We start from the raw sequence: 60,948 nt of genomic DNA on the forward strand, positions 1-60,948 counted from the left end.
AATAAAACAAAACCAGTAACAGAACATGAGATTTCATTCACAGAGATTTAATATATGCAAATTCAATATTATTGACAATTGTAACTAATCGGACGACACGTGTGTTTTCATAATACTTCACTATGCACCTTTCATGTTATTCCTTCTTTCCATAAGCACGAACACACTTTCGTAGCTCTTCTATGTTTCAGTCCTCCTCGGTTATTTTTAAAGGTATCATCGGAATAACTTTGTTACTTCCCATGTTGATCCTCACATACATGTCATTCCGAAAGATCTATTCTTAAACATGTCGCGTACACTACCTTAAATGAATAGCATTATTTAATTAATATGTGACAATATTTACGTCAAACAGGTTCTCCAATCTCCATTGAATGAGTCGCAAAGCATGACGGTCTACAACGTGTTTACTTTTCAACACATACACGTGTGTCACGACACCCTATGGCTTGATCAGTAAAACACAATATTTTTTTGAATTTTAAATTCTATAGAAAACAAAATATGTTACAGATGTATAAAATAAATTGAAATGAGAGAGAGAGAGAGAGAGTTGCCCAGGTCTCGGTTTCGGTATCTTCGGTGAAATCCGCCCTCAAACCACGGTAATTCCCGATATACTCAGTGCCTAATAAGTGCGTCCGCATACGTAATGTACACTATTGCCCCGACCATTGTACTGCCCGCAATGTCACAACGTCGATTGACATCCGATCCTCAAAGCACCATGCTTCAGACGTCACGTCGACACGCCCACACACTAGGCCTCGGGAAGTCCTCCCCGACCGTCGACAAAACTCTTATTGCCATATAGAGCTAAAAGTACTCGGAAACCCCGAGAAAAAACCTTCAACAAATTTTTGACAAAATATAATAAGCAAATTACAACCTGTACACATAGGTACAGCTTCAATAATAAATTCTCCCACGGCTAAAATAAATGAAACCATGTAAATGAAAATGTAACATGCCATTATTATTTATACATAAACTGAAGACAAGTACACGTGGCAAACTTTAAAGTATACAATTCGAACATGCTGACAAATAGAAATACTACAGTAGTTTAAAGTAAACGTTTTAGCAGAATATTATTTCCAGTATGATAAAATTGAATAAGATAAACTTACCCTGACTGGAGATTCAGTTACCACGAACTTAAAAGCTACTCCTGCATGGGTCTGTCAGACTGAGCCACACCTGGTTACTGGGCTGCGTTCAAGATCGTAGCTGCTACGTAGTTGAACGGTAAGCTAGCCTAGCCGCTACGTAGATATTCGTAGCCTAAATATTTTATTCTAAGCATCTAACTCAAGATGGCCACCCTAGTTACCATTTTGTAACAAACATGAAATCTATTTATTTAGAGATATTTTATTCATCCTTTAAGTTATAATGAATTTTAACATGTATATTTCCGCTTGAAATTAACAAATCATGTCTATGTCATAAGTCTCCAACTTCAAAACTGAGACCTAGATATCTACGACCTAGCGGCTAGTCTAGCTGTTACTATCTTAAATACAGCCCAGGAAAACTTCCGCTTCCCGAGACAAACTCTACACCACTTATTAAATGCCCGGAACAATTTGCAGGATGATACAAACAACTCTACCTGTATAACATTGAGGCTCAAAACGGGATAAAACAAACAAATCCAATATTGATTGTGACAACGTGGTTTGTGGCTGTTTTATACACATTATTAGCTCAACTGAGCTGAAAGCTCAAGTTAGCTATTCTGATCACATTTTGTCCGTATGTAAACTTTTTACATTTTGAACCTCTTCTTTAAAACTGCTTGGCCAATTTCAACCAAATTTGGCACAAAGCATCTTTATGGTAAGGCGAATATAAATTGCAGAAATGAAAGACCGATCTTGATTCAAAGCGGAGAAAACCTCGAAACTGTAGAAAAGGGGGGGGGGTGCATTTTTGAAAATTTTCTTCTTAAGAACTACTGAGTCAAATTCAACGCAATTTAAGATAAATAATCTTTATGGAAAGGAAAATGTAAAGTGCAAAAATTAAGGGCCAATCTTTTTCCGAATTTGAGTAATTACGAAAAAAATAATTGGAAGGGATGGGCTTCGATCAGTTTATAAAATCGGGTTCGCTATTCCATATCGCAAAAACCTCTTTGAAGCGATCATTTTATCGTATGAGAAATGGGTCAATCTGACGAAGATGAATTTGGTTGTTGTGGAACAGTTTGCGTACGAAAGGAATATTTGAGACATGCAAGATACATTAATGCCGATTTTGTGAAGTAAATTGAGATTAAATATTCCAATGCGTGGACATTTCCACCTTTGACGGTGGTTTTAGCTTGTTTTGATTTTCGTTTCATTTTCATAAATTACGGTTTGTAACTTAGTGGAACTATCGCCTGTATTTTGTAATTTTTACGTATCAATCAAATATAGACATAGGTAAATAAGACAGCTGACTGTTACTTGCGGAAAATATGATACATTAACAAGTACAACTAAAATACAAATTCTAATTGTAATACGGTATGGTCTATGCGTAATATTTGATTACTGCAATGCGTTTTAGGCTAGTTGTCGGTATTTTATCTAGTCTAAACAGTCTAAACGGAGATTAATTTTGCTGATGGAAATACTAAGTGTTTGTACATGTAGCAGAGACGTAAATAATTGATAGCTCACCTGAGGTGAAATATACAGAGAATTATATATTCTTCTCAAAAATCAATTGGCCAGAAAAGCTGTAACTTGTGTGGAAGCATCCTCAAGTAGTGTAGATTCAAGCTTGTCCAAACCATGATACCCAGGGGTACGATGGGGCCCCAATGGTGGATCAAATTTTTAGATACAAATGTACAGAGAAAGATCATTAAAAATCTTCTCAAAAACCAGTTAGCCAGAAAAGCTTAAACTTGTGTGGAAGCATCTTCAGGTAATGTAGATTCAATTTTTTTCAAATCATGATCCGGGGGGGGGGGGTGTAAGATGGGGGGCAACAATGGGGGGTCGAAATTTTTCATAGGAATACATAGAGAAAAATCTTCTCAACAAAAACCAGTAGGCCAGAAAAGCTGTAACTTGTTTGGAAGCATCCTCAGGTAGTGTAGATTCAAATTTGTTCAAACAATGATCCGGGGGGTAGGGTTCGGCCACGGTGGGTGGGTCTTTTAAAAAAATTCTTCTCAAACACCAATTGGCCAGAAAAGCTGTAACTTGTGTGGAAGCATCCTCAGGCAGTGTTGATTCATTCTAGTTTGTTCAAACCATGATTTCAGGGGGTAGGGTGGGGCCAACATGAAGGGTCAAATTATGTTGGTGCGTGTAATTCGATACGATCTCTACGTAATGGTTGATTAATGCAACATGTTCTATTAAGATGCTCAGCAATTTCAATCTAAACGGAGGTTATTCTCGCTGCTAAAAATATAAAAGTAAAGTCTATATATGATGAAAAATAAATTGAGTTTTTTCTTTGTTTTAGTGCAGTTTTCTCTTGTTTTAATTGTTTACAAATTCCTATAATTTTACTAACCTGAGAGTCAAGCTTCGAGTTATAAGCAAGATTCAGAGCTAAATGCGCACAAAGCTACTATATGTTTGTACACAAAGCTGAGGTCATGCTTTAGTTTGTTTATATTTTAAATGCAGATATGCTGAATAGGAAATACCAAGTTTAAAAATCTTAAGTTGAATGTAATAAACTTATGTGAACAAAAACATGACTCAAACTAAGCTATATATGTATCTTGCTTATAATTCTACGATTGACGCTGAAATTTTGTTTGATCAATAGAAATGTCTTGCTATAGGATGATATGCTGTAACTACTTTCTGGTGCCCCTTCTTCAACGATGAATTGCATAAAATCTACACAAATTTTTGATAGCTTTTCGAACACAAGTAAATGAAAACGACGCCTTTTAAACAGTTTCCATAGTCCTGACACATTATTATTATTATGAGGATAAAAGCATTATCGGTGTTCTTAAAAAATTATTGCAACGGAAAATCATCTTTGTTTGTACACATTTGGTCCAGTAGAGCGACATGCCTTAATTTGAATTATAGCTCTTTAACGTATGTGACAATTTTCAGTTAAGTTTATTCTTCAGTCAAGTGAGTAAGGATATGAAACGTCATACGAAATGAATTCATGCCTGGTAAATTACAATCGTCTATAATGGAGAAGGTCAATTAAATTTTTCAATGTTTTTAATTTGAGGAATTGAGTGCATTCATTCTGGTGCATTGAGGTACACTTTTCTTTCACATATAGGATTTTTAAAAATACAATAACTAGTAAGTAATGGAGGGAGAAAATGTACCTTTATGCTCTCATGTATTTTAATCGTTTTATAACGTGATTGGGGGGGGGGGGGTAAAATAAAGGGAACTGGAGGTTAACCGTGAACACCAATTGAAAATTTTAGTTATTTATATTACATATGATCTTATTTTCGGTAAAAATGGTATTCCATAAAGGTAAATATGTCAAAAATTAAGTATATGCAAAAAAAAGTGAAAATTGGGATATTCACTTTTGGTTAATCTACCGAGGGGCCATATGGCACAATATCCTTTGAACGCCCATATAAAGCCAGTGTTGCTCAGGTGAGCGATGTGGCCCATTGGGCCTCTTGTTTAATTACTTTCCGGAAAATTTGTACAACTTGATTTTTACTTTAGAAGACAAAAAAAGGAAAGATTACGTACCGTAGACTTTGTTTCATGCACACATTGATAAATACTGTTGTTTAAATTGATCAATTGTTGCTTCAAAAAATCGATCAGTATCAATAGACTGGCAAACGTACGCATACAAGTACAAGCAGATTTTGATAAGGAAAAACTGCTAGTTTATTCATTTGGTGAGTTAATTATTGTACACCATTTATAAATGCAGGTAATTGTACAATTTTAACATACATAAATAACCACAATAGTTGAAATGCACAAATATACATATACAATTTATGGATCATGTAGTATTTTGTACACTAAGCATTCTGATGAGTGTCCCTGAAGTAAATTTCAAAATTTTACTAATGTTGTCCCAACCTGGGGTATCACTTCTAATATAATAAGCTGTACCTCTCTTTTAAATTTTGACAATGCGGGATTTAAATAGGTTGATATAAGGCCTCATAGGCAATAGTTTTCAAATTTGAGCATAGAAATGAAAGACCAGACATGATTTTCTATATTTATTTCATTAATTTCGAAAAATAATTGAAAATGAGTTTCAAAAAAACAAATGAATTCAAAATGGTATATATTTTCAATACGCTTCGTATACAGTGAATCTTGTAATAGCCCACAATGTCTTGTAACTCATTCACCTGATTGGTTGTCAATAAAAATAAACAGATAGCTAATTTTGTATGCAAATTTATGCCGACGTCACAAAATCTAGTAGTCTCGACCTGTTAAATCACCCCTGTCATTTAAATTTATACCACGTGGTTTTATTTGACCCTTTCAGTTTCGCAGTAAAAAAAAATAGTGCCTCGTGTTTGTAGTTTATTTCCTAGAAGCAAAGTAATTGTAGTCTAATATCAGATCTAGACGTTAATTGGTTTAAACTTTATCTTCATTAACTGGTGGACAAGATGAGTTCTAGAAATTAATGTGACAACAGAAAATATATAATAAAAGGTTTTATTTTGTTGTTGCAACAATTAAGTATAGGTTCGCGTAAGAATCAGGCAATATATCGAAATTTTGTGATAAGTGACAAGACGCAAAATAAAATTTGGATGTTTAGAATGTATGTGCCAAATTATTCTGAAATATTCCGTTTCGTTTTTGAATACGGGCCTGATGTATTGACAAGGCGCTCCATTTTGACGCCGAGCAAGTCTTAATAAAATGGCATATATTTTTATCAAATTACTCAAAACAGCAAACCTTACGTGAAAATTTGATTATAACTAGTTACTAAACTCACTCAGCACAATGATTTGCAATTTTAAAAAGTTTTGAAAATTTCGAGTTTGGATTTTAAAACTGCCGATGAAATTAGCAAATTCGAGTGGAATGTGGTTGTCTTCCTTGATTGATTCACCACATCGCCGATAGGTGGCGCTTCGTTGCTACGTACGCCAGTGCGCGAAAATGGAAGTTCGTGAAGAAGAAAACACGATCTTTTGCGGTGTGGGACACTACGCCAAAAGTTCCCGCGGCCTGAATAAACCGTACCCAAAAGAAACGGTTAGGTTGACCCTCCGCGACTGTGATAGAGACGTATCAAGATATCTGCAGGGGTTAAAACTAAGTGGTGGCCGACAAACGATCTGTCACCCAGCAGCCAAAATGCTGATGTTTCAGAAATGTCTGATAATGAAAATGAGGCTGAAAGAGGAACTTCTGAAGAACCTGACATAGAGTTCTTTCATTGTCTTGAAGTTGGCTGTTTTAAGAAGTATTCAACATACAGAGGGCTAGAAATTCATTTGCTCTGTGGTAAACATCAAGTGAAACTGGACAAAAAGTCTACCTACATGTATGACAAGATAAAGCTTCAGTGGGAACAGCTATGTAGTGAAGTTGTCATCACATGCAAAAATGTTTTGTCTTCAGAAGAAAATGTTGAAAAAAAGGTGAAAGCTAAACCAATGGGTTGGGGTTTGAAGAAGCCAAGAAAGAGTTCAATTTTTCCAGAGAAACTGCAAGCTTTTTTAACCAAAAAGTATGAAGGTGGCGAAAAGGGGAGAAAAGCAAACCCTTCAGAAGTAGCAGAAGAAATGAGGTTTATTACTAGAGAGAATGGAAGCAAAGTTTTCAGTGTTGATGAAAGGTTAAGCACAGCCCAGATAACTTCTTTGTTCTCCAGAATGGCCAGTGGAGGATTTGGCAAAGCTTCCTTGAAAGAAAAATTTGATGACAGTGACTTACTTGCAGCTTTGGCAGCCATTGATGAAGATGCGTTAATTGAAAATATTAATTGCATGTCTTGTAAATGATTTTACAATCGTAATAGTGATGGAAAGGAGCACTGTGATACTAACACAATCCAGCCATTCAGATCAGTTACAATTTCTGTTCTTATTGGTATGATTTTCGTATTCATATAAAATGTGTGTAGGTAAACACTAGCTGTGTTACATATTTTACATGTATTTTCTTTGCATGACAGGTGACGACAATCCTTGAAGCATTTGGTCAAAATGACAGATTAATTGTAGCTAAGTCTAATGATGTGCCCCAAATGTACAAAAGCATTTGTTAAAGTTAATTTTTTTGCAGACAACAATTACATTGTATGTTCTGAGGCAGAAAATCTTTGTAAATAGCATTATACTGTTTATTTAAAAGGATGAAGTTGCTTTTGTTATAATAAGATTAACATAGACATTTCCTTGTTAAATGTATTCTTTACAGGTTTATTATTCACATTTGAATTCTTTTTATCATACTTTTATATTGTTTTAAGTTTTGGATAACAATAATATTGTGGAAAACTTAACTTTTGATAACTTTCTGAACACATGAACACACATATCACAGCTCTGAGGAAATTCGGTATTAAATCTGTTGCACAATATTTGGAACTTCGATGCCGATCAATAATAATGTGAGATTCACTACATATACATGATATTACAGGTAATGGTTGAAAACAACAACATTTAGACATAAATGATACCAAAATCTAGGTTTTTATTATTAAAATAAAATTTAAATCATAAAATACAATTATTATTACTCTTAGATGATTATGGAGATCTTAAAATTTTTTTGTAGGGATCCCACATGATTGCTTTGACTATGTAAACTGTGTGTTCATTTTTCAAAACTTTTTACAATAGAAAAACTAATTTCAGAATATCCTTTATTCATTGATATATAATAAACCAACATACAGGTTTGCTGTTTTTTAAAACATCTAGTATGTAAAAGTGATCGTTTTTCTTTTTGAAAACCTTTATGGTTAATGGTGGTCGTGGTTGCCATGGAAACCAAAAAGATACCTCATTTGTAACATCAGGAAACATCTGTAACAACATTTTTTAAAGATTGAATTGACGCTAAATTTTTTTGAAATTCTTTATTTTCTTGAAATTTTTCCTCTCGTCGACAGATAGACCCCTATTTGTCGCAAGATTTCCGTATAACAACACTCCAAATCCCCATTTTTGACGGCTAGAACACCCACAGGAGGCACGAAACACCATCTTGTCCCGTTATCGGCAATTTAATAGGTGATAATTAGTTTAATTGTCGTTTAAATCTAATCCAATTACATAGATGGATAACAGCACCTTCTCGCTCGAGGTCGCATATTACGTCACACATAATGGCGGGTAGATCGAGAGATAAAATATGCATATCGCGACATTTGAATTTCATCGCTTTCAAACTCACGAATAAGCCAGATTATTATATGGAAACTATAATAAACTTCATTTTTAATGAGTGTAGAATGATTTTATTTTAAAAATTCCGAAAATTGAAAAGCATGCCATATGTCCTTTAAAGACTTTGACAGAGTGGGTCTATTTTTAGTAACACATCTTTGCAATTATGCATGATTCGCCAAAAGTTTTATCATTTTTTGAGAAAAATTGTTTATACTGTTCTCAAAGTAAATTATCATTTCAATATGAATTACATGTATATGACATATCACTGTTTGCCTGATTCTTACGTGAACCTGTACTTAAAAATGTTTAACAGCGACCCCTCCGATTAATCTTCGATCGGCGCATGCCTAGTAATAGCATTAATTATAGTAAACAGACTGTACTATTTTATGCAGAACATTTTTTGAAAATTGCTCGATATACTAAGTTTGAATTCAAAACAGACACCAATTCATTTTTTAAAAGCATGGTACTGCACACCAAAAGCATCAAACACGGCTATGATTTTATTCAGCAACCCAATGCTTATATATTCAACCACGTGTAGAGTGGTTGTACACAAACGATAACTCTGTTCTGAATATCATCGTTTAGGTTTAAAACGGCTAGATGATGAAATAAGACATACATCTTAATAGATGATCATGTTTTAACATAAATCAAAGTAGGATAAGATATGAAAAACGACGAGTACTTACGTATTTTGAGAATATTATCCGAACACTTATACTTCCACTCAAAATTTCACAGGAACTGAACAAATCTCGGGGAAGCCTCGTGAACTTTCATTCGAGCACTTCTACATTAAATACATACATAACAACGATGAAGAAAACATTCCGAACACATTTGCAGGGGTGTAAATATCGGTGCTCTAGCTCCCAATGTAGCGAAAATCAAGCCCAAATGAGATTAAATGTTGTATTCAGAGGCTCCTAGGACACCGCTGAACCACAGCATGGTTTCTCCATCCTCTTTTATAGGACACGCCTGGGTTTTTTACTCCACGATTCCTTTGCCTTTTTTAACACATTATCTAACGTATTTTGAATCTGTAGAAACTCCTCATCATATAGAAACTTGTAATTATATCTCATGGTGGACATATATCGCTGTGAACAAACAAGCATTCTGAGAGTATTGCATAAGCAATACACGTCCCCTACAGGATTGTATTATTCTATGAAAGCTTCCAAGCACACAACTATTTCAGAGCTATTGTAAACGAGATGTCATGCTTTAATCAGAGATAAAAGAACAGAGGAAATTAAAACTATATAGTTGATATAGAAATTAAATAGGAAATAGGTAAAATAATACTCTTTATTTCATCTCCTGTAATTTCGCCAAGTCTATTCTGTATTCGCTGGTAAAAATTTGTGAAAACAATGCACTGTTATGCACAATATCATTTCTTACCGTCTTCTGTACCCCGAATCAAACCAAACAGTTAAACAGCCCAATCCGACAACGAACCCGATTTTATAATAATACAAAAAAACCCTGCCGATTAAATTTACAACACAATGCTTGACGTTAGAAATGATTAAAGGAATGGTACAGGAAAAGGAATGGTACAAGTAACGCACAGTATACTGACTACATACTGACCTCGTTTATTCAGTTACACACCGAACCCGATAACGAACCCGAACATTAAAAAATTGGAATATAAAAAATTAATTTTCTCGAAAATATGTCAATCAGACGCTACAAAAGTAAACTTGATCTGTAGTTTGACATTTTGAAGCTGTTCAGCAAGTTTCATATTATTCCTCAAATGCATAAAGAAAAAAAGTGTGGAAAACTGAAGTGGGACAGACAGACGGACTGACAGACGGACTGACGGACGCAGAGGAAAGCTATAGTCCCCTCCGGTGAAAACCGGTAGGGGACTAATAACGAAACTGTACATTGTGTCCGAGTGGTATTCTAATTTGTAGACCTTTTTGTATCATTTATAAAACGAGACAGTGTAGTTTAACTCATCTTTTGTCATGTGTTCAAGATCGACAAGAATGGGACATATCCGCACGGTTTTAAGAGATTTGGTTGCGGTTTTTCTGGCACTCTTTAAACGTGCAAACATCTATTTTTGACTTATATATTTATTTTATATTATAATATTATAATTATATTGCCACATACATTGTTTGATTAAATCATACCGGGTTTAAATAGTTTTATAGCTTACGATTACACTTAAAAGAAAAGCATGACAGTTTAAAACTTCATTGTTTTCTTGTAGTTCAGAGAAATCATTGTCTGTTATTGGTTCGAGGATACGATTTTCATTTTCAACCTCAAGTCATCGCTAATGTCAGAACACTAGGCGCATACATCTCTCTTTGAGACAATATTTTAACATTTTCGTTAGACTTAAGTTAACAGTTTTGTATTTGCTCTAAGTATCTGTTTTGTAATTACGCTGGATTAGGGATATCTCAACATCACTGCCTAACGAATTCATATTTAAATGGCATTTTCATGCCCAAACGGAATATTTATAGTAACAGTGACCTCTCCATCAATACTTTTACACCGCAGATGCCACGTGAACCCACTGCACTTTACAATTGATTATTGTGTTCATTCAATTACAATAATGGGTTTGGTAAAGGTTGATTTTTCAAGGAATAGAGCGCTACTCGTACATTAACCCACAGGCACTTGTTTCTGAGAAAAAAATTTACCCTATAGTATAATAATAACACAAGGTATCTAACTCCGAATGAGGTAAACCACTCCTCCCGTGTGTTGCAGTCGTTTTCGCTTTTATACGAAATGCAATGCAAAAGTGTAAAGTATCATTTTCTTCTACAATGAATTATCTAAACAACCATATAAAGCATGCTTACTTTTGTTGTATTCTAATGTGCATAATCTGCGTTAAAACATGATAGACTCCAATTGAACCGTAGGCACTGACATGATAGTATCGCAGAGAATGAAAAAAATAAAATAACGTGATTTAAAAAACATTTTCAGTGTCTAAAACTTGCAATAAACTAATGATGTTTAAATAAAATAAAATATTGCCAAATAAACTTTTCGTTAATTAAATATGAATTGATGATCAGCCACTGCTAGCTGCTAGTTTTAGCTACTTGTGAATTCCAAGGTTTTCGGTATACCTCGGGAATTTTCATTGCGTTTAAAGAAAGAAGAAGATAATCACATGATAGTGGATTTTGAAAACATTTCAGGCGGTAGAATTTGAAAACACAGTAAATTTTGCAATGGAGCATAAAGAAGGATTTTGTTCATGGTATGAATTAAATACAACATTTACCTATGAATAACTATATAATAGACAGCTTACACATATAAAAAAAAAATTCAAAAACATTTTTTTTCAATATAGTTAACGTTACATAGTTTACAATGGGCTGTGTGTATTTTTCAATTTAAACTAGAGGTACTGTGAAAGTTCACAATTGATAACCCCCGCTAAGATAAAAATCATAATGCGTGTATTTTTCCAATTATAGAAAATATTGGATGAATCTATTTCACCATGCATTTTCTATAAATAACAATAGAAGCAAAAATTTGTGTGAGGTAAGAACATTCAATGCTTCTCCATAAGAAAGACAATGACCGGACATAAATTTTGTACTTTTTCTGCCAGTAACCTTGACCATGCCCAAATGACCTTGGGTCAAGGTCATGACGCACCCTTTGGTCCTAAACAATATTTGTGTGAAGTTAGAACATTCAATGCTTCTCCATAAGAAAGATATTGACCGGACACGAATTTTGTATTTTTTCTGCCAGTGACCTTGACCTTATGACCTTAGGTCAAGGTCATGACACACCCTTAGAACATTAGCAATCTTTATGTGAAGTAAGAACTTCCATTGTTTCTCCATAAGAAAGATATGGACCGGACACGATTGCACGGACAGATGGACGGACAGACGGACAAGGTGATTCCTATATACCCCCCCAAACTTCGTTTGATTGGGGTTTAAAAATCACAGTCACTTGGTTCTGATTTTACTAGAAAAAAAACCCTACAGCATACAATGCTTATAATTCTGTATAATACCAAGGAGGGTTTTTTTTTTTTTTTAATCTGAGTGCCTGTTGTTCTCACTGACAACTGACTATGTGAAAAAAAGTTTGCCACATATAGTTTAATGGTATTCATAAATAATTTAAATAAACTTTGGGGAAACTTTTTTTTACAGAAATGTGTCTGGGGGATAACAGCAAGATATAGAGCGCCCCCCCCCCCCCCCTTATTTGTTTTTCCTTCGAGGTTATAAATAACTCGTTCAGTTTTCCTGTGTAATTTTAGAAACATACTCCTAGCCAATCAGAATCCTAATTACTAATCTCTGCGATACTATCATGTCAGTGTCAACGGTTCAATTGGAGTTTATCGTGTTTTGACGCAAATTATGCACATTAGAATACAACAAAAGTAAGCATGCTATATATGGTTGTTAAGATAATTTATTGTAGAAGAAAATGATACTTTACACTTTTGCATTGCATTTCGTATAAAAGCGAAAACGACTGCAACACACGGGAGGGGGTGGTTTACCTCATTCGGAGTTAGATACCTTGTGTTATTATTATACTATAGGGTAAAATTTTTTCTCAGAAACAAGTGCCTGTGCATTTACCTTACATTTGGAGATATATACGCAAATTATGAAATCGACATACCATAGCTGTTTTTTAGCGGGGATATAATTTTGGCCTATTTTAGCGATTTTTGAAATTCACCAAAATTATAAATCACCATATCACTTTTCCATGTTCAGGTGTGTCAGATTAGCCCCAGTGACAGCTTGTGTTGTTATAGGAGACGTGTGAACCATTATCGACTCAGGTGAAGATAATTGTCTGGTTAACGGTTTCTTCACAAGCAATTGATTGTTAATAAAGCATACTTTTAGCACACATTAAAGACACAGTGCAGCTGAAAAACATGTGGATTGACTTCAGATTTACCCTTTTTATTGTTAGGATATAAGAAAAAACGTCGATGTATATATTTACGGACCATAAATAATTAAATATTTTAATGAAATAATTAAATTGATTTGTTTTAAATACAAAAAGTATCAATAAAATGAATTACAATTGACATAACATAAGATATTTTAAAACTATATTATAAAATTGCATTTAGGAAAACAAAGAAAAACCGAACCAAAGTTCTCAGATTTTGATTTTTAGTGAAATATTTTGACAGTATTACAATAATAAAAGTTAAGATTTTATTTGTTATTACGAAGTTTTGCATATATTTGGTGGTTTTATCTCCCTTTTCTTTAAGATAAACGTATGGAACACACTACAAAAATATTAAAAAATACTAAAAAAATTCATTATTGACCACATATAAATTTTATGCCAGCAGAACAAGGTCAATATAATTCATTTAATACCATAAGTGTTTCGCTGTTCCAAAAAAAATCGTGCGTAAACTGAAGCGTCCGGTTATCTGGAGTCCGGATATCTAACTCTGTACTCACATTCGGTCTATAAAACCATTTACTGACATCATCAAAAGGCTATAATTGAGTAATAAATTCATAACACCATCATAATGTTTGAAGTGCGTTATCGGAATATGCAATATAACCAATCCTATGGTTAGGGCCAATTTTCGTGTATTGTGGGGTTTTTGCTTGATTGTTGGGATGTACAGTCATGTATTTCAGTAAGATAACTAACTCTTTCAAAAATTTGTTTTCGTTGCGGTTGTAAATTCGTGGGGTAGATCAACCGACGAATACCACAAACATTAAGCTACAAGAATTCTAATAATTCCACATTATATGAAAATGAGCTACATGGAATACCACAATGTTTGTTGGGTTTTTTTTATCAGCGAAAGTACGTATATAAGGTTTATAAAAGAAGAAATGTTTCTGTTATGTTTTTAAGTCACTCATATTTTTTTTTAGAAAGCACCAACGTTGAAACTATTGAATTATCTTGGTATTTTCCAGGAATAGACTTGTATTTCGTCCATCTAAACTTATCATAGCAATAAATGTGAAAAATTCAAACCCATATAGTTAGTACGTACTAGTTGGAATTTTAGAAAAGTTTGGGGCATAACGTTATATATGTCCCATCTAATTCTTTGTAGTGTCTGATTTACTGTACAATGTATGTTTGTCAAATTTGGAGGGATGAAAATACCGATAAACATGCATTCAAGTGTACATCCAATGAAATAAAACCAGACAAACTCTTTTAAATAGTAAGCTAGGGATGAAAATACCGATATACATGCATTCAAGTGTACATCCAATGAAATAAAACCAGACAAACTCTTTTAAATAGTAAGCTAATTTGAATTGGGTTAACGGTTTCCTTTGGATAATAATCTATACTAGGACAAAATCAATCTACTTTAACAAAAATCTAAGTATTGACATAGGAAATTAATGTTAAACCCCTACTTTTTGATAAGTGTAAGTACTTCAGACGAATGCCTGAACACTGCACGAAACACTTTACAGGCGTAATGTAACATTTAATGAATTCTCCAATTGGAAATTTAGATAATCATTTCCTATCGGATTTTAAAATCCTTGGGAGTTTTGACAAATTCAAATCCTATGGGAATTTAAATTCCTATATGAATTTCTTTTATTCCGGTAGAAAAATTTTTTTTCCTCAAGAAAAAAACTGGGTTTTTTTTACGGGAAAAAATATATTCCTGTAGGAATTTATTATTTAAAAGGTAAATATGTCACCTTATAGGTGAGATACAATGTTAAAAAATTATCTGGCACAGTGTTAGATATCAAATGGCATGATGATATTTACGGATCTTAAAAAATAAAAAACTAAAATAAGCTAACAAGAGGTACTGCAAGCTCACAATTGATATTAATATTCCTGCAAAGAAAATATAATTTTTGCTGTACTGCAACATTTCTTTTCCACTGACGTTGAACTTTCACAAATGTCCAAAGCACAATGTCAGGACATAGTTTCATGCCACAGACAATCTTTGTGTCAATTTCTAATCATTCGTGATTTTTTTTACAGTGACATTGAAGTTGCACAAACGACCAAAAGTCAAAATCATGACACACCCTTAAATCTTAGATAAAAGAATAAAAGCAAATTCTTACCCAACACTCTTGGGTTATGTTCAACAAATGCCTTTCTGCACCAAGAAAATGAAAGCGAGATGAGATAAACTATATTTGACTAAAAGGATTGCAGACGTTCATACGATACCGAAGGAATTATCCTCGCAATGATAAAACGTAAAGGAAAAATGGTAGTCGTGATCATGTTTTTTCATATCACGGAGAGAAGTTTCACAAGACATTTCGATTACGCGGCTTTATTCTAGTGCTTTTGTTTTTGTAAAGGATAATTGTTTTTTATTTAAGTGCCATTGCTTTCATTACAGAATGTTTTTCCTCCAAGAAACGAGCACTTCTTGTATATTAAGTCCATCACGCCATTCAAGTATTAACTCTGCCGAATGATAAACAAAGATGGACCTAGATTCTTAAATAATTCACGCCATGTGTTTTATCAGTTTTACTATTAACTAACACGTTTCCCATCAAATGCAGATACATGATCTGATAGCAAGGACATTTTCAGGAGATTTATTATGCATCGCCTTTTGCGATCATGAAGTGGAATGAATGAATACAAAAAAATATCGAGTGCTATTGCAATATGAACACTTAGCTACAGACAGAGAGAGAGAGAGATAGAGAGAAGAGAATTTCCATCAAATTTTAATCACAGCATGTTTTACGATTGGATTTCAAATTGGTTAAAGGGTTTTCTATCACTCATCAGGCTTTTCAGCATTGGGGTTGCATTTGTAAAGCTCTTCGATAACTTTGTAACACATACGTGCTAAGTAAAGCAAATTGCAACCTTTCTTTGTCGCTCAATTAGTAGTGCTTAAATTGCTTTAAAGTAAGTATAACTATGTTCTAATATTTGCAGGCAACGACTTATTTCATTAAAAACTACTTCCTTTGAATGTTATTTTAAATCAAGTTGCCAGTCTGCCCGACCCTAGCAGAAGATCGGGAGAGCGCTCAGTCCATTTTTAAAACCAATTCCTGATGAAAAGCTGATATTGATCGGGGACTTCAAAGCACAACCATGAAAAGTACTACAAGCATCTGAACTAAAGAGCTGTGTAATGAGAATTGCTTATTAAAACTTGTGAAAGGACGTGGCTCATTACAGAATATTTCTAACCATCCATCTTTTACTGTCAGACTCTTTCTTTCTTGTCAACAGATATTAAAATCATCTATTTTTAACCCGGTTTTCCAACGGAAAAATCCGGTTATCAAAATGGTGAAAATGGCGGGCGGGCGGCTGCCAAAAGGGTATCCTCATTGTACGGATAACTCCTCCTACAGTTAGATAGGAAGTTGTTCTTTTGCAGATCAATTGTACATATATCAAAGGTTTGCATATTGCCAGGAGTTTGATTTCCGATAATTTATGAAAAAAATGCCAGCTTTTGAACTTAACCATTTTTTGTCAAAATATTGCATATTGGATACCCTCATTGTACTGATAACTCCTCCTACAGTTTTCAAGATAGGAAGTTGTTCTTTTGTAGATCAATTGTACATATATCAAAGGTTTGCATATTGCTACGAGTTTGATTTCCGATAATTTATGAAAAAAATGCCAGCTTTTGAACTTAGTCATTTTTTGGCAAAATATTGAATATAGGGTACTCCATTTCACTGGATAGGGGTTGACATGGATTATTGATACAGTTCACATACCGGTAAAAGAAAACCCGGTTTGCTGTCACATTGACAGCTTTTCACTTGTTTGGAGAAGATTTGTTTGGTTCCTTTTGGTTCAAGAACAAACAAAAACAGTCTACACTCCAAAATATTGTTAAAACCTTGAGAAGAAATGACCCATATATTTTTAACCCCATTTGTCATAATAATAACGGTCATACTTACCCTAATTACCAGTTATCTGTAGCTCTCTGAGCTGACACGTATTTTGTCCAAATCCGTCAGTAAATACATGTATGACGTTAACAGCGATTTATTTCCCGTAAGTATTGTCTGTAATAGATTCAGGTGCGTACACCATCATGGATGCGATTTTCAGGGTTTGCCCGATGAATGGTAACAACTTTGACAAAAATAGTACTACGTGACCATCTAAGTCAAAGCCGATTGAAAATTGGCTATAGCGTTAATGACAAGAGAACTCTAGAAACAAAGTCACGTGGAGTCGTTAAAGTCAAATTGAAGCGTACAAGAATGCACACCCAAGACGATCTAAGGGTTTTTGGCGTTATGTTCTATCTATTCTACATTTACTTCATACATGTACGCATGGAATTTTAAGTCAAAATTGTTTGACAATGTAAATGCTTCAGTCTATTTATAATATCTTACTCGTCACGAATATTATGTTTCAACATTACACATTCTTACATGTACTACATTATCTACTCTCTGTAATATAGATGAGATATCCCTTTCTAGAAATCCTCATAAAAAACGACATTTAAAATGTATCACACTACTAATTAATAAATACTTAAAGTTTTACTGTGAAACAAAACGAAAAAAAAAATGCAAATGGATTTTTTTTAGTTATTTTGCATTATAGGCAAACTTGGCACAGTTTTGCTTTCTTGCAACTGGGAAAGCCTTGAATTTCTGTCTTTCATTTATTTCTACAATGTCAATCCAAGTTACTTGTATGTCAGCTCGTTCTTTCGTTGTTTTTTATCATCGCATTTTAAATCCAAGCTGTACCTTCTGGAATATATCAGATATATCTTTTACTATTGAACAATTTGAAAAATGAAAAATCAAATACATGTATCTATGAAGGAGGTTACAAAACTAAAAGTTTCAGTCAAGATCTAATAAATCCTAGTTTTGGCACCACCGGAAGCAGCCTCGGTGGCAGATTGTCCCAGGGTCGCGTTTGGATTCAAGGGGAGATATGTTGCCCAAAATACTGGAACTCCATGTACCTTTTGCAAGTCCTCATTGAAGAAATGTTATTAAAATGAATTCATAATAGCAAAGTAAAAGCTGAGGTTGATTTATGAAAAACGAAAGGGACAGATTTAAGAAATAAAACCTTTAACTAAAGATCAACCAATCAAAATATATGGACAACTGTTCTATTTCTATTGGAATCAGCAGGCATGTTCACGAAGCTATTTTAGGAGTATGGTGTGTCCTAAGAACATCTTAGGATACGTCTTAGTCTGTTTTTCGAAGCTCCGAACTTTCATCTAACTTCAGGACATCACTTGTCCTAAGACCATCCTAAGGCTGTAAAATCACCTTGCCCTAAAACCATCTTAAGGCTGTAAATTACGGTATTTTGGGATATTGGGACTGTTGTGAAGCTTTTTCTTAAGACCGATGGAATAAAGCATTATTTTCTACGGTTCTAGCATTTCCGACAAACCTCAAATTCACAATCCGCAAGGGGGAGGGGGCCATAGTCATTTATTCTATCATGTATGTTCATTTTAATAAAATTAGGTTAAGAGAGACACCAAACTCTCACCCCTTCCCCGTTGCTACATGTTTGCCTGGAAGCTGATAAATTGAGCACAATTGTTTTCGCAAATAGTCTGTTTGGCTCATGAAAATTAATTACTTATTTTTTATATCTATTGAGAGACCTTTACTTTCTTTGTTTTGATTACTTTGGAAATTATTCAAATATCCTTGATTAAAAAGTAAATGTACATCGGTTTATATAAGCCATGCGTGATCATTCTTATTTTTTATTACATACTTAGTAATAAATACAGGTTTTTTGCACATGTGATACATATGACATCACAAAATCCGTATCGGCCTCCGGGGCTGATCCGGATCCGTATCATACCCCTTGCGGAACTCCTCTGCCTTTTTTCGCTTCAGCATTTTTGCATGTTCACAGACGAAAAATAAAACATTTTCAGATACAGTCGACATTTTTAAGTGCAGTTGAAAACTTCAAATGCTAGCAAATGTTTTAAAGCAGTCAACTTTTAAAACCTGATGGAATTCCGTTCTGTAGCTTCATGTTTGTTAAAACAAGAAGAACTCATATTTTTATTTAATACATGTACAGACTACTTTTGAATATTATTTAAATTCAATTTGTTCAAGTTGATGCCTTTTTACATAATTTATTACTAATTATGTAATAAATATAATAATGAATACCCTTTTTCCATATCACAACCTGTATCAGCCCTCGACCAATATCATCCCTCGGGCCTTCGGCCCTCGAGCTGATATTGGAGTCTTGGGCTGATACAGGCTGTGATATTGAAAAGGGTCTGTATTATTCTCTATTTATCACTTCATTCTTATTAATTATTAAAAATTGAATAACCTGTATTTATGTATTTTCTAGCAATTACAACTTATTTCTTATTTAATATGTTCGTAAAATCTACATTTTGCAGATTAAAGAGAAATTGGTTTTGTTTGTACATGTTACCATTAATGTTTTGTTAAATAAATATTTACTTGTAAGCCAAAGGCTGTCCTGATACATATAATCTTTACACATAATAGCAATTACTAGTATTTGGATTCATCATTGAACTTAATTGTTATTAGTCATTGAAATATATCTAAATTAATGCATATTTTTGAAAATGTACATGTATATAAAAAAAATTACTGGATTTAAGTATATCGTGATACTAACACGTATAATTTTCCCTGCAAAATGATTTATCTCTGAACAAGTCTCTCAGAATTGATGTGAAGAATTATTTAAGTAGGTTAGTTTTATTTAAGTAGGTTAGTTTATCCTAACTTAGGATCTTCTTATATCACCGTCGGGCTACATCTTCAGACGTATTCAAGTTCTTAGGAAGTTCCTTACGTTTTTGTAAGACACATCGTAAGAACATTTGTCATATCTAAGGAAAGTTTCGTCAACATGAATGCAGGTCTGCAACACAGAAAGTCAACAATTTTTGTATAAAATATTCTTTCTTATTAATTATAATTCTGTTTCGCTTTGCTTTTTGATGATACAAAATGCATTAAATGCCTGAAGTGAGTTTTTGGGGGAAATGAAAATAAATAAACAAGGGATTAAATTGCTCTCCTTACGATTTAAATTTGTATTATACAGCCACAAATATTTATTTACAAAAGTTTTTGTGAACTTAATATGCATATAAATGAAATAAAACTCTAAACTAACCCTAGTGTTTCGTGTTTTTGAATTTCTACACAAAAAAAATTACAAAAAGACTGTTTTTTTTTTAATATGAATGATTAATTTTTGGAAAGTTTGAAAAATAACATTTGAAAGTAAAACCATTTTTATGCAAAAAAATTCAGTGAAAACGTTTGATTTAAACATATCACTGTTTTTGTCAAACTATGGAAAAAAGTCGACCTGATCAAAATAAGATCATCGATCCGCTCATATACATGTAACAGCATTTTTGAGAGTTGAATTTAATCAACTCTCCTATGCAGTTACTCTGGCAAACAGGAAGTGAAACAGTGTTTGTACCTTAGCACAAACCTTCACCGCTGACAAGACTTAGTACTCGAAAATAATCAATACGATGCAATGTATTCAGAAGCGTTGTTTTCAAAGGAAACTTATCTATAAATACTTTGAGTCAGATTTTAAATGGTACGAACAATTTAGATACTTTTTGTAGTCGTTTATATTCCTACGCTAGAGTTCGGAATTGCTTGCATACAATTATCTACAAATATTCTGATTAGTAACACGTAAAATGCATCGTAGAGTTTGATGGAGTTAATTTTTCTCTTTAAATACTACACAACACGATTCAAATGGGGTTTTTGTCTAAAACCAGGAATTCTTGTCGGAAAAACCCGATAATTCATGTTAGAAAAAAATGTGTGTAGTTATTCAAAAAAGCTAAGAAACTGCTTGCCATGCGAGATTACGTATCGTTGATTTTTAAATAAACACTAATCATTAAAATCAACTCCCGTCAGTACTTTGATTTTTTTCTATCGTTGCTACACGAGGATCTTCGTGTAGCGATCAAACAGAGCGGCCGCGGATCATCGAGACTTTGATTTTAATCAGATTGGAAAACAAGTCTGTTCTGTGAGACTGGTGTATCAAGACGCTGTTTATGTTAATGAGAGTTTCCATTGACGGAAACCTGTATATGGTTTTTATTGTGATGAATAACATCCCTTAAAATAGGATTTCATAGAAATAATTGTACGTTTACGAATTACTTTTTATACTTCAAATTTTAACCTGAGTATTCCCCGAAGAAAAGGTTACGTAAGAAATCATATGCCACATTATTTGTACCATTGTAGTTTGGGCCTATAAGCAATTAAACAATTAATAATTTATGGTTTATAAACATCGAATTACTACTTAAAAAATCCACATGATTTTAGTAAAACGGGGAAACACTCCAACTGTCAATTAAATGAAGAAATAATATAAAAATAGGTTTGATCGTGAATGACTGATTCTGCTGTGCTTGGAAAAACAGTGTGATGATTACAATTTATTTCAAGCCTATTCTCACTTACATCTAAAGTAACTCTCAAAAGATATTTCTTCACTATAAATGTTTAACTTGAGGAAATGGATCATATTAGCTATGCATGTTTTAATTGGCATTCTTATAACGTTAAGTGAATATTAAAACGTTTAAAACTAATGTTATTTTTCACCAATTTCTCAACGTTCAAACTTATACCAAGGTCCGACGGCTTGTCCTGTCTCAAAGAGGTGTTGGTACATGTATATCTTAGATCTGGGTTAATTGGCACGGTTTTATGTTTCAAACTGTCGTTTTATTTAATCGAATAACTTCATTGAGTTTCTTAGCCATTCAAATTACTTCGATCTCTCATTTTGTAATTTAATTTCTGCGATACTTCGGTATTCATTCTTGATATTTATTAGGGCCTCCGCTCTGCGAGTGCCCTATATTAATCAGTCTGTCCGTACAAGATCTCTTTCCCGAAGCATATCTTCTCTCTGCTTGGCCCAATCTGGCTCATACTTCACCCACCGAGTGCCTTTGGGTAATGGGTTTGCAGTGACGTTTCTAGGTCAAAGCTGAAGGTCATAGCGGAATTATATGAAAATAACCTTGTCCAGAGCATATCTTTTTACCTTTGTCCAATCTTGCTCAAACTTCACTCACGGAGTGCTTATGGTCAAAGGGTGTGCAAGGTGTACCTTGATTGAAGTTTTTAGGTCAAGGTCATGTTAGATCACACAATTTTTTTTTTCAGAGTATATATGCTCTCTACTTAACCCTATGTGACGCGTTCTTCACATAAACAGAGCTTTTGAGTGAAAGGTTTGCAGTGGCCTTCAACCAAGTTTTTAGATCAAATGTGAAGTGTGAAGGTCATAGCAAATTATATGAAAAATCTTTGTCCGGTCATATCTTTCCTCCCTTTGGTCCAATCTGGCGCATACTTCACTTGCAACGTGCTTATGAACAAAGAGTGTGCAATGACTTTGAATGATGTTTGTAAGTCAAGTGTCAAGGTCATATTGGATCACGCAAAATTCTTTCTTCAGAGCATATGACTCGTACTTCACATTAACAGCGCTTTTGGGTTATGGTGTGCAGTGACTTTATGTTTTGAACCAAGGCAATGCCATACCATACCATACCATAGCAGATCTCTTTATAATCAGTTTTAGTTCGTAGATTATTTCCCATTTGCTTAATCTTGGTCATCTTTGCTAGCCAAGGGTGGTCGGTCCACTTCGCTCTCCATAAACCCTTGGCAGAAGTCATTACGAAAAGTCGGTGATGCGGTTGCGCTATAAAGCGAGCAACTTGAGTTGTGTCCCTTGAATAGTTACAGTTAAATCGAATAAAACAACGGGTAATATACACACTACGGCATAAATACAACTTGAAAAATGTTGACTAGCGAGAATCGGAACATAATTAACGGTGCTATTAAATAGGAATGAAGATGCCACCTAGAGAAAGCAAAGAATGCTTTATCTATAGCAGCTGTATAATCTAGCTGCAATAATGTAGCCCTCTCCCGATTTTTATTTTTTTTTGGGAGAGGGCTACAACTCCATAGGATCTCCGTAATGGTGCAAGTGCGGGAATGATTCACTCCCGCAACGATTTCGTCTCAAATCGTTTATAAATGACAATAACATTTGCATTTCTTACCTGAACTCAAACGTTGTAGATGTCTATGGCATAAATTAATCCAAAAATATCAAGTATAGTTCATATATCGGTTACTTTTCGTGTATGTCAACAACGAAAGTTGAATTTGTCCGCCATGTCTACTGACCTTGACCGGTTTTATTTTGGGACAGCCAATGAGAATTCAGGAGCGGATCTTGAACTGAATATAGGAATTCCCTTATTATAAACATAATTAACGCGGTAAATATGAATTTTCCATTATATACCATTTCCTTAAATGATGTTTTAGTGATATAACGAGGTAAGATCAATAATTTACACCGACATTCACGTTATCAAGCCCATCAAAACCCCAAGCGTACATCCCATAAAATCACGCGAGAACTGTCATGGCTGCTGAAAAAGACGACTGGTAAACATGCTGATGTGTTTTATCTGGTTTTGATTTATATACGATTAATTTGTTCAACCTGAATTAAAAAATCATTTTATCTCAAGGAAGACAAATATAAAATCGATCTTTTCAGACCGAAGTCAGCCGCATTAAAAACTTAATTTTGCACCATTACGGAGATCCTGTGGAATTGTAGCCCTCTCCAGTAAACATCAGATATAAAAAAATCGGAGAGGGCTACATTATTGCAGCTAGTATAATCGTGCCATTGAACCAGGTATCGTCGTCGTGAATATTGCGGACAAAAGAATTTAAATAAAATACAGCTCATTAAACCTTTAAAAGCGATAACCATAAGCAGAGACGTTTATATACTAACGGGTTAGGCAACTTCCACATTCGCCATGTTTATTACTTCCTATACTATCACGCGAGCCTTGACAAGTTTGTTAATCTCGGTTCAGTCCCATGCAAAAAATATATCGTTTTTAAAGTGATTCGATTAGACCATCGATTGGAAGACATTGTACTCGAGCACTTGTGTCTCAACATGTTAAAAGCACCGCATGTTTTACCAAAGATAACACGTGTGTAAAAATTTATTTAAAAGCGCCTGATTTAAACGCTGCGATTGGATCGGCTACTCGCAGCTGCAGCCAATCATAAAACTGAGCTTGTCTCCGAGTTTTCGTAATGAGATTTGCCAAGGGTTTATGGGTAGCAAAGTGGACCGAAAACCCTTGGCTTGCGAAGATGAATCTTGATCAGGTTAAAATAAAAATGCCTGTGTGTATGGGTAATGAGAATGAATAAAAAGTTTTATGTCAGCTAGAAAAGGATGACTGCACTTTAGGACATGCGATATTTGCAAGTAAATAAACTTTCAAAAGAAGATTTTTTCTTTCAGTTGCAGAAATGGTCAACATCTAAACTGCAACTTTACGTAATTGCGTAAAATAAAAGTATGTTGTTACCGAGTACTAATTTGTTTTCATAGGCAGGGGTCATCACGATTTCTTCAATCTCCATACGATAATGAGGACGCCCACTTTTATACTGACTTCATACATAGTCACACATGTTTGTTTATTGTTCTCCGTTTAACAGTAGTTGAATATTTGCATTATCAAAGTTATGTCAAAGGGGAATTAATAGACAAACATGCGCTCATGTTTTAAATTAGAAAAAAATCGTTCTCCTTCTTTCGCTTTCCCTGTTGTAACCAAGGGCTAATGCATGTTGAATATTATAATTCACCACGTGATTTCTCACCTCAGGGGCTCGTTTCATAAAGGGTCGTACGTCCAGACTTAGCGCTGCGCCGGTGTAAATACAGGACTAGTTCGATTATTTGAGAGCGCATCTCTACGTCCGACTAAAGTTAAGCCGGACATAAACATATTATGAAACGACGATTGTATTTTATCATTGATGCAATTTAAGTAACATTTATTATCTCATTCAGATACTGAGAAAGAACGATTTATATTTTGTATTCTGGATTTTGATTGCCACGGGAGTTTCTCCGAAATTAATGTGCACACGGGGTTTTCTCTCGAATAAATGTGCGATAGAGAGAGAGAGAGAGAGATAGAGAGAGAGAGAGAGAGAGAGAGAGAGAGATAATTCATATTAAAAAAAAACGTGCCATAATTTTATGTGTTGCATTTTATAAACTTACATTATATTTTTTCTAAACCATTTTTTTCTTTCTACAACATTTACCATGAACAAGTTTACATCACATTTAGTAATAACTTTACCTTTTAAAAATCTTTCATTAAAATTGCTTCCCGAGAAAATATTTTTTGTTATCGATATATGAACAGTATGTACCTTTAGATGCATTAATTTTGAATGCAAATAATACTGAAAATCGAAGCCGATTAAACTTACTGATACTAATGCACAATCATAAACTTAATTTGTGATTCTCTTTTAAAATGAAGATAATGATGTTATTGATACATTGTTTTAACTACAAGAATAATGACACATTAGAGTTTAGACCAGTCTGCAATTCAAACTGATTTGATAAATACAAATAATTATTTCTAAATACTTAATACAGAAAGTGTAACTTATCATTCTACATGAACATGTATAAAATACAAATATATTGCGCTAAAATACAAAACATCGCTAAAAGATTGAAAACAAAATTGCATTGATTTTGTTTTATAATCTCTAAAATTCACCTAATTATTTAAAGTGATATATTGATTATTCTATTGAGCACATTACACAAGTCATGTACTTCAACCAAAATAATACCGAGTAAGCCCGCTTAAAATTAAACATCATACATGTATTATATGGATAATGCATTTAAGATTTCCATGTGTTTTTGACACTAAATAATACTCCTTGCGCTAGTGTTCCAAAAAAAATCATATACACTTCACCATTTTTTGGTTTCCGTTTAATGTTTTATCTATTTGTGTAATTGAATTTTGATATTATGTGTTTTTGTTCGGTAAATTGTTGAAGGAAAAGGAAAACTATTTAAGAATTTTAACCTTTGTGTGAAACAAGAATTTATCAAATCTTAAATATTTTTAAATAAAAATTATTACAATAGCTCGTTCCTCTTAAATTGATCATATGTTCACATGCTACATGCACCTATACTTAACAGAGTAATAGAAACAATTTTATCAATATGCAGTACTGCATTGTCAAGGACTTATGCTAAAGTATAGCCTAAAGTTTACGCCTCTAGTTACGCCGCTTTTTGAAATGCAATATACGCCCGACTAAGTGTTGGTGTAAGTCCTCGGACTAGACTAAAGTTAGGCCCAAAATTTAGGCCTCTTTATGAAACGAGCCCCAGATAACTTATTGAATACAGAATTCTATCACGTGACGTGTAAGGTAGCATGTTATGTGCTAACTAGGACAATTTTTTCGAACATGTTAAGTTGTCAAGCATTGATTCAAAGTCTTCTGTACGAACATGGGCGTGGTCTAATCGTTGAAACGATAATAAATAGTATACTTGTACCATATAGAATAGATAGGGTAATGGTGAAAGAGTGATCACAAAATTCTCCTTTTATCGAAAGTTGTCTAGAGAAAAACATAGAATGAGCTTATTGTATCACAGTCTAAAATCTTAATTGATGTTGGAAATTGACTAGACTCTTTAAAAAATTAAACAAAAGTGATATTAGGTTAAGAAATAAACGCAACATAAGCGATCAAAAAGGGCCAAAAGCCGGCGCTAGGTGCAGTCATCCTTTATAAGTTATGTCAAGGTAAAAGCAAAATTCTCTGAAATGCTTTTCATATTTTCAACCTGGTGTCCATTATATGAGCGGGGCCCCTTGAGATTGTCCCCATCTCAATGTTGTTTAGTTGACAAGAGTGATGCGGTGAATAAAAGCATATTATTGGAATATTGTAACACTTGTATTGTGGCTTAGTGCGATTATCGAACTAGTTTAACAACTGTTAGTATATGTGTAGCGTGCTGTGTAATGATCTGCTCTTGTCCATACAAGGTTTTATATATTTTATATTTCTAGAAATGTTCATTATTAGTTATAAAAGTTGAACAAAACAGGAAGAATAAATAGTTAAAATAGCGGTTTTTTTCCTAAACGACAATTTCTGCTAAGCCTACGCAGTCATTAGTTGCATGTTGAATTGTAGCTCCGCGGGAAAATTCTGATCGACATACCGTAAAGAATACATTCGTACATGTACTAAAACTTGCAAATTCACATTAAATTTAAACTTGCACTAGGTTTGGATTATTCACCTTTCTTCCTAATGCATATAAAGTACGAAAATACTACAGACCAGTTATCTCTATTAACTTGATTCGAAACAATAAGTGTTTAAACTTACGTGCAAATCATGTTCCGTGTTTTTCTTACGGATAATGATGGATGTCTTTAAATCTCATTTCAAACACAAATACAGTGACAAATTTTTAGGCACTTTTTGTAAAATGTTCAAAATGTGTGAAAAAGTCTAAGCCGTGTTAGCAAGACATGAATTTAAAGTTTATTGCATTTATGCTTTTAACAGATGCCGCTTTAGGTTCATGTACAATTAATTGATAGCACATGCATATCAAAGGCGCTCCTCGGCTAATTTTGTAAATGACAAACGATATCTATTTATATACATGTATACCCTCTATACAATAAAATCAACAAGGCCTGCAACTCTCCGCCATTTTTTAATCTCGTCTGCAACCTATTTTTAACTTACTTGAAGAAGTTACCGTATACTAACTGTAATATTATTATGTAAAGTATCGATTCGGAACTATCAATGTTGTACGTATATGATTTTGTCTACTTTCGTTTTATACATGTAATACCAGTTTAGGCACCAGTTTAATTAACTGTCGAACTAGCACAAACGTGTTGTTCAACTTGTTGAACTATCTCAGCAATCATCAGATTATTGTCTGTCATCCGTCCGTCATAACATAACACTAACTCTGTTGTACAAAGTGTAGACCTCCTGATCAACGGTTCTAGATATGCCTCCTAAAAGTAAATACAACGAAACACATCAGGTTTGGTTGAAGTGTTTGTATATATGTGACAGTATTCTTGTGTTACCCGTTGCTAACGCTGAGGTTAATAGAACGGATTATCGACTGCGTCTAAACCAATCAGATTTCAGTATTTAACATGAAAGTGTAATAATGTGTTATATGTATCAATATAGCTTTGTTATATCGGTATTGTGATGATTATAGGAAAAGCAAATAACCAAAATCTGTGTACTTACATGTATAAATGTTAGACCTATTACGAGTCTTAAAAACATTACAATATAGCAGTATGTAAAAAATGATATACATTGGACTATAGCAGCGTGTTCTATTTTGAAAAAAATACCCTATCTAATATTAAATAACCATACACAAAATTACTATAACTTTTCAGATTTCGCATGCATTATGGTTTTGTTAAAATGATAACCAATACATCATCAATCTCCTTGAATAAGATGAATTTGGATTTACATATAGTTATACTCTGTCCCGAGTATTTGCTTCCACCACTTTTTGCTTGATATTTCAATAATAGTTAATACCTTTGTGCTCAAATCGAACGAAACGAAACGAAACCAATCGAAACGAAACGAAACCAACCGAAACGAAACGAAATCAAACGAAACGAAACCAAAAATCGAAACGAACAAAACGGAACTTAAACAAAACTAATATCAATTTTGACTACATAAAAGTGAAAATAAATTCATTGAAATAAATTTTTGAACCATAAAATATAAGTACCTGTATGTTTCAGATTGCCGCTGTAAATTTTGAAGCCGATTATCTGAAATTTGCAAAAATTATATAATTATGTAAATAAGTGATGTACATTCCTCCATCTTTTAATGTTTCTAATCTGTTTCATTAAATGATAAAAACGATATTCAGACGTTTTGAGAGAGAGAAAGAGAGAGAGAGAGAGAAAGAGTGAGAGAGAAAAATGCCTTAAAATTATCAGCGACATCACATAGCAAAGTTTATACGCAAGTTTGGGTGAGAGAGAAAGAAAGAAAGAGAGATATAGAGATATGATGATGATGATGATGATGGTGATACTGAATGGGGAAATTCTAACACCAATTCTCTTTCTATCGATTTGAAATATTGTTAAAATGAAACGATCGAATACAATGTGATTGAGAGCATACTGGTTGGTTACCAGTTTCGAACATATAATAAGAATTGTTGTAATATGTATAGCATGAATTTGGACGTCGTAATTTGACAAAATTAACGTGCAATATAAAGATGATTATACTGTAAAATATATAAGTAGATAAAAAGGTAAATTCAGAAATGCGCTAAATCAAATCCATCCTACTTGTTGATAAATTATATTCCGCCAAATATTATACACCCTAATTATAGTGCGTTTACATTATTTACGAAGATATTCCAACTACACGATTTTTTTTATATCGATATGAAATATTGTAAAAATGATTCAAATACATTGTGCGTGCGTGTGAAAGGGAGAGAAAGAGGGGATTATGTTTGATTTAAGGTAAAAAACAGGTAAAAAAAAAAAACCTCTTTATCTTGCACGTTAATTTTGTCAAATTACGACGTCCAAATTCATGCTATACATATTACAACAATTCTTATTATATGTTAGAAACTGGTAACCAACCAGTATGCTCTAAATCACATTGTATTTGATCGTTTCATTTTTACAATTTTTCAAATCGATAGAAAGAAAATTGTTGTTGGAATGTCCCCTTCAGTATCATCATCATATCTCTATCTCTCTCTTTCTTTCTCTCTCTCCCAAACTTGCGTATATACTTTGCTATGTGATTTCGCTGATAAGTTTTAAGGTCTCTCTCTCTCTCTCTCTCTCTCTCTCTCTAAACGTCTGAATATCATTTAATGAAACAAATTAGAAACATTAAAAGGCAGAGGAATGTACATTACTTATTTACATAATTATATAATTTTTGCAAATTTCGGATAATCGGCTTAAAAACTTACAGCGGCAATCTGAAACATACAGGTAGTTATATTTTATGGTTCAAAAATTTATTTCAATGAATTTATTTTCACGTTTATGTAGTCAAAATTGATATTAGTTTTGTTTAAATTCCGTTTCGTTTCGTTTCGATTTTTGGTTTCGTTTCGTTTGATTTTGTTTCGTTTCGATTGGTTTCGTTTCGTTTCGATTGGTTTCGTTTCGTTTCGTTCGATTTCGTTTCGTTTCGTTTCGTTTCGATTTCGTTTCGCACTTTACAGGTGCCCGTGCTCAAACTACGTTCATCCACTAATATGAAAAATGTCCAGATTATCTGTTTTGAAACGACCCCTCTACCGCTTCAGGTTTCAATACACATCCAAAAATTGAAAGTCTACGGGGATTTTGCATTGCATCAGCCATAAATAAGCCCGGATAATAATGTTAAAAAATTGCGCGATGTATTCCGAGTGTATTCCGAATGGAGAAAAGGTGTAATCATTTCCCATTACAAATCTCCGTAAGAAAATTGCTTTCGTTCCTGTGAAATTTTATGAGTGAGAAGGGATAATTGTTCAATGAAGATATCTTGGAAATGTTCCCTTTCATCGATTTCAATTGTATTTCTATGTGTATTTTTATTAAAAATCATCACAAATTGATGGAAGCAATAACAAGGGACAGACTATAGTTTGGAGTAAGGAAATTCCGCAAATTTGATAGGTTACAGTCAATAGGTATGACTACATACCTATGTATCCAGCCTAAACGCACATTGCAGCTTATAAACGATTGTCATTAAATGTCATATTTCTAAAAAATGTTTTCAGGTTTTATTTCCTTGACATTATGTGTCTTAAGCTTGTTAAAACCCCGAAAAATATATTGCGTGATAAGGTTAGGAGCATCCGATTTCCATACTAAATCTACCTGCTGTACAATACACGACATTGATTGGAGAACGTAAGATTTCCCCTCCGTACACAAACAGAGTAAACAGAAAGACTGCTTGCAAATTAGATTCATAATCGGATTGTTCGTTGAGAGGCCAGCTTATCATAAACATTACAGCAGACCAATAAATGAGATAAAGAAGGACCTGTGTATAACGATGCTAATGGCAATATTACTACTGAAATTGACCAGCGAGTGCAAAGAATTTAATTAAGTCTCAAGTATTATAAGAAACGTTATAAAGGTTACAAAATGCTGTTTTTGCCGGTGGTGACCTGATATAATGTATGGTTTGTATAGAAGTATAATGATCAAAATACGAACCTGCACTGTTAATAAAACTTAACGATAATAAAATACAACAAACAATGTGCCGAAGAATCTGTACTTACAGAAAGTCATAAACCTTCTACTAAAAACCCAGCATATTTCTATCGTCATTTTTACTGTGAGTCAGTCATTCTTTGCGATTTAATAAGTTTCTAATAGTAATCAATGCTTGATGTAGTTTCTGTGAATGGAATAATTGGCAATGTAAACGTGATCGCGAAAATAAGATAATCACGAAAATCAAAACCCAGATATACGGAGGAAATATCCTGTATGGTTACTTGAGATTTGTAAAGTGCTTAGCAAGCACTTTACAAATCTCATGACTTTTTGCATTAACATAATTCTAAATGAGTCTCTTCACGAAATGTATGCTCGATAATAAGAAAATAATACATTGTTCAGTTATGAATATCCAACCCTATATTGGCACATAATCTTTAAATCCTCTCCCATATTTACTTTTTTCACAAAAAATGGTTACGAAAAATACACGTGTAAACAAAGCCGCAACAAATTGTTTCCTTAAATATTACAAGGGCGTTTCATATATTTTAATGATTAACACAAAACAAAGACAATGTTAACCTTATTTCATGGTTTTTGGGGTCAGACTTGCTCCAATTTTTTAAAATTATTTTTCTAACGTATAGTCGCTTGAATCAATTGAAATTCTTTATTATCTGAACAACTATACATCAGAACGCACAATTCTCAGAGTGATAGAGCTTGTATATGAAGAGCCCGCCGTTCCTTAAAGGAGGTGATAATTTGAAACGAAGCCACGCCATCTCGGCATATAATCAATACAGCCAATCCGTATATTATTTCTCCATTATAAGACCGCGAACGATCGAGAGGGGACGGATATTCGAACTCTCTCCGTTAATACTGTACTCACTGCAAATTTAAAAACAGTCGGAAATTTAAGAAAAGATGGTTAAAATTTCTGAGAAATAAATCGTGATGAATTACAGCATGTCTAGCTTTGCAATAGGAAACCCACCTGAAGTTCCATATAACAGCCACGGGAGTTCTTCAACAGCGCTCACCAATGTTCTCCTTAACGGGTCGGAACCAAGGCCGAATATGACCGGGGACAACGCATTGTCAACTACCGAGTCCCCAATGCCCCCAACATTCCAGGATAGTTTGGTTAAAACAGTTGTTCTTATTCTTCTTTTCACCATTTCATTCATTGGAAATACTGCTACTTTAATACAAATGTACCGTGTACGAAAACGGCGCTCTACTATCAACACTTTAATAGTGAATTTGGCGGTGGCAGATCTAATAGTTACCTTCTTTTGTATGGCGGCAGAAGCAGTCTGGGCCCTGACTGTTCAGTGGGTGGCGGGTGTTGCCATGTGCAAAATGCTACGCTTTATCCAAGGTACAGGTCTGTTGGTCTCAACTTATATTACAGTGGTGATAAGTTTAGACAGATGCTGTGTGATCATTGACCCAATCAGTCGAAACAAAGCACCACAGAGAGTCCGGATCATGATCATCATGTCCTGGTTTTTGAGTGCCTTGTTTAGTATACCTCAGGTAAGCTCTGTCAGTTAGTTCAATAATGTTGTTTAGCATTTTTTAGCAGGTACTCGCCAATATTGATGATAAATTTGCGTCATGCAGGTTTGAATGAAGTTATGCTTTAATTCATAAAACAGACAGGGCAGAAATAGGCTTTGCTCGCTGCCTAATCCAATTCAATCTAGTTGGATAAAGTATTGTTTAAGTAATGAAAAAAAAATACAGAACAATATTGTGGGTGGTGGTTTTAAACCTCGAAAAATTATTACCTATATTTTTCTGCCTTGCATTTTTAGCTCTTTTATTTGAAGTAGATCTAATATCATGTAATACATATCTTGTTGGATACTTTATCTTCCACTGAACTAATCGCGGAACTTTATTTAAAGTTGAACATAAACCAAGATGATGCATGCTGTTGGATCGAGAAAGATCGAAGTCGATAGAATAGCTCTTAGTAAGCTCCCTATCACCCTTTTTTATTGGTGTACCGCGCAAAGCCAAAAACGCACAGAAAACGTTCATGTATCTAAGCTAAATCATAATAGCGGAGTATCATCTGGCTATGATAAAGGAATTGGCTTTGTATAAAAATGAATTGTATCAGTTTAATAGTGTTTTCAACAGCTTGGAAGAATTATTTACTTCCAAACAAAGCCAGACATGTAACCGTGTAGATTATGATCCTTTTTATTTTTCGTTATCTTTGATGTCCACGAACAATATATGTTGGGCATCGGACGGTAGCACCTTGTAATTATTTAAAACTTGTTCAACATGAAGAAGTTTGTGACAAGGAAAACAGAAAAATCTATGAAGATAATCAATCAAACGGATGACAGCTGTAGAGAGGAACATAATCACTTTCTCCGCTTGTCCCTACCGAAGCGATCGTCAATTTCCATAAAGACGTTCAGACGATGGATGTCTTCATGCAGAAACTCTGTAAGCGGTGGCTAATTGTCACATTACATATGTAGAATGTATGAACCAAATAATCTCTCAGAATCTCGGACCTTTTGCGTTGATATACAAGATGTCTATAAATTATCTGGGTGAAAATGATTTGCCTATTAAATATGTCTTTTGTGACATTACGACCCCAACCGTTCCGAATTTGACTTGTATCATGGAAATGTATCATGTGTTGGATAGTCCGCTTAATTCTTTCTCTCTGTAGTTGGAACGTGTGTTACAGAAAAAACCGTGACTTTTCTGCACTCTTTAATCGCCCGATCAATATAAAGATTATAATTTAGTCAGACGCAGTTTCAGTTACATCTTGAAATGCATTAACTGATAGTTATCTTTAAAATGGATTTAAGTGTTGCAGCACTAGCAATTGCACACCATTTGCCTGTGTTGTAAGAGGTATCGTAAGGTATTTTTAAACACCCAGAACAATGGTTTTATTTGCCATTTTATTTTTGGTAGACGTATATTTGTCATAGAATTTTTGAGAAGTTTATTTTTTATAAAACGAATCATTTTGATAATGTGCCTGTAACTTAATCCTTTGCGACATTTTAGTTTACTATATTTGATTTTTGGTGAAGTGCAATGTAAACGTTTTACAGTAATGTGAGCTAAAGTTTTATACTTTTAACAAAAGCGTGGTATTTTAATTCTTTAATGTAATTTGAACCTAAATGATACAAACAGAACAAGTACTAGTGAAAGAGCTGCATATAGTCAGTAGAAACATTTTTTTCATTGTGGAATGAAAGAAAATTAAAGAACGAGATGAAAACAACTACATGTATTTTGTTTCTATTTAGTTCCACAAGAGGCTCTAAACATGTTAATCATCTCATTCATTTAATTTGAATGCAATTTCATCAAATAATTATCCGACAGGATAATTTAAGCTCATCAGTATAATAAACTATTGTTTTTTTAAAATCTTAAATAATTTTAAAGGTTATTTTGCTACATGTGCATGTATGGGGTTTTCTCTCTCACCAAAACACGTTTAAGGATGACGTTTACTCAGAATGAAAGAAAATTCCACTGATGATAATGAAAATCCAACTATTGTGTGTTATAGACCTTATATGGTAGTGTTATTCTTCACTTTCAAAAAAGTAGGTCAATGACCTACTTTTTGAGTTAATGGCCACTGAATATTTTTTGAAAATCGAAGAAAAATCCATAAAAATTTTACACTATGTTTGAGATTTTCTTAATTGTGAAAATAATACAAATTGCTTAACTCTTTAACAAATGAAATACAGTTTATGAATGGTAGTGACATTAAATAGATACATAGCATTAAGTTTTCATTCACAATTTTCATTGATATTCTAGTCCGAATTTCCTCTATCAGTTTTGAAATTACTAACCAGTTTTGATTCAATATAACCAAAAACTGAATGATGATAGTGCTAAAACATTTATAGTATTAAGCTAAGTATATTGCCCTTTCTCTGCTGGCAAACATTTTTACGGTGGTCAATGATCAAAATTTTGAGATATGGTGCCTTTTATCATTTTTAAGCATTGTTCAATACTTTTGTAGTGTGTGCCATACGATTATTTAAACGAAAAAGCAACAGAAAATATGCAAAATTATGTTGACTACCAAATAAAATCTTAGCTTTAAATATTAACGTACTACCAAAAATATTTCAGTGGAAAACAAAATCTGAAAAATTTAGTCCGAATTTCCTCTGTTTTGCTAAAAGTCACTTTGTCAGAGCCTCATTCCATAATTTAGTAAAAATATCGATTGTTATGTCAATAATAATTCATTTCATAAATATTTTTTGTACTTAAAACAAATTTTACTCATGAAATTAAACTTTTTATCAATCCGGATTTAAGAACTCAAACACTGAGTAATCAACGTCCTTAAAGAAAATTAAAGTACGAGATGAAAACAACTACATGTATTTTGTTCCTATTTTGTTCCACAAGAGGTTCTAAACATGTTTTAATAATCTCAGTGATTTAATTTGAATGCAATTTCATCAAATAATTATCCGACAGGATAATTTAAGCTCATCAGTATAATAAACTATTTTTTTTTTTGAATCTTAAATAATTTTAAAGGTTATTTTGCTACATGTGCATGTATGGTTTTTTTCTCACCAAAACACGTTTAATCTCTCTCTCTCTCTCTCTCTCCCCTCTGCAAACAATTACTTTTTGTTGAGTAAGACCCTTTTTTCGAAATAATTTAGGTTAGTCAGTATCTAATGCCACCAGTATCTAATGCCTTGTGCTCTGAGCAAACTGTTCCAATCTCTGGCATCAAAGCCAAACTCCTCACATGATTTAGTTGATATTTTTTTCTTATCAAAAATATTTTAATAACCAATTGCAACTGGTCAATGTTGTTTTTGTTGAACTTGCTACATACGTAAATATCGACCTCTTTGGCATCTTAAGTCATACAGAGCTGATGCTGAAAATGAGGGGAGATTGAGGTGCACTTGTAAAATAAAAAGTGAAGACAGAAACAACTTAACGAGGAAAGTGCCGAAATGGTAGAAGGTTTGGACAAGAGTCAATCGCTCATTTTATTCTGGTTTGCAACATCAAAAAATATTTTGGGTGCCAACCATTCTACTGACCTGCAGAAATTATTGAGTTCAGACAACATATTATAGTATTTAGGCTACATCAAACCTTATTGTTCCATTACGTCTACGGAGAAAGAAATTCCGACGGTGCTAATTCATTCAGTGTGGTGAAAGGCGTCTATTTACAAAATCCTGGCATGCACTCTAAACATGTAATTTTGAACTGATATTTTAAAACACTTATGCAGATTGTACTTTGCAATAGTTATGAATTTATGTATGTTTATATTCTTTTTAGTATATTCTTGCAATGCAGTGATTGCCAGCATTAAACTTCCCAAAGGAACATCCCGGTAGCTATTAAACTCACATTAAATGATAAAATGAAGCACAGCCATTCATATCTAGGTCTACTGAATGACATTCCCTTATACTAAAACCTCACATAATTCTAATCATTAATGATCTGTACTTCTTTGGCCGCAAAGTTCAATCGTGATTAATGTTGCAATTAACGTTACAAACAAATAACAAGGAAGCAACTGGTTGTAACAAAGTTCCTGTAATGCAGGAAGGTCAATGCCAACTTATAATCATAAAAAAAGGATTTTAGGGACTTTTAGAATCGAAATACATTAGTCATACAGTATATGTGTCGGCCAACCTCAAACAACTTCTGTTGTTTGACATTCAATCCGAGAGGAAGTGAGCGCACCTGAAGAAAATGCGTTGAATTTTAGATTAGCCTGCAGCTCTGTAAACAGAAGCCAAAAATGCAGTCAAAGTCAGATTTTTATTACATCCTACACGCATCACAACACAATTTCTCCTAAATTAATTTAGGATTGTTTACTTATCGGCGATAGATTATAGTCTTTCAAGATTTTTTATAGTACACGCGTTTTCTTTATCCTCCTTAAAAAGAAAAATTCTGAAAATTTCTTCTCATGATTGATGTGAAATTAACCCATTATCGAAAAGGGTGCAATTGATTTTTTGGGCCAAGACGTTAACTGCGATTAAGGAAGTATGAGCGAGTTCAAAAATACGATCATTTATTGATCATTCATGTCTCTAAAAAAATATGATCATTCGGTCTCAAAAACCGTTCTGTCATATATATGAAGATAATTTATCTTTACTTATTTTCTTCATTCTTCGATTTGTATGATATCAAAATTTTGCTTCAAATAAATGGATGATCTTCTCATTTTGAATCTAAAGTTATTTTTTTAGCTATATATTTCATTAACCGCAACTTAAGCAACAAAAATATTCAACCTTCAGGCGCAATGTAATTGAGAAGTGATTAACAACAATAATCAATGTTAGATAATTGTTTACTCCTACGTACCACTTAAAGGAACGTTTGCCAAACCGCAGGAAGGTTACGTTTTTATTTTTACCTTTTTTATTATTCATTTGCATGTCTTAGTGAGCAGCTAAAAGACATTGAATGGAAAGCACGAAAAGTATGTAAATTATGTGTATACATGTATTTGCAAATCAATAAATCAAACACTAACGTTCAGACGTGTTTTGCTCTGATAATGGGTTACATGCTGAACTGTAAAATTTTTGTTTCATACCGGTATACTCTGCTGCTTCCGATGCATTTAAATACACATTTAATCATCTGGTACATAGTATTTGGTTCATAAAATCTCATATGTTTATTTTTGGCTAATTTCTCTACTAATTTCATTCATAAAACTAAAAAAAGTGCATTGTACCGTAAACAATACAAAAAAAATTAGCATTTTAATTGCGTGCATCTTTTCGTATTACAATTGTTCGTTTCACTTGCTGTTCTATGCCTTTATCAGTAACATATGGCAATCGTTAGTGGTTTTGGGGAAACCAATACACTTATCTGAATATTGCTAATTTTTTTTTTCCTGAAGCCATTGATCGAATGACGATGTATTACAACCGAGTTGATCAAGCAATGATCAATCAGTGCGTTGGTGTTTATATGAAAAAGATTTCGAAAGGACAACCACTTTTTGTCTTGTCCCTTACTAAATATTCGTGATAAAAAAAACCGTTGTAACTTTGAATACAATAGACGAAATTGTGATGTTTTGCAGGATCAGAGTACAAACAATCTACTCATAAATAAATGATATTAACGCAGGGACAAAAGCGCTCCTTATATCTTACTCAAAGTACAAAAATGCCCTACACTAAAAAAACAAGGCCAGCAACTTCTGCAGTTTAGTATGGTTTATCTCGATCGAAAGTTGTCATTTATTAGTGATTTATGCATTATAAACATATTTCCAGATAATAGATATAATTTAAATTCAATGTAATTTTCAACTTTGGTCATTTCCTGTCGATCAACAATAGTGGCGAGTTCCAGGCTTCCATGTTTTTCCGTATGATATACACTGTAGATGGGTAGCTTATGGTAAGAAAAACATCTCTTTACAAAGATAAGACGTGAACTGAACATAATTATATATATATATATTATATATATAACACATACAAAGGACTGAACACGATTAAACGTTATTTTTCGCCGTATGAATGAACTCGTCAAAGGAGTATTCAAAATAGTTTACATAGAGAGTTCAGTCTTAGCTTCCGTTAGAATATCATACAAGTAGTCCCTGCGCATGTTTAAGGGGGAACTTGTGTTAAAGCTTTATTCAACATCAGTAGCCTAATTAATTCGGGATTCGAGAATCAATCCGAGACCAAGGATGCAATTAGGGTCAATTAGAGCGGACGCTTGCATGAACTGATACCCACCATGCACAACACACCGCTACCAATTGTTTGTTGTATGTGTTGCTGACCGATCTGTCATTAGTTTTTCACTAATGATCAGTTTTACCTGACTTTTTTATATATCGCATTTACAGAAATGGATATTAATAGCAATAGGTTTTTGTTCAAAGACCAGTCCCCTATTACAATAATATGACCGCTGTGTCTCTGATCAAACTTTGAGACGTGATAGTGTGCGTGCAGATTCATTAACAAAGGACCATTACATACAGAACTCATGTCCGTTCATATTGTTTATGTTTTACAAAATCATTGATTTTTATGCTCAATAAGAGGGGGAAACCAGAAACTTGGTGTTGGAACATCAATATCAAGATACACAGATCAAATCAAAAACGTTAACTTAAATATCAAAAGTAGAAAAATAGAGACTATTAGATTTGATTAATGTCTTTAGAGTTATTGAAAGTTATTTTGTGCTGAGAACTCTTGTATAAACATCCTGTGCAATTATCAAAATACTTATGAGAATAACGCCCTTGTGAACAACAGGATGTAAAATTTACATATAAATTAATTTATGGTGTAATATTTTAGTTAAAGGTCGAATGATTATGTAATTAGGGATTCATAGTTGATGATTAGGTAATTAGGGATTTATGGCATCGCTAACACATTTATCCTCCACTGGTGTATTTGTTTCGGGTCCATGTTAGCGTATAATAACGGCATTTCCAGGAGCATCCGCAAAATTCAATCAATGGTGGAACAGGTAAACTCTTCCATGTGTGCCAATGTGTGCTTTATTATTAATTATGCATTTAAAATTAACTTTAAATAAATACATTGTATAATTACATACTGGTGGGGCACCTTCTTGATTCGATACCATATCCATAAATCACCAAGTTAACATACCTTACTTGTTACGTTACGTTGTTATTGCAGCCTAATGACAAAATGACTGCCTCTTTAGTGAAATCACAAGCGATGCCATGTATTAATCAAGTTTGACGAGCTGTAAAATATATCAAAACGTGCAAGATTCATTTACGTTAGTAGCTACTGCTACAGGCGATTGTCAAGGAAGCTGAGTAGAGAAGAGCACGCAATCATGCTAATTTTTATCATAAACAGAATTTGTGCCAGTTACTGTCTTGGCTCTGCTTCAGTCTGGAAAAGACAAGCCTTTGGACCAAGTTACGGTAAACGTCATGTATACAGTCGTGTTATTAAACTGTTTAAACATAAGCTCAGAAAGGGAAGAGTATAATAATGATAAAAAATAACCACAAAGTATACAGTGAATTGAGCTGGAACTGAATGCAATTATATTATGACTAGATTCCGTTTTCTGTAGTGATCTGATATAAAGTATCGGCTTTTAAAAGCTGTGGGTAGTATATTACATACCCACATGGTGGCTTCATAAAAATGCACATGGTACAAAGAAAACGAGTAGAATCTTATCCCTACATGAGGCATATTCATGATATGACGAATTTCCATTTGATATTGAATTGAGACAGATGTGACATCGAACAATTTTTACACAATCTTTTCACTTGGAAATACTATTACACAAATCTAAAGAATCTCTGTCATGAAAGTTCGACACTTTTAATTGAATACCAGTACTTCTTACATGTATATATGATAATTTTTAATGTAATATTTTTGCTATCATATATTAAGTAACCAGATCTCTTTATGGATATCAAATGTGAGCTCTTCCATGCTTCCCTGACTCTCTACTGTACATTGTACACGGAAACAAGTTGTATGGGCGGTCATTAAGGATGCTACGAGGTAGGTTAGTACGTTTGATAAAGAGAAAAAAAGTAAACCCTAATTACACTTGTTTGGAGATGAATGGGAATCGAACTGACAATTAGACCCAATCTTGTTCAAAAGCAAACTGATAAATAATCTATATCCTTACTCAGATGTCGACCTCGCTTGACCCCTTTGGGCCTCAAAGTGGTGTGTCGTGTTTGAGTGCGATTCTTGTTGAAATAAAGAAAGTACGGACCGTTTATACATCTCTTAAAAGCAATGAAAAGAAAGATCTATATCAAGATTGTCGACACTCTATGGCTCCTTGTGCATTAACGCCTTACTCTTTGTTTTTTGTTAAGTGCTGGCTATGAACAAATATTAAGAAAATGCCTTGACTTCTGATACCAAAGAATCCCCGTGTCGTCAAAATGGCTTCGTTAATTTCATCAATATTTCTATTTTAGTGCTAAAGAAATAATTAATATGCACAATAAGAACAAAATAAGATTGAAATTGAAATTAACGAGATCATTAAATTAGAGGTTAGAGATTATATCGTTACACTTAAGCGACAATGATAAAAACAGATAATGGCAACCACACAATTATCTAGTTTATGGTTTAAGGAGAGAGAGCGTCTACAGATATCGCGATGTTAGAGATAAGAAACTATTTCGAACTGAATATGCAAAATTAATATCCTAAAAACGAAATCCATTTCTTTTTAGATATAAATAGAATATTGCTGAATTTAATGCACAATTTCATTGGATAGCCTTCCTTCTAGCGAAACCAATGATTAATACATCAATAGCAAGCAGATAACTACTTGATTTGTAATGGATATATGCCAAGAAAACAGCTCTCTATGACAAAATATCGTACTTGTCATTGAATTTCATTGTTGTTTCACTTGAGACAGTCCGATTTTGAAGGTCTGTTATTAAGAACCTCACTAATATCGGGCTGTCACAGATATAATAATTTTAGACTGCTGGAACAAAGAAATGACATCACAGCAGTGCTTCAACAATAGTATAGTATGAGGGACGGAGATGTTTATGATACTTGATTCTCACAAGGTGTGTGAAACATCGTCAAAACCATGACCGACCACTTATATTCTTCCGCTTCAAAGTGAGGTTATTGATATGGAGGGTTGGAAGATTGAGTTTTTCATTAACATTGATCCTCTGCATTATGAATGGTTCATTACTACAAGGCTATGCATCTCATACAATGTTAAAAAAAATGTTTTCATGGTTTATCTTGTTAGCTTACAAGCATAATTATACCTATGTCCATACCTTAATATCCGGGTATTACTAGATCAGATTCTCCTCAAGGATATCCAGGTTTTTATCTTCTCACTAAACGCCGCAACTAAATGACATCAAAACACTTTTTTTATTAAATTGTCTGAAACAAGCTACCAACTGATGTGATGTAATCAAATTCTTCAATTGATTTTTTATCAAACATCCGTCTTTCTGTCATAGAGACCTCGGAATATCTGTGCCACGCATATGTCATTATCAGATGCAATCTTGGTAATACAATAAACGACCACACGGAAGGAACTGTGGGACTCCTTAGTTATATTTTCAAAAGATAAATTAAAGAGACAAGATGCTGTCCTTTAAAAAGGGGGCTACAATACTTGGACCATATGCATGTGTTTCTAACGGAAACACATGCATATCCGAAATTCCAACAATGTAAACCCCCGCTTCTATATTGTGACATGTCATTGTGCAGGATGAGACCTCTTAAAAGCAAAAGTGTTATGATGAATATTGATAGAAGCAAGCCTGAATATTGCTCTTAATCACTTTTATACGTTCTATCCCGTATACCTCTGACCCTCTGATTTTATCTCGCTTATATATTTTCTGCGTGGACCTCAAGGTTCATGCAAATAAAAAGATAAAAATATGGGTTTTTCCAGATTTTTGAGACTGAAAGTATCAATTCAAGAACCAGAGCGGTCGAAAAAGGAAAAAAAAACCCGGAAAAAAAACAGTAAATAGTTTAATGCATATGAAAAAATTATCCAGGGAGCGAGTCCGGTGTGAAGCCCACCAACACCTCTATCCCATGGTAGAAAGGGCATGGTTGTGGCAATCCGTTTATCATCTATCCTATCTCGATCAACAGGTGCGTGCACAGGTTAAATCATGTATACTTTACTCACGCATCGAGTTTTAACTTTAAACATCGGTTAGTACATGTAACAACTGGGGTTTTTTTTGGGGTGTAACGTTAACGAGATTTTTCATTCTACATGTATTTATTTCATAATACATGAATGCTCCTGCATAACTTTAATTTGGGTCTATCTATCTATCTATCTACGGCGAAGGGATTGGCCATAAGTGGTCCAGTTTGCCTTTGACAGTAAAGGAGTAGTGGCAGGAACTAAGTGTTATGTGTGACTACTGGGACTAACATTTTAAAATGTTTTATTGATTTTCTAATATACATGCATTTCATTCATCTGTATAATTATTAGCTTAACATGAATATTGGAAATTTTCCACAATTTTCAGAGATAACTTTTAAAACTTGCTATTACAAACATTGTGGTATACATTATTGTGATACTTTTATGCTTATTTAAATCTAGATGAGCAATCTTGAAAAAGTTAATTTTAAATATAAATAAAGTATTTTCGTGCTTTCTCTAATGATATCATGTTTCCTTGTGTGATCCGAAACTCAAAGTTCGAAAACTTAGTTTTAACGTATGATTATCTTACAGTTAGCTTATAAAGTTGTTTACATGATTATAATTTTTTTTTACATAAGGTGTGTAACGTTGTCAACTTACTAAAAGATTACCCTTCAACATATCCTGGTCAAATATTTTTTGTTAACAAAATCGATTTGAAAAAAAAATGTTTTGAGTTTAATATCGTCCAGTTAATTGATTTCTTATTTACGTAATTTAACCTGGATACTAATACAACATTTCCTTCGTTTAATTTTTGTATTAATAAATGCAGACTTGCGATTGTTTACTTTGCCATTAAAAACTATGTAGATGTGTTCAAGTACCAGTTAATTAATCACCACAAAATCGCAGTAGAAATCGTGAAATATTGAATCGTTCAAATACATTTACCGGTATATCAACAATCTAAGTACATGAAGATGCTAGGACAAATTGCCACCATATACCACAAATACCGACTTCATTAGAATGGAAACAATGCAAGGTCCAACCGAGAGAGCATCTGGCAATTCTAACCCCTTATTGAAGAAGTCATTAGGAGAGATTGTCGGAATAAAGGCCAGCTTCTATAGGATATACGTATTAATAAATGTCATGGGGCGCCGTGTTAAGTTCCGTTCAGTCGCCTTGGCCGATTCTGTTCAGTCCGTCAGTGGCATATATGAAGTTCATGCCCGAAAAAATGACATGCATGAATAGAGGATTAATTTCCTAATTTTCACATGATATCTTGTATTCACTCTTTGAATCTTTCTAATTAGGCTCTGACAGAAAATCCTTGCTGGAAGCAACCTAATTCGAAGAATCTTTGATTTGTTTGAATGCCCTACAGATCCAATTGGCTTAACGGAATCAATCTCCTGAATTTTACCGACCTTAAAGTGCCTTCCATGCAATTTATGTCACATTCGCTCGTTTTTATGGAAACAATTTTAACGTTCAATTTGTACTCCATTACATGACAGTTTCCAGTTGTTAAACATGACATAATTGAGTTTAAACACAAAAATCCGTGACGTTTCTAAAGAATTATAAACATAAAAAGCTGCTTAAACTGTCAAAACTGTTGTTTCATTGATCATTTGGTTCTTTTATTTTTAAATATGCTAGTGACACAAAGTCGTCGCTGTCATAATGTAGTGAATACTGTTATTCTATTTTTTATTAATTGTTTATCATCTTTTGGGCTATAAAGTTTGATTAAATATGCTCAAACGTTTAATTGTTGTCCCAAGGATAAATTCAGAATCTAGGGTCGATTGGGGATTTTACCATTTATAAAATTTGTTTTCTGCAAACGATTAATCTTTTACGACTCAAAATTGTTTTTCTTAAAGCAAGTTTTATGCAGATTTCAAGCGAGAATGCCAATTTAAAATTGACACACACAAACTTCTGCCAATGGCATTTCGAGTAAAAATCCGGAATCGTTGCTGCTTTTATTCAGAATTTTTAAGAGATTTAAATTTCACAAAAAAGGGATAGTCCATGTTTAAATCAAAGATGGTCTATGTATTGGTACATCAGGAAGGTTTGGGTATGCGCCAAAATCTTTAACACTTATTCAACAGCAAACTGTCCTACATGTATGTGTAATTTGTCGTAGAAAATGGTATTCTAAAGTTAAAAATATCCCTCCAAAGAGCATCTAAAAAATCTCGGCATAATAATTAATGTTTTTGCAATATAAAATTTCCCGAAAGTTGATAAAGACAATAACAAACTCGCCTAAATCCTGAATTTGAATGTCTCGTTCGTAAATTTACCTAAATAGACTCGATCCAGTTAAATAATACATGTAATTATGTTATTTTAGACGCTAGTTAATTATGAATAAATGATGACAGCCAGATTTAATGTCACCCTTTTGCATAATCAATATGCACTGTATATCTACCTCTATTTCTGCACAGGCTTTGTTGTTTAGCGTCCACAGAGGTCCCTTTAAAGAAGACTTTTACCAGTGTGTGGACATCCTCGGATATCCTAGTCCTGCCTACAAGAAGCTTTACAACATATTCTGCATGATTATTCAGTTCTTCTTGCCTCTGACGTTGATGATCATAGCTTACGGCCTGATCTTCTTCACCATATCCAGAAAGTCAAAAGAATTCGGAGGTAAGCGTTTCTTTCAATTTGATGGGATTCGTAAATAAAATTTAAGAGGGCTAGGTAGTATAAGCCATTTTCAGGCCATATTTACCTTCTTTAGACGAAGAGCTCTGTAAAGAGCTAAACGAAAATGTTCAAATTTTTAAGCTAACATTTTTAATTTTTCTCTTTACTAATTGATACAAATATAGTTATAGGCTTATGGCCAAAAATATCATGTTTAAATGTTAAAGAGCTTATGGCCAAAAAAAATCGTGTTTACAGCGAATTACAGAATACCGGTAGAGTTTTCAATAGCTTGTTGGATTGCTCAATAGGGTATTCAATTTGGTCAGCAAGGTATCACATTAGGTTTAAATCTAGGTCATGTGATTACTCAGGTATGACAGCGATAACGTGAGTTAATCTAGTAAACATTTGCACATTTGGGCCTTTTTTGTTTCTCCCTGTTGTCCTACATTACTGCTATAAAAGTCTGAACTAATTAAGCAGTCACAGCACAAAAATACTCTTAGTGCTGTATGTTGCACCAGGAATTGGGGAACCAAAATGTCTAATGATTTTTTGCAGGAAAAAAATATCTCCGTAATTCTTAAAGTTATGCTTTTCTCTTTTGTTTGTTTCTTCAGAAATGTTTTTTGAATTACATTTTTTGAAAAACAAAATTCAAATTACTCCAAGCAGAATTGATGCTCTATAGAATCCAGTGCTGTTCAGGTGAACATTCTTTTTAAAGGTCTATGAATAGAATAGCTAACAATAGGAGAGAGTGTTCTAGAGGTTTTCTTTGTGCCAAATGAATTGGTTGAGTGCAAAATAACAAACTACACTTGGGTAACCACAGGACCTAGATTTAAACCTGATGTGATACCTTGCTGACCAAATTGAATACCCTATTGAGCAATCCAACAAGCTATTGAAAACTCTACCGGTATTCTGTAATTCGCTGTAAAAGTTAAAACAATAATTGTTTTAATGTTGGCCATTCAGCCTCCTAAAAATAAAATTGAAAAGTTTTAGCCATTACCGACAAAAATAGTTAAATTTCGCAATAAAATAAATGATAAACCTGTATTAACGATTGTAAATATTAGATTTCAAAGACTAAATGATTTTTTATAAGTTGCATTTATGTTAAAAATAAAATAAAATAGAGGAGGTCGAATGCGAAAAATCACAAGAGTAACGTTATTTATTCCGAAAGTTAAGCGAAATGTCGCAAAGGTTAAGCGGTTAATTGCTTAAAAAATCGCGTTTGTTTTAAAAAATGTTGTTATATCGCAAAAATATCCATATAGAAATCTGTCTCGAAATGATCCAGTGATTAGCAGTTAGTCAGATTGCATTGCATCATTAAAGTAGAAGGAAGACGACATGCACTTACAGGAAGTCAATTCTTTAAGTACATGGAGAATATTTCATAATCACATCAGAGTGTATTAAAGCTCTTATAGAACTGGTTGTCAGATGCTGAAAAAAGGTTTAAATGTGCACTTACTTAATTCCATGTATTACCAAAATAGTAAAAAAAAGTCTTCCGACAACCAGAGGGCTAGCCAAGTAAACGTTAGTCGGACAGATAAGTTAACCTATTATCAGGTTAGTACCAGCAATAAAAAAATCTTAAACAACTCCGCTAGCATGGCAATTAACGTCAAAATTATCGCCATCAATGTAGGTTAACCATTAAATGAGAAAAACGTTTTAAAGGAAGATGACATCTGATGTAAGATATTGCAAAATTGAAAAAATTATCCAGAATAACGGAATTGGATTTTCAACTTTTCCACCACCTTTGGGCTTTATGTATGACAAGAGTTCATTCACGGTTTTTTTAAACGCACACTCCTTTAAATTGTTCCTATAGGCAAATATTGTCAAGATTTTAATGGGTTCATTATTTTTAATTAAATGTCTGGGTACATAAAATTCGGTCTACATGTATATTAGTAATTTAGTATTATCATTTCATTCTCTACTTCGAACAGCTTGATTAATACATGCATTTACTTATTGCAATAGATCCGTTGAACACCAATAAATACATTTAATGATCAATGTTTTTCACGACACTTTGACCATAATGAGTTTTTACATGCATATACGATTACTTATATTTAAAAAATAGGTTGTAATGATACACTGAAATACAGCATTGTACGAACCGGATAATTATGCCAAACCGAGGCGACATTTTTGCACCTAAGGTGTATGGTTCGAAAAATTCAAGTTAGCCATATGATAGAACATTGCTTTAAGATTTTATAACCCCTTTTGTTATTAATGACTCTCACCTGTGAAGTGAAATATTTACCGTCATAATGTAAATTCCCATGGAAAAATAATTTTACCATAGGCTATTCAGAACTTTCTACGAGAATAGAAACACTTCCTATAAGAATTTTAATTTTGATAGGATATTAAAAAATTCCTACAGGATTTATAAAAGAGATAAAAAAAAACTACCTGTCTGAATAAAATTTTTGTTGGAAAGACATGTACTTTTATTCCATAGGAAATAAAATTCCTTTGTTATTTTAAGACAATCTCACAGGATTTTTAAAATACCCTTCAGGAAAATTATATTTCCCATCGTGAATATAACTTTTCCTTGTGATATTTACTATCAATGGTACATGTCAGGGGAGAAACACTTAAAATAAAAGAGTTTATAAACACTGTAGCTAGACACAATCATTTCATTTTTACTGTAAACCAAATTTTATTCGCGGCGACTTTATTTCGCGATATACTTCCGATATCCTGGTTCGCGACGACTAATGTTAGCGACCAAGCCTTATTCAGACCCGTGTTGTTATAACAACCATATGACAAGGTCCGGTTCGCGGCGAGATATATTCGCGACAACAGTCTCGTTAACCTCGCGAAAATTTCTCGCACGGGAATAAAAGTTGGTTTATAGTTTATGGATTTTATTGAAACTGCATTATTAAGGTGCAAAAGTGCCACCTTCGCATTGGCATATTTATCCAGCACAGTGTAATACACGAACCTATATAAAAGTTTTGCGGCTCTTATAACATTACATGTGTACTTATTTGTTATACCCCATAATGCATATGAAAATAATATATTTAAGGATTTTACGTCGTACTAATATAATTATGATAAGCCAAATTATAACTCATATAAACAAAGTTAATGCTTACTTTTCTAAACCGTTTTGTGGTTGATACAGCATGAACTGTCCAATCTAATTTATACCCCCAAAAATTCTACGGAAATTGAATTCCCTTCTAAGAAAAGGGGCAAGCACTTGTATTTCTTGAAACCAATACACTTTTGAGAACATTTTAATAAGAAGATTGTACGTAATGCTTTAAATCATCGGACACAAAATGGAAATTAGGTGAAAACACTGAAGTAATTTATTTGATAAACGTTGTAATTGCCTTCTGATAAATAAGTATTTGTATTCTGTTCACATATTTTGTATTAAAAAATCGGAATATAGGGAAAGGAACATAAACATGTATATTATTTGTATGGGAGAAAGACTAACCTATCAATTAAGATTATCAATCCAAGTATTTTTAGTGCATGTAACTTGTTTGGTGTTCGCAAATAATATTGACACTGACAATCTAGAGCACATACCCGTATTCCGGAAGCATGCTATAATATGTATCACTAAATGTCTCCAAAACCGACTCTTAACTGTCTTCTCTTAGAACTTTCTTAAAAGCGGGAAGCCCAATTCAAAATAAGTATAAGATCCACATAGTTTCCTTGCTACGACCTTCACGGTTTTATTTGGTTACAGAAATGATTAATATCTTATTTTATTCTTTTTGAATTTGCCTTTGGTGATCATAAAACATTCTAATAATATTCATTTTGAAGAAACATTTTTTAAAAAGTAATCTCTTAAGCACATCCCGCAAACCATCTTCCAGTGTGGCTCTTGGAGATAATTAGGTACGGCGTTGAAATGAAGTCTCTATTACCGAACGTTAAAAGCATGTACATGCAGTTCATTAAAGGTTTAAGCATCCTTCGTAATATTCAAATCGAGACATGGAAAATAGCTACCTCGAAACACGACATGGGGTAAATACATAGTTCAAGGTAGGAATATGTAATTGTGAATTAGATTTTACATAATTTACCTTAATGAGTTGAGAGAGAGAGAGAGAGAGATCCTCATATTTTCTAAATTTACATAATTATTCGATTTTCGTTTATTACAAATTGCTTCAAACTTGATATTTTTATAGTTTGAAAAGCAACATTTTAAAAAAAAAAAAGGGGGGGGGGGGAGTATAATTAACGAAAACTATATGATATACCGTAATTCCATTTCATCATTAAGACTTAGTATCATACTTCAGACATGAACAATAACAAATTATTATAGAAATTCAATTCAATTCAGGTATGTTGCTGGAATAATTTACAACATCATGAAAGAATCTACATTCTGTGTAATAATAACCAAATTAGGGACGAAGTGTATTAACTGTTAGAATGCAATGCATTAGCTTCAAATAGAAAAGATTTTTTTGCAAGAATATACTATGTCCAACCAAATATTATTAAGTTCTGTAATCCATTGACAAATACAACTGTTTATTTAAAAAAAACTGTGTCTCTTGATTACCCCTATTTATGAGATGTGTTCTCCATAAGCAAAATGAGCCAGCTCTGCTCATTTAGACTGTTTTTATATATGTAAATATGTTTATATAAACTGTACCTCTTGCACCATTTACATGGTTTTGAGAGAATAAGTAAATTAAATTGGAAAAAAATTATCATACAAAGAAGTGGGGTTGGTGCATTTACTTATTAGCAGACAAAAAAAACCGAAAGATATATATTGCAATCAAACACACGCACACTCATTCATCAATTCGCCTTATTTTTAACAGAAACTAAATTTAGCAACGGAGTAATTTAGCAAAATGCCAGTGAAGAAACATGGTAAATTTCAAATATCTTTTCAAGATAAAGAGAAACTCGTTAACTGAATCATTCTGACGTTTGTTCGGAGCAATGAAGGCCCCCTACGTGTGAATTCGCTAGACAAGTCACTTTACAGTTCTGCTGAACAGTCGACAACGTTTAGTGAATGCATATATGCATGATTAAAATTAAATTATGTCAAGATGAACCGCTATTGTAATTCTCCGATACTTTAATTAACCAATTTAACTATCTATCTATCTATCTATCTATCCTTTATGCTTGCCAACAAAATGACTTTTACCTTTCTTCATTGTTATTATCTTATACATGTATATAACGAACATTATCTTTAAAATGCTAAATGTCTCCGTTTCTTTCACGATTTTATAATCAGCGTGTGCTGAGTACCAAATTTTAATAATTCCTTTGCACATTCTTTTTCTATATTCGCTTCTAGTAACTTAAAAGTTGCATTGGCGAGTTTTCTTTTCGAAACTGATTAACATTATGGTCTGCCACGTAAAATTGAAAGATAAATCTTAAAAGGCGGAAACAATTTCGGATGAAGGATAAGTGACAAATCCGAGTTTTTCATATAGATAATGCAGTAAGTGCGTGCATTGTTGTCGTAAAATTGAACTTGACATGCGATCTGATTACTGAAGAAAACACTTCATATCGTAATTGAAGGGGCTTAACTTTATTCCATACACGAATGCAGGGCAAGCAAAGCTCCATTGATTTCAATATAAGCCTATAACCATGACAGCTGGTCATGATAGGTAAGTTCAGAAATCATGCATAATCATGCATGAGAATCACGCATTATTTCAGAACGTTACTTTAAGGAAAAGGAATCGGAAAAAGCAATTGTACAGCCACATAATATCAACAGTGCATATGCATATATAAAAGCCACAGGTGCTTGAGAACAGGTCCGACCCCTCTACCCCGAAGTATCTAGACACCCAGACTTTAATCCTTTTTTCATTAGTTTTTCTCTTTGTATGCTGCATAAATCAGACCATTCTATAAAAACATATATTATATATAGAAAGAGGGTCCGATTTTTTTTTTCAAATGTTTGTTTTAAGTAAGTTTGTGCAATGAATGTATAAATGAGTTTATATATAAATGGCATAAAAGGATAATTTAATGAAAGAAGGAGTAAATGAATTAGGGTCTAGATACTTGGGGGTGGGGAGATGGAAGGGTGAGAGTGGTCGGTCCTATCCTGTCCTCGAGCACCTGTGATAAAAGCAGGACAGCAGATTGTAATGTAAACAACAAGCGAATAGTTAAACCATACAAGGATACAGCTTGCCAATAAAATAGATTTCTGGTCCTTTCGAAGCTCCCGGTCCTATGAAAGCTATCATTTACACTCTCTTGGATAACAATGTTTCATCATCACAAGTTCAACGTAGGGCGTCAAATCTACACTATCGATCAATGTGGAACAATAATTATTAAATGAAGATCAGTTATAAATAGGGATCTGAATAAGCAGACCTTCTTGAGAGCATGTAAATGTCGGAACCAGTAATGGTCTATGGTTCTACCAATCTATTGATTCATTTAACCAACGCGCCCCTGTTATTTTTGCAATTCATGCTTTGCAGTTTTACTGTATATAATATTCTTTGTATCTGAATCTGATCTATTAATTGATTTGTTTCTGGGAAAAACAACTCAAAATGAAAATAATACCTGTTCCTGCTGAATTAATGAAAATATCTACCTGCGACTAAAACCTAACACATGCTTAGATACGTACTAGTATTGTGTATCCACTTAAGGTATTCGATGTATAACAACCACATTTTGTACCTAATAAATGAATGGTCTGATATTCTTAATCATGATATCATTTTGAAGGTGTTATCAAATAAAAATACTCCACCGAAGGAATTTTCAAAATTTTAATTATAGTCCAAATAATTACGTGTTGAATTTTGCATTGAAGTCTATGGACAGCGTATGTTTTATCAAGATATTGTAAAAAGTAACTTAAAGTAAATCCACCCTCCTGTGACGTCATACATTTTACATAAACCATGAATTCATTAAAATTCTTGCAAGTAGATTTGTAATCTCTATGTTATCATAGGTGCACATCAAAAACCCAAATCATTGTTTACTTGGAGCTATTTAATAAGGGTTTTTATCCTTATATTCGACATAATTCAACAATGACAAAGGGAAATAACTCTTTTCTACTTTTCTCTAAGTGATATATCTAAATGCTATAATTTTTCTAATGTGAACATTTTTTTCTTTTTTTAAAATTGATTTTAGTTTTCTGGCATAGTAAGCAATAAAATTTAAATAGACAAAAAAGTATCCATCCACTTATATTTAATTTTTAAACAAAAAAAGGGTGATTTTCAGATGATAATTTCAGCCTTTGGTTTTTATTACCTTACATCTTAAATAGTACGGATACATATATATTTTATTTATTTTTTGATGAAATTCAAGTCCAATAAGTTAAAAAAAAGTTTAAGTTTTTAACTTTAAACCCATGATATTATAGGTACGGAGTTACCTTAAAATTCGTAAAACTCTCTTGGTTAATAGATGAATAAACTTTCGAAATAAAACGAATCATTTACCGCAGATTTTTTGAAAAAATTAAAATTTCCTTTTTTTCATCAAGGGGAGATAACTCTTTAAAAAAATTTAAGGTGCAAAATACTGGCTTCTTATATGCTGTCAATCATGTGAATTTGGTTGATTTCACTTTCGTTGTTATCTAGTAATACATATTTAACTAGTTTAAAATGATTCAAAATTGTTCAATATCCCTTCATTATACATTGAATACCTAAATCATGTTCAAAATCTTTGTTCCGGGATTATATTTGTGATTTTCCTGCTACCGGTATCAATACTGCAATATTAAACTTAATAGAAAAGAACAAGGGAAAACTATAATGAATAAAAATATTTTACATATATCAATTTGTCAGACCATTAATAGGAAGGGAGGGGAGAGAAAACTACTAAACGTATTTTGTACAACAGTGCAAGATGTATATGAATTACATATGGATTAAACTTTTTAAAAAAGCTGCAAGTGCTTTTCAAAAAGCTCTTACACATCATGCCGGACCGTCGGCATCTTAACTCTTTCTTTTTTTTCAAATCATGTCAGTTTTACTCAACCCGTGCATACGTGGGTTAATGCCAAATATCTAAAAAAATAGCTTTTTATTAAAACAAAACTTCTATGCAATCAGTCGTTGAAGATGAACTGTATGCTTGTTTGAACAAATAAGTTGAAGCGGGCTGTTAATTGTATTTATACACTGTGGAAAACATAATAGATATTCAAACTACATATATGTTACATGTAACAACGAAATATCATCTACAATAATTAAAAACAGTCATCTTCAAATATACCACATATACAAGATAGATATTTTTGCTTAGAGGTTCAATTGATCTACACATGTACACTAGGAGTGGAATTCTACATGGTTTTTTTTTCGAGCGGGAGGGAGGGGCAGTTTACTTAAACAAGGCCAATATTTCTTTGTACATCTCACTTAATTCCATCTTTTTATTAATCCAATTATTGATCAAGTGGGCAATTGTTTTTCTTGAATAGAATAGCTATTAACTGTAGGACAACAAATTCAATTAATGAAATAGCTGCTCAATATTTATAAGAATGTCTCGAGGACTATTCCATTTCATAAGAGTTGATATCGGACACTGATTCAGCACTACTCGTATATAGGTAAAACAGTAAATAAACTAACAAAAACAAAGTCCCGCTAAATGTTTCACTCTTTTTAATTTGAACTAAGTCTTTATTTTCCAATAAATTTACAAATAAAAGTAATACACAGTAAAAAGCTTTTGACTCATTTATCAAGCGTTGTTTGTCAAAATTTGGCGATAAAACGGTTAGAAATTCTTCAATTAAATTGAAACTTTCACCAAATTACCTTCATAAGTTATTGTGATGTCATATGAAATATCGTTTATTTTTATGCACATAAACGGTACATTTTCTGTATAAGGAAAATTGCGAACAAAATAAAAAAAATTAAAAACTGACATACTCCGTGGAGTAATCTTATCAGAATAATTAAGCTGTATATATTTTTATGGTGCATTGAAAACAAACAAATCTTTACATATTTCTTAGAAAATACGTCAGGATTAAATCTAGAAAGTTTCGCTGGTATCATGTGAATAGCCCGCCCACAATTGAACTTGTCCGCGAACTTTTTTAACAACCCTCGTATAAAAGCTGTCATCACAACAAAGCTAACAGGGCAAATGCAAAACTTTAAATTTCATTTAAAGGGTTTTTTTTTACCAAAAAAAACTTGGTACATGACGGGAAAATGCCTGGCGTCATGTAAAACATGTTTCTTGCTTAAAATCAAATATCACAACAAAATTCACTTTTATTTGATACACAATTTCTCTGTGTTAGGTTAGATGATACTAAATACCAAATGAAGAATAATTATTGGATTTATTTCTCAACGAAAGTGTCCGATAATAAAAATTAACGTGACGTATAATCCTTGTATTGAGAGCTGCTTCTACAAAAACTAATGGTTATTTAATGGAAATATGTGAGATATCACATCACAGCAAAGCTTACAGCACAATATCGGTACACATTAAAGCATTAAAGGGGTTAACAAACTTTAACTCTGATAGAAAACGATTTAATTTTAGGCAGATTTAATTTTGAACTGGTTAATTTATGACAGAAGGAAATATATGGCGTCAAGTAAAATACTTTTAAATGCTTTTTTCTGGCGATCTCGAGTGTTTTTATCATAAAAATAGATATGATCTGAATTCTATAGCTTCTTAATTCATTGTCTAACTTACACATATAAGTACAAGAAAACCTTGGATCATTTAATTTCAAGACCTAGATATTTCCGGCAAGCTAAAAAAAAACAACCAAAAAACAAAACAAAAGCAGTATACTGTTTCAGAGTTTGTCGAAAACACAAGCAATACAGTGCCACGCTGATACAATTCTTTAACTTTTCCTTTTAGGCGGAAAACCCCGGTTTTTATCAACAAAGAAACGGCATTCAAGCGCGAAAATTTTGGCTTCTGTTTTGGTAGGAATCTGCAGTAAATTTCAATTTAATTTAAACCCAAACGTGTTTGATACGTTTTTTAATCTAATGTAAAAATCTAATGTCAAATCCTCACTGCAATCAGTCGCCACAGATGTATGTTAAGTTGCACAGACCTCTGCACTCATTTCATGAATGAATTTGCGACGTAAATTTATTCTCTGGATTAATGAGCGGATAGTTACTGCTATTCATTAAGAATATTTCAGTATCCAACAAAATTATATAAATTAATGGAATAAATTGCATCACTATTTGATATGGCGGGATAAACTAGCATTTGAATTATCAAATACACCTGTAAATGTGAACAGCAATAAGCGCCAAAATGAGACGTGGGGCTCAGATGTTTATTTGATGTACCTAATTGAAAATTAAATTAAGTAGATTTTCCGAATGCACTATCATTTATTCAGTCAGGCCTACATTTGTGGTTGGACAGTAATTAGTCTAGCAAATGCTGATATCCGTTGCCATTTCTACGTCGACTGATTTCTTTCCGTTTGCAATCTATTCTGATAAAATTACTTGTTTTCTAAAATAACGTTACATTAAACGCTTCAATTCAAATCGAATTTATGTGTATATCGTTATGTTAAATTTGCCAATTTCTTATTGGATACGTTGGCATTTGGTAAACATGTTGAAGATGTTTCACAAAATAATATACCTGGATAATATTTGCCAATATAAATTGCGAAGGGAAAATTAACACGCGTTGAAAACATCGTGTTTTAAAAGCGTGTATCATTTTCTGCTCTTTTTCAGAACCTGAAAATGTCTCCAATTCATCTGACCAACGAGAACACAGTGGACGGAGCCACGTGCGCAGTGGTCTGTTGCGCAAGGCAAAACGGAAAGCACTACGCATGTCTCTCTTTATCGTCATAGCGTTTTTTGTTTGCTGGTTGCCATATTACGTCGTTTTCACAGGATTCGCATTCGGACATTGGACTTCATTAGACCCATCCCTTATGAGTGGATTGACCTTTGTGGGGTTAACAAACTCAATATTAAACCCCATAATTTATGGTGCATTCCAACTTTGCAAGGTGCCTAATAATCCAAGGTTAGTTTGGAGGACAATTGTTTCAAAACCCAGTTCAAACGATTTTATGTATATTCTTCCCATGGAAATAAAAATGGGCAATAAGGGCCGGTTAAGGATAAGGAGTAACTCCAATCAGTTATACCTTCAGACAAGTTCAAGCTGAATGTTACAAGGTCAGTTTTTATTTTGATAGCCAAAAGATCTACAGCTACTTGCGGTTATTCAACTGAATGGAATGTTGCACTTTAAGTTGCATTGCTTTGCGGTAGATTTTTCGTCTTCAAGCGCTACGCTCATATGATGTCTGGTTTATTTCTAGTTTGTCTTGTTGTAGGGAACACGTTCCGGTGTTTGGTATGTTTTGCCTATATGTGTTAACAGATTTCAAATTTAACTATTTTGTTGTTGTTTTAATTTTTTTTCTTTTTGGATAAACGGGAATTTACACTTACCTAAAGCATGGGAAGCATAATTGTATTTAGGGATATTGAATCAATTATGAAGTGGGTCTCTATATCATCATATTTTGAGTACACGCTTTCTTGTAAAGATATTGGGTTTTGAAACAAAGCATGCCTATGTCCATCCAAAATGTTACTTGTGACTGTGAACGTCTTAGCATGATCAGCTAAATACCAGTAGACATTTTGTTAGTACTAGTGCTTTTTGCTTTGAGCATATACATGTATACTTTTTTCTTCCACACTTGCTACTACTAAATAAAAGTAAAACAAACGGATGGATTGAAAAATGGTATTTTCATCGATTTTGGTTTTATAAAGAGATCTATATACAAAGCGTAATGGGGAGACCTGGTCCATCCATCTTTGTTTTCATTATACTTTTCCATATATTTTATATAAAATAATAAACGTGCAAGCCAAGCCAATTTGCTCCTTCATTTTTTGTCTGGCCCATCATCCCTTTTGAAAATGCGACATGAATGTGTCTGCAGTAAAAGTCCGATCCATCTACTCGAAATAAACATATAGCAGCCGCGAATGGGTTCTGCATTGCATCTGCCTTTAAATCTTAAATAAATTTTATAATAAATAACCATTCTAATGGTTTTCAAAGTGACCTAGTGTCTGTTTTGTTCAAACTTTCTTTCTTCTGTAAAGAAAACAAACAACTTTGAGTTCTAAGTTTTAATTTTTATTCTTGATAAATTCATTCAAAACTTATTCGTACAGTAATAAATCCATTCAAAACTTATTCTCACCGTAACAGAAACACGAAACTATCTTTAAAATGTACATTGATTATATTTCAAAGAAAAAAATATTACTTTAGACAAAGATTATTTCAAGTTACATATATAATATATATAACAGTGTTTACGTTTCTGTAAATTTTTAAAATAAAAATATTACAGTTTTAAACATAAAAGTCAAACATTTAAGAATACAAGGATAATATTAAAAAAAACTATAATATCATATCTATACATTGTAAACAAACGCATTAGGTTACCATTATTCGATGATTTATAATTGTCTTTGCCGAAGTTTGCTGATAATATTGTAACAGTGTTTGTGTCAAAAAATATTTTTCTTTTGAAGCGCTGTACAATTCCCTCAAAACACCGGCAAAATAAAACATCCTATTAGTCTTCTTTCCTTTTGCTTTTATGGGAGATGTATTAAATGACCTGGAATATCCCATGTATCAATCTAGCTAGATTTTTTTCCTTTTAATGCTTTACTTCAACTGATTGTTTATGTATATTAGATCCATTTCATCAATTAGATTTCAGTTCTTTGTCGCCGCATTATTTTTCATGTACACTGAGCATTGTCATCTGAATTCCTCTCCACAATATAGTCTCACTCTCTCAACTTAATAACCTCATGATAATTCTAACACCAGTAGACTTAGATTGCATGATTGAACTCATTGTTTAAAAGGTTGTAAACGCCGCCATTAGGTACAAAACCTTTAGTTTCAGGTTTCATGTCCAACTACGGATGTTTGCTTCTCACGCTATACATGTACCTAGTGCATGTTTCTGCTGTTAATGATTGTAAAGAATAGCTCGACAGATTCCGCTGATTTTTATGTTAAATAGTTTTAGTGTGACATCAAAAAATTATTTTACGACGTTAATTGTAACGTATATGACACTATTTTTTTAACATTCATTAAGGAAATAATTACAGATACGGAAAATCTTCAACATATTTTCGTTCTCACTTGAAGGTGCTGGAAAAAAGAAAACGTACCAGGTATTATCCTTAGAGCCACCGGCATATGTCGGAACCCAGCGAACCAACATCACTGCCGTGTAAGTCACCGGTCTACCAAACGAACCTCGCTTCGGTTACGATAAGCGGTAAAGCCCGAACCCGAGGCCTTGAGGCCAAGGGAAACACGAACCCGATGCTCAGCAATTACCCGACTTGTCGTCCATAATTGTGATGAAAAATATGGCTTGTTGTTTATGTAACATTCCGATTCTTTCAATGAATCGCAACTGGTGAGGACATAGGCACCAGATTATTTATATATCCAGACACATCAAATATTATACCCTCTACCTAATAATACACAAGGTACTCATCGCGGCCATCTTGGAATTATTCAAAACTGTCACATCAGTTAAATTATTTTGCGATCCTCTCCGTCTCCCGATCGGTCATTCAACATCTAAGCTAACAACAGATTAAACATCGCCCCTCAATTTGCATCTACTGCCTTAGATATGCGACAAAAAAGGCTGAAGGGGGGCCGAAGTTGACATGATTGCGTCATACTTTGAATAATCCCATCCAAATGTAGCACTGATACGAATATTGAAAAGGTGTCGCTTTTGAATTCGATCAACATACAAGTTAAAATTAAGAAAATGGATAATATAAACTTTTATTACACAAAGTTTATTTAACGATGTTTATAATTGCATATTTTTTTAAATATTGACACAGACACACGATGCAGGGGAGTCTCATTTTCATATAGGCCATGCGTGGATCCAGAAAATGTTTCGGGGGGGAGGGGTCCAAATTGAAAGTCGGGAGGGTGGGGGGCTTCACTAGTCATCAGAAATATTGACAAGCAAAAAAAAAAGAAGCCTAATTCCCATAATAATGAAATTTCTAATCCGGTTGGGGGGGAGGTATTTAAAATGACCTAAATCATGACATTCCTAATCCGGGGGGGGGGGGGGGGGACCCCCGACTATATCCGCGCATGTATAGGTGACAACTTCTGCCCCTTTAAACATTTATTGCAGATCTAAGGCTGTGGGTGCAGATTAAGGGATGATTTTTATTTATGACAAATTTAATGCACCGTTTTGGTTGAATCGGTTGAAAGCCGAGGTGTTGTGAAGGACCGATCAGGAGAGGAAGAGGATCGCAAAATAATTTAACCGATGAGTTTTCAGCAAAATATCTACCTGAATAAATCCGAGGTGGCGACGATTGGTACCTTGTGTGGTACATAGATAGAGGGTAAATTTTTTTATTTATAAAAAATATATAACGCCAGGTGTTTGTGAGTGTAATTGGGGAACCTTTTAAAGCTGCTTGGTCCGATTATATATCAAATTTTGTGCACGTTTTTAAACGATGGTTATCCTTAGTAAATAGACATTGCATTGCAGTAGTTTTTCATGGTCGGTTAAGCCAAATTTCAATGAAAAAAATTACTGGTATGTACAAAATTCGTAATCAAAACAGACAACATAAATAGGGTATCGTGTTTATTCGCCTCATGTTAAAAATCACCCCTGACGTCAAGACGGGTATGGTTGTATTACGACTTTGACATCGCTTTA

General features: G+C 33.3%; 1 protein-coding gene across 5 annotated transcripts; it reads left to right on the forward strand.

Moving 5' to 3' along the window:
• Positions 1 to 32,465: 32,465 nt before the first annotated feature.
• Positions 32,466 to 59,509, forward strand: LOC105345928 (gonadotropin-releasing hormone receptor). 5 transcript variants are annotated; one of them, XM_034469804.2, is made up of 5 exons: positions 32,466 to 33,191; positions 45,866 to 46,070; positions 56,888 to 57,343; positions 57,505 to 57,524; positions 59,370 to 59,473. In XM_034469804.2, exons 1-3 carry the CDS (start codon positions 32,607 to 32,609, stop codon positions 57,331 to 57,333), a joined length of 1,236 nt encoding a protein of 411 aa, XP_034325695.2. In that variant the 5' UTR covers positions 32,466 to 32,606; the 3' UTR covers positions 57,334 to 57,343; positions 57,505 to 57,524; positions 59,370 to 59,473. The 5 variants fall into 5 exon arrangements, with proteins under 5 accessions (XP_034325695.2, XP_065944159.1, XP_065944160.1 ...); XM_066088088.1 differs by having other exon boundaries at positions 32,467 to 33,191; positions 56,888 to 57,188; positions 59,370 to 59,509; XM_066088087.1 differs by lacking the exon at positions 57,505 to 57,524 and having other exon boundaries at positions 59,370 to 59,488.
• The last annotated feature ends 1,439 nt before the right edge of the window (positions 59,510 to 60,948 follow it).

Source organism: Magallana gigas, chromosome 6 (genome assembly GCF_963853765.1).
Source record: "Magallana gigas chromosome 6, xbMagGiga1.1, whole genome shotgun sequence".
Classification (NCBI taxonomy): Eukaryota; Metazoa; Mollusca; class Bivalvia; order Ostreida; family Ostreidae; genus Magallana; species Magallana gigas.

Bases quoted from the DNA above. Each gene is read 5' to 3' on its own strand.
- LOC105345928 (XM_066088087.1), top strand. From the start codon at position 32,607: ATGAATTACAGCATGTCTAGCTTTGCAATAGGAAACCCACCTGAAGTT. The intron at 33,192-45,865 runs GTAAGCTCTGTC...ATTTCTGCACAG, and splicing joins CCTTGTTTAGTATACCTCAG to GCTTTGTTGTTTAGCGTCCA. The intron at 46,071-56,887 runs GTAAGCGTTTCT...GCTCTTTTTCAG, and splicing joins AAAGTCAAAAGAATTCGGAG to AACCTGAAAATGTCTCCAAT.